Below are 72,089 nucleotides of genomic sequence, written 5' to 3' on the forward strand. Positions count from 1 at the left end.
GAATGAGTGCAGTGTATTTAACATGGAATGAGGTAGCTGACTAAATGATATCTTTGAAGGAAGGTGCAGAATTGAGGGCCCAGAATCAGAGGTTTCTCTTGGGGAATTATACATTCAGCAGTGGCAGGAACTTAATTACCCTTGGAGTCAGATCCAATGTTACTGAGCTTAAGCTCAGTTTCCATCCCTACCATCATGAAAATTCATCATACCCTGTGCCAAAACTAAGATGATTGAGGACAGAAGCTGTTTCACATCCACAGCGTGAGCCATCAGAACCACTTGGGTCAGTGTCTTCTGTACAGTCAGTTGCTTGGATGACCATTAATACAAGGCACAGAGATGCATAAGCTTTGTTTCCATTCCCACAGTCCATCTACATGCCTTCTATTTAAACTTTCTTATCTTCAATTTCCAACTCTTCCCCTTCCAAGACCTTGACATAGCAAATCATTCTTCACAGCTCAGGACATCACCTCAAGATACTACTCCTTCCATTAAAAGTGGAAGATCTTGTGTAATGCTCACAGCTCTGCCAACTGGAACATTTTTCCCTTCAACATTATTCTTTGGGGCTATTCCAACTGATGCTGAAATATGGTGGCAGTTCATTTACAACTATCATCGATATTTAATGTGCCGACATATCTGTACACTATGCTTGATAATTTCCTCTTCCATTGGCTGGCCATAGATCACCTTATAACTCATGAGGGACATCATTGCAACTATAGTGAATAATATCTTGGTTTGTTAAATCTTCTGATTTATTGGTGCCTTCTCGGGTTGGATCCTGAATGTAGTATTTCCAACATAGGGTGGACTGCTTGTAAACCTGCCAAACTTTATCAAACTGTTTGATACAGTTTATGGTGGGAAGCTCCTGTATATGTCATTTGTTGTCTCTTGGCTAGGCACCCTATAGTTACTAAGCCTTTAATAGCATACAATGAGATTTTTTTTAACATATAACAAGTAATTTACTGATATAGTGTATATGATTTTTGTTCAGAACCTCAGAATTCCGTGTTGGAGCTCCCATATTATGGCTTAGAAGACTAGAGAGTACATCCTTATCCACATAGATACTGTTAGCACTAGCAGATATGCTAAGTCATATGGCTTCAGTAGTGGGACAACTTGCACTGTATATCTGAAAACTTGGTGGGGGATCATGATATTCCACCACAGCTGCTAACATCAGACTTTGGCTTGCCAAGTCTTGTGTTTTTCTTTTTGTACAAAGGACATAATACCCCAGACAGCTGTCCATACATTTAGCTTTGGAATACTATCTGCAAGGCATTGCCACAGATTTCTGCCCATCAAAATAGCCTCACTCCACTCTGACATTGTTTTCCATTATGGTAATGATGCCCAACTTGTCCCTAAAGCTTTGTGCCACCACCTGGGCCCTGTCATTCCAGAATCTTATCATCTTTATTGAAACATAGTTTACTTCTAATCTTGGTTGGCAGAGGAGAGCCAACACTGACCTTCTAAAAAAATGTGTTTCTCCAGGGTGCCTGGGTGGCTCAGTCAGTTAAGCATCTTGATTTCAGCTCAGGTCATGGTCTCAGGGTTGTGAGTTAGAGCCCCATGTTGGTCTCCATGCTAAGCGTGGAGTCTGCTTGAGATTCCCTACCTCCCTCTGCCCTACCCACTGCTCATGCTCTCCATCTAAATAAATGAGAAATCTAAAAAATAAAATGAAATAAATGTGTATTGCTTCACCCACAGAGTCATTATAGTAGTCTCTTCTCTGCCCTTCCAGGGAAAATAGATTAGAGATAGGCACCTGGGTGGCTCAGTCAGTTAAGTGGCTGCCTTCAGCTCTGGTCATGATCTCAGGGTCCTGGGATCAAGCCCCTTGTGTGGGGGTCCCTGCTCAGTGGAGAGCCTGCTTCTCTCCTTCTCCCCTTCAATTGTGCTCTCAAACAAAATCTTCAAAAACCCCAAAGAGAATATAGATGTACATCTGAGGAACATCTTCCTCACTTCAATAAATGTCGTAATATGAAATCCCAGGAGGAATCATGTACTCTTCCTTTACCCCAAACCATATATCCAGGAACTCCCAAATATGGGGAAGTGTGGGGTTCTGGTTTTCAAATTCAAGTGGTTAACAAGATTAATAAATATTTCTATTGTGATGTAATGCTTCCTAGCCATTTTAGAAATTAGATTGTCATCTGACTCACCCTAAATCTGACCCTGTCATTTGGGTCACATTAAATGTTCAGAGCTGGGCTTTAAACCACACATTTCTTGCTCTTCTTAGATTTGTATGAATGAATGAATGGGGTAGTAAAGAAAATATTAGAGTGATAGGGTTGGCTCTACTGAGAAAACTGAAGGTGGGTAACAGATTGGAATCAAAGGAACACAATTTTATAGACTCACCCTAAATCTGACCCTGTCATTTGTGTCACATTACATGTTCAGAGCTGGGCTTTAAACCACACATTTCTTGCTCTTCTGACTTAGATTTGTATGAATGAATGAATGGGGTAGTAAAGAAAATATTAGAGTGATAGGGTAGGCTCTACTGCGAAAACTGAAGGTGGGTAACAAATTAGAATCAAAGGAACACAATTTTATAGAGTAAATACAATGTTTTCCCAGTTTATAAGATCCGCATATAATGTAGTGATTTCTGTTGTCAAATATGTCTCAGAATCATGAGGAAGCTATGTGAATTGGTATAGGCTGTACGCCCAAGGAGACTACGTCTTTGTCAGGCAGGGTCCAAATAAGGTTCTGTGGAATCTGAAGCTTATACAATTTAGATGGCTTTCTTTTAAAATAATACAAAATCAGTCATGATAATGAATATTTATTTAGAATGATAACATATAACTGTTAAAATTATGACTACAACAGGCAAAAATTTCAAACAAATTATAATCTCTCTATATATATGTGTGTCTGTATGTTTCTTTTCACAGAAACACCACTTATGTAGCTGTACAATCTGAAATATGACAAAGTGACCATCCAAGGTGAAATATATAATAGCTTTATTGCAAATCAAAACATCAAATTTGCAAATTTTACATAAACTTGCAGCCATGTGTACACATAACAAAAACCCAAGAGTGACACTTGTCTCACTAAGTAAAAATGCAGACAGTTTCATGTTAAGCCTTTAGCATTTATATTTATGTCAAGGTTTTAAAATAAAGTAGCTCTCCTAACATTTATTCTCACTGAAGTCTTGTTTCAAGTTAGAATAAACACTTCATTGGCTTCAAACATTAACTTTTAATTGTTTATTTTAAAACATATTCAGATAATTGTCAACTTTGGCCAAATGGAGGCCTTTTCTGTGACCCATTTCCAAATTCACAGATTCTGATCCATCTACTCTTTCTAGTAGCCTGGAATGACTCACCAGTTGGCGTTTATATCGTTGGAACCAACGTGAACTATTTTACGAATAAACCAGATGATAAAGATTGCTTGGTTTGAAACAAATGACTATGTATTCAGAGATACAAGACTCAGAACAAAGTGCTTGCATTTTCTATAGTTTATATTAAACTAGATGGCTCTTAAGCAATAGGTCTGGACTCATTCATCTAGAGTAGCCAGACTGTGAATACAATGACTCTAGCTGCCTTCCACATGTGGTCAGAAGGCTGTATTAAGATACTGTCACTGTTACTAATGAAGACAGCCAAAAGCCTCTTTTAAGAAACCATTCAGCTACTGAATAACAGACACTCTCATAAATGGAATTTCAGGGAAACATAAAATGAGCAATCCTGTTAAAGGCTGCCAAAATTATTTTCTGCATGCTGAGATGTTATTCACACCCATATCGACTGCATGCAGTTAATCTATTTACTTTATTTTTGAATTAGACTGTTTTTTTTTTTTTTGCAAAAGCAATTGCAGTTAGTTATAATATATAGCAAAGCATCTCTCTATCTTTGGTTCCATGACTCAGAGTTTTTTTTTTCCAAAAATAAATAGGCATGGCAGGAAAAATAATTCAACTATCTTAAGAGAAAACCTAATATTTTATAAAAATTAAGCAAAAAAATATAAGTGATGTCCTTTAGACTATTTTCTAATTATCTCTCTTAATATCTAATACCAGTGCAATTTTAATATTAAACTGATTGTGCACACTGTATTTAACTATACAGCAGAGACACAAAAAAAATGTCAAAAAACAAAACAGTACTTTCCCTTAAAAATAATTTAGGAATTATGTATTCTAAAAATGTATGGGAAAGTAGAACTGCTGATATATGTTAATAAAACTGACTTTGAAGAAACATAAGAAAAGGAAACAAAGATGTAGTAATACTCGCAAATCTTAAAGATGGCAAAAAAAAAAAAAGTGAACACAGTATCCAAACTCTCCCATTTCTGGAAAATATATGTTAGAACTGTTCAGCGACTTTTTAAAGCTAGTATCTATGAAAGTTTCCTGTTATGGTTTGGACTCTCAAGAGATTTAATGAGCTTCATTTGTTAATGGTTTCCGTCTCTTTTCAAATAAGATTTTTGCATCAAATAATTCTCTTTCCCTACATCCTAGAGATGGTCCCTTTAGATACTTTGCTTCAGCTGCCTTATAATCTAATCCATCAACAGCAGAAATTGAACAAATGATTGCTTCTGGCAGAAGAACTTCCAGGATAAATTTAATTTTATCATCTCTTATCAGAGTCAGCATTTTTTCATCTATTTGTTTGTAGATTTCTTGTAAGTATTTCACAACCTCATCTAACTGATCTTCATCTTCAAAGTATGTTTCAATACAGGGAGTGAATCTATTTGCATTCAAAAATGACTTCAACCACCTGGACCCTTTCGTGCCTTTTAAAATGGCTAGAAGATGGTTCTCTGTTCCCTTTGCATTCACAATGAAGTCCACTAGGTTCTTGTTGGCTCGGTCCCGAGCAGCCTTCATTCGGTCAGGAAGAATTTTCTGGAAGGACATTTTCTTGGTCTGGGAAGTGACAACCATCTGTTCTGCAGAATTCTCATTATGCAACTTTGGAAATAAGTTCCTAAAGGTGTCCTGTTTTATTACTTTTCTAAGTGGATAACTAATATCAGCAGCATAATACTCAAGAAAAGAACCTGCAAAAGAACCACAACCTAGTCTAACTCTGTAGTCACAAATCAGTGAGATGCACCAGTCAATACTTTCACTGTATTCCTCCCTGGCTTTATCCACTAGTGCTTGTTTCTCTTTACAATCAAATTTCTTTAATCTTCTAAAAGGCACCCTAATGCCTCTCTTTTCAGGATTCATGCTTGCCTCAACAAAAAGCACACTTGCTTTTCTCTCCTTTCGCCGGATGCTTTTCACCACTGCTGGCCAAAATGGGTATTTTTGATATTTAAACCAGACTATCATTCCTGTTTCAAATGAACGAGGTTCATAATTAAAAACAAAGCGTGGAAGTTCTTCATCTTCCTCATTGTCATCTAATATGGAAGCATGAATAGGATTTAGCTGTGCTGACTTATCAGAAGCTTGAAGTTCTTCCCCAAGTTCTTCAAAATCCAGTCTCTGAAGATTTCTTTCATTATTCGTGAGAAGGAGTGAATAATCCAGGACACGGTTAGAGGCACTAAGTGAAACCTGACATTCCCATGAACAACGCCTGGGGGATGCCGCAGCACCTGCTTCTATTTCAACAGGTTGATTCTGGCTGGTACTTGAGCACGGATTTGAGGGACCCTCTCCTGGATCTTCAGTATTCTCTGAGAAGGTAGAGCATTCAGAGGAAACAGCCAGGGTCTCTGGACAAATATCCTGTGCCTCCTCTTTCACAGCTTTGGGAACAATGAAGGTGTCTGATGACCAAGTTGGAGTGAACTTTTCATCTTTAACATATACATCCTCTTCTTTGATTGTGGAATACAGAGGCATAACTGCCAAGATATCAATCTTTTTCTTGCTTTCTTTTTCATCCTCATATTCTGAAAGTGAAGGAAAAGTTTCATACCAGCTGGAGTTTTCTGATGACTTTGTTTCCATTTCATTTGCAAGAGTATCAATGGTTGCATGCACCTGTGATTTATCATCACACAGGGAATCATTATTCTCTAAATTAGCTACTGACAGGGATGTTGCATTTTCACTTTCCTCAAGACACTTTGAAAAGTCTCCATCTCCTTCATGCTTCCGATACTTTTTACGAGGCGGTGAATCAGAAAGATTTTGTGGATCATTTTGAGACAGAGTGAAGGTTGCTTCTTCATCTGAGCTGCTTGCTTGGCTCAAATTTGTTTTTTCATTCAGAATATCTAGTGCCACTTTTAGTGACCTTTCATAGGCTGTTTCCTCTCTAGGTGGAGAACTGACTTCTGACTGTGCTGCTAGTGAGGAGGCAAGGGCTTCAATTTGAGATTTATTTAGAATCTTTGTTTCTGTGCTTTCCACTTTAATTTTTTCATCCAGTGAGAGTATTTGAACTTCTAGGGAAAATGTCTTTTTTCTCTTGCTGTTTGATGACATCTCAGATCTAGATAAAACTTTTGCTGGCCATAACTGGTCTTTCCAATTGCACAGGACATACTCGGCATCCATTATGATTTAGTGTGTGCCAAGAGGTTACTAGCAGAACTTGAGGTGTTTGGCTATTGACACTATAAGGCAGTTTCTACCAAAAGCTATACTCTGATCAAAGCCTCTTTTGTCCCAGAACTACAAAGGGTACACAGCTTGTGTGGCCTGTTCTTCTCCAGCTGAATTTCCCAAGGATGCGTGAACACGTTGCTTGAATGGGACAATATGGATGATACTAGAATATGGAAAAGGAAAAGACGAAAAGTATCAGAAAATAAAATTGTTTTGCCAAAGTAGAAGTGAGCAGCTGCAAACAAAGATGAGGTAAAAGAAAGAACAATGTTTGGCGAGGAGAAAAATGCAACATAATGTAAACTGGGGGAATGAGAAGAGGAGAAATGGTCTTATAATATCTCAAATTCAAGAACATGCCCTTGTTATTGCACATGAGTATTAAGGAGTAAATTTGTGTACATTTTCAGAGGTTAATGAGGCTGAAGTGGTGTGTCAGGGACTCTATGTTATTACATACCATGGGACTTTGGTGCCCCTTATATTATACCTAGGGCAGGGAGACTCTACACTAAGATAAAATCTCATCTGTAATTTAGATGTGTTTCTTTTTCTTCTTGTTCTTATTATTTTAAATTCTCTCTGTGTGATACTGTTAATCTGTTTGGTTCATGTTGAAATAATTGGTCTCAGGAAAACTGTGAGGTGGGGAGAAGAGGGAAAGGAAGTAACAATTACCCTGTGTCTACTATGAGTCAGACCGTAGAGCTTTGTTTGAATCTTCACATTGACCATTATGTGGATTTTTCCTTCTTTAAATATATAACTTTTTCAACAGAATTTTAATTACACTTGATATGCTGTCTCATAGTTCAGAAATACAAAATATGTTTCATTGCTTTGCCTACTTCATAAAAATGGTTGTCTGGGGGCGCCTGGGTGGCTCAGTGGGTTAAGACTCTGCCTTCAGCACGGGTCATGATCTCAGGGTCTTGGGATCGAGTCCCGCATCCGGCTCTCTGCTTAGCAGGGAGGCTGCTTCCTCCTCTCTCTCTCTCTCTGCTTGCCTCTCTGCCTACTTGTGAGCTCTGTCTGTCAAATAAATAAATAAAATCTTAAAAAAAAAAAAAATGGTTGTCTGGAGAATTTTGGGAAACCTGGCAAGTGCCATCTTGTGACCAAAGCCAGAACTGCAGACTCCTCAAGAAGTACAGACAGTGCTGCAATCACTATCAGATCCTTCTCTAGAGAGGGTGGGAACGACATTTAGCCAGCTAGGAACTGTCTCAGGCTTCTATAATTTTTTGTTCTAGGCCCAAGGGTTTTGTTCTGTAGGATTATAACAAGATTATAATGTCTTCAATTACAATATTTCTGGCTATAAAACATCCAGAAGCTTATTAAAAACTGAAAAGATACAAAAAGATATATGCAAAATAAAGTACAGCTCTATACAAATATTCACTAGGAATATTTTCTATCTTTCCAGATTTTTTACGTGTATAAATGAATGCATATCACTTCAAACCATCATTAGATCTCAATTAAGAGAAGAGTCTGAACATCATTCCACACAAAAAAGTATTTTCCACATGATTTTGTATGAATTACTTTAAATGAGGCTTTTTCCCAGCTTTGCAACATTTTATGTCAATATTTTCCCTGATGATGTAAACCAAGTAAATGAATAAATATAATAATAACATCCTAACAGTATTTTAAATAGAGAGCCTGTCTCTCCAACCACGCAAATAATCCCTTAATACTGTGACAGACGTGTTTTTCTCAGCCTTGTTGCAAGTCCAGTAGTAGCATACATACCTGTCACTAACATACATATTTAATTTTAAGAGAGCTCATATGAAAAATACAATGCTATAATTTGCTTTGCTCATGTCATCCTATTTCTCAGACATTTCAAATCACTAGATGTAGAAGTTCATGTTTCTATTCCCCAGATACACAGTATTCTGTTGTATGATTAAAAAAAGCTGGATAATCATTTTAAGAAGTGCTTATAGAAACAAACCACTCTTTCTCACTGTCAGACCACAGCCCTGTTGACCATAGCCATATCTGTGGTCTAGAAGAATGAGTTGCAAGGAGGACACATGCAGGACTGTAGCAGACACAGCAGCCAGGTTACATAGCTTCTGATTAGGTCTAGGAAAATTTCCCCTATCAGCAAAAAACAAGGTATGTTTGCATGTCTGCATGTGTCTATGAATTCTTATGTGTTTGAAACAAAATGGGTATGTTGTTTCAGCTTTATTTTTCTTTCATGATTATAAAAATTATCATGGGAAATCTACTCTAAAGATGCTGAAACAGACTGAAAAATAACATTAAAATAGTAACCTGGCCACCCAGAAATGCTAACATCGTTTATTTTCTCCCAAATTTTCTTCTACTCACACATATATACATGCATGGGTATGTGCAAATGGCTTCACTCATCTACATACATGTTCCCCTTTCCATACTCATGTGCAGATGACAAATACATAATCTTTCTATATGGCAATCCATTTAAAGTATTTTCCCCCAAGCTGTCAAATATTTTTATCTGTCATGTTTTGTGTGTAGATTAATAATTACCTAAAAAGTCAAAGAATAACAGAATGTCTAACAATATAAACATGGACTATCAAGTCAATAAATTAACAATATAAACATGGAATATCAAGTCAATAAATTAGCATGAATGGCTATGCTGCACAGAAGCCTTAATATAGAGGCTGTAATCTGATCATCCCTTCTCTTACTGTGGACTTTTAAAGCATTGGGAGATAAAAAATTTCCAAAGGATCAATTCCTTCAAAACAACAGCAGTTCTCTCAAAAGCATATACCCTCCCCACCACTCTAAGACCACCCTCCGTATTTTCCTCATCTTTACTCCAGGGTCCTGAGAAGTCCCTAGAAAATAACTAGCTTTCAGACAGCCATTACCTTGAAGCTTCTTGTCAGCTGCAGACTGGTGAAATGCAGCTCCTCCCCCAAGACTAGCCAGGCACAGCTTACTTCCAAGCTTCTCAAAGAATGCTCCGCCCCCTCCCTGTGATAGGAATGACAGAAGGCACCTCCCTGAATTAGAGAAGGGAGAATTCCCAAATTAAACTGCTGAAGTATGAAAGGGTAGAAATCGTTTATTTTCCCAAAAAGTTTAAAGTGAAATGGCAAGTGTCCATTTAATTTCCATTCAAGTCTGAGGGTGTGTGATATTTTGATAAAAAGAGGTTAGCAACCACTTTGTTAAAAAACAAAAGACTAGTTTAAAATATTCCTAACATATTTTTTATCTTGCTTTTGCTGGCACCTTACCTTTATAGGTAAATTTTACAACCCAGCTGATAAACCTCCATTAAGATAGCTCATTTAGATTGTGACTGGGAATGCACTAAAATAGTACATATTTTAGAGAGAATGGTTTCTTTACAATTTTTTTTTCAGTTTCTAGAACATGGCAAGTCTTTCATTTTATTCAGTTCTTCTGCTAAGTGCTTTAGGAAAGTTTCAGAGAATTCTTCACAAACATGGCTACTTTTGACTAAAGTCAGAAAAATCCCTGGTTTGGCAGGAAAGTACCCACTTCAATACCTTCATCAATAATTGGAAATTCCTTCTTATATTTTGTTGGTATTTTTCACTCAGGCTATTCAATGTGGGGATAACTAAATTTTAAAAATTTATATGTCTTTATTTGTATGTCTGAAATGTATTTTGTAAATTTTGTTCATTAAAATTCTCCTGTGTTGAATTTAAATTTAGATTTCTGGTTTAACTTAGAAAGCCATTTTCTATATCATTAGTGATAATTTTGGGAATGAAGATATTTAAGGACAAAGTGTTTTATTTGGCCTCTGTATCATATAACATAGAACATACGTATTATAAAAATCCACTTTTATATAAGCTTTAATATTGGAACAATAAGTACCAATAAATTTATGAAGATCATCTCTAGACTGGCATATTATTGAGGGCTCTAATAATTAGAGTATGTAATGTTCTGTACTATAAACAACCCCTAAATCTCAGAGGCTTAGCCACAGAAGTTTGTTTTCCTGATGTCAAAGTACAATGCAGGTGATCAAGTGTCTAGAATGGGAGGGATCACTCTTCCTAGCAGTCATTAAGAGATTCAAACTTCTTCCATCTTTGACTGTACCATCTTCTTTAGCCTTGAAGTCCTCCACTGCATTTTTTGCACCTGGCTAACAATCTTATGAAGAGGGAGGCTGGAGAATCCTGTGGCAGGTTTTAGGGGTAGGGCTAGCAAACATCACTGCTGGTCACAGTGAACTAGATAAAACAGCCATAGAGGCCAGGGAAAGAAGTCTCACTGTGACCCAGGAGGAAAATGAAACAGAGTTTGGTGAACCCCATAGCATTCTTTCTGCCACAAGTTTTCCCTTTCAATCTTTTATAGATTTCCTTTGTTTGTAAAAAAAAATTTTTTTACAACCATGTATCATAGTTATAATGACTGGGACAGAAACTTCTTGTTTCTCACGCTAAGTCTACTGTTTGCATTCATCCTCATTTGCAGAACCCCAGTTGCATTCAGGATGCAGTGTAAACTCTTAAAATATTACTTTTCCAAGATTCCCTTACTATATAAGCTACTGTCATATGACAAAATTTCTTGCCAAAGAATGTATGCAGAAATATTTGTAAAGGTTCTAGAGAAAGTACCTCCAAATGCAGTAAAGAGCCAACTAAGGCTTTTTTCACTTTCCCTCTTTCTCTTGCTTCCCCCTTAGAAGCTGACCATGATAGAATTCAAATAGTCATTCTGGACCAAATTACTTAGAAAAAGAATGCAACTCACTAGGGATGGAAGATCCTGAACCCCTGAATAATGGGGCCTGCTCCTTGCAAACACTTTAACTCAGTGACACAATAAACTCCATCTTATCTAAGTCACTGTTTTCTAGTCTCTCTTTCTAGTAGTAGAACAAAATAGTCGATCTTGCAAACATTAACAAAAGTAGTATCATTTGTATTACGAATTAATCTTTTCAAAGCTTTCAAAGTATTACTATATAATTTAAAGAGGATTATCAGGTCAATGTAAATATGTCTTTATTTAAATAAAGAGATATATTCAATTATATGTTTTATAATGAAATATTTCTTATTCTGTCTTCTCATTTCACATGTTTGGAAAAAGAAACAAATGCAAATAAAGTACGGACATTACATCAAAACCATAATTTCTTTCATTTGTCTATTTTCTATATTGCACATATATCAGGAAATGCTATGCTAACTTACTATTTTCCAAACAAAATGCAAAGGAGAAAAAAAATTCCCTGGATTATATTTTGTATTTCATTGCTCTGTAGAAGTAAGGGGAGAAGAATGATAACCAATAATAATAAAGCCTGTTATTACTACTATTATAATGAAGATAGATACTAATTATAGATCTAATAGTATCTAAACCTGTTCCCAACACTTGACACATTATCTCATTTAATAATTAGATAGTTATTTCATGGAAGAGAGTCCCATAACCAATTCATTTTTGCATAGCAACAGTAGTATTATTCATAATAATGACAAAGATTGTAGAAGCCAAAAGTGTTTCTAACCATGTGCCATATGCTCTGCCAGGATCTCTGTATACACCATCTCCGTTGGTCCATGAACTCTTGTTAAGTGGGTATTACGAGTACTCCCATTTCAGAGGTAAAGCTTTAGAGGTTAATGGACATTTACCAGCATATCTAGAGAGCATGTGGTGCACAGAACTTTAATCCAAGTACTTTGACTTCAGAATCCATGCTCTTAATCACTAAGATACACTGTACTCACCTCATTGCAAATAAAAAGTGCTCTGTAAATGTACCTGGATGAATAGGTGAGTTAATTAATGAATTTGAAATGGTTATGTAATGGGAGTCATGGAACTTAAAATTCCGTACCTGGTTCTGCATCTAATTTAACATAAAATTATCTTATACAACCTAATATAATCATGAGAATGAGTGACATACCATCATGTTTGCTGAAGTCTATTGATTAGAAACAAGTCACAGGATCTATCCACACTTCTCAAGAGGGTGAATTACAGAAGGAGGTGGGCCACCTTGGTTGTGTCTGCCACAATACTGTATGATTCCATTTATAGACATTTACAAAAAGAGAAAAGTATAATGATGACCATATGATCATTGGCTGTCAGGAATTACAGATGGGGGAGGGTGTGGCAATATACAAGAACAGCACAGAAAGTTGTGGGGTGATGAAACTCTTCTGTATTCTGACTGTGGTACTCATTATATGAATCTATACATGTGTAAAATCCAAAGAAGTGTATACAAAGAAGTCATGTATTACATATGATACTATAAAATGATTTTAACTAATAATGATTTTAAAAAATAAATTTAAGTAGAAACATTTCATAAACATTATATAAAAATCCATTCTTTATGAATATGCTTTAGAAACCATCTGCTTCTTTCTAAAGCATATTTAATAACAAAGAAAACAAAAATAACCCATACATAACATTTTTACAAAGTATCACTTCCACTTCCACTTAGGATATGAAAAAGCATAAGATGTCACCGATAAATAAACAATGATAAAGATCTAGATAATCTACAAAACTGTAACATTCCTTGAGCTCATCAGAGAACTCTGGTAAACTGACTTACAAAGGGTGACCAGCCCCATTAAAGAAGGACACATGTGGGGTGCCTGGGTGGCTCAGTGGGTTAAGCCTCTGCCTTCGGCTCAGGTCATGATCTCGGGGTCCTGGGATCGAGCCCCGCGTCGGGCTCTCTGCTCAGCGGGGAGCCTGCTTCCTCCTCTCTCTCTCTGCCTGCCTCTCTGCCTGCCTGTGAGCTCTGTCTGTCAAATAAATAAAATCTTTAAAAAAAAAAGAAGGACACATGTACTGCTTCACTTTTGGCAAAGCATGGGGCAGAGATGGAGGTCATGCAAGCAGGTAAAAAGAAATCAGCTGAAATTTTAATGAATTCTTAAATTCTTAATGAGCTAGTATAGTTTGGAATACCTGGCATCCCAGATACTTATACACTCACTCACTGCCAAGTTCTTTTTCAGTCCTTAACCAGAAACACACAACTAGGGCCAAAGCAGGAGATCAAAAAGAGCCCATATCAGTGGTTGAGGTATGTAGAGAGCAAAAAGCTATTGCTGGCAGACAGACACACAGCACCATACACTTATCCAAACCCTTCAATTATGAAAAGCAAAAGCCTTAAGTCACCAGAAGAGAAGAAACAAACCTTTTCCTCCTGGGTACAGGTAAAAAGCCACTGCTTCTGGGGGAAGAGTAGAAGCAAAACCCACATATCCAGGAAGGGGGAGACAGGAAACCTTCCTATCCCCAAAAGCAAAGATCCTTTGCTGCTGGAGGGGTAGGAAGTGAAGTAGAAGTAAAAAACCTCTGCCCCATGCCCCATGCTAAAAGACCTCAAAAGAAAGTTGGGGTAGCAATTCTCATATCAGACAAATTAGATTTTAAGCTAAATAATGTAGTTAGAGATACAGAAGGACACTATACCATTCTTAAAGGGTCTATCCAACAAGAAGATCTAACACGTGTAAATATCTATGCCCCCAACATGGGAGCAGCCAACTACATAAGCAAACTGTGAACAAAAATAAAGAGACATATTGATAAGAATACATTAATAGGAGACCTCATCATGCCACTCTCAGCAATAGATCAACTAAGCAAAAAATCAACAAAGAAATAAGAGTTTTGAATGACACACTGGACCAGATGGACCTCATAGAAATATATAGAACATTCCACCCTCAAACAACAGAACACTCATTCTTCTCAAGCGCAAATGGAACTTTCTCCAGAATAGACCACATACTGGGTCACAAATCAGTTCTCAACTGATACCAAAAGATTGAAATTATTCCCTGCATATTCTCAGACCACAGTGTTTTGAAACTGGAACTCAATCACAAGAAGAAGTTTGGAAGAAATTCAAACACTTGGAAGCAGAAGACCATCCTGCTCAAGAATGTTTGGGTCAAGCAGGAAATCAAAGAAGAGCTTAAGTAATTCATAGAAACCAATGAGAATGAAGACACATCGGTTCAAAACCTATGGGATATGGCAAAGGTGGTCCTAAGAGGGAAATACATAGCCATCCAAGCCTCACTCAAAAAAAAAAAAAAAAGAAAAAAGAAAGAAAAGAAAGAAAAATCCTGAATACACAAACTCTCTTTACACCTTAAAGATCTGGAAAATCAACAAATTAAACCTAATCCATGGATGAGAAGGGAAATAATTAAGATTAGAGCAGAGATCAATGAATTAGAAACTAGAAATACAGTAGAAATCATCAACGAAACTAGAAGCTGGTTCTTTGAAAGAAGTAATAAGATTGATAAACCACTGGCCAGACTTACCAAAAAGAAAAGAGAAAGGACCCATATTGATGAAATTATGGATGAAAGGGGGAGAGATCATTACCAACACCAAGAAAATAAAAACAATTTTCAGAAATTATTACTGACAGCTATATGCCAATAAATTAAGCAACCTGGAAGAAATGGATACATTCCTGAAAACCTATAAACTACCAAGACTGAAACAGGAAGAAACTGATGATGTGAATAGACCAATAACCAGTAACGAGATTGAAGCAGTGATCAAAAACCTCCCAAAACACAACAGTCCAGGACCTGATGGATTCCTTGGGGAATTCTACCAAACATTCAAAGAAGAAATAATACCTATTCTCCTGAAGCTGTTTCAAAAAATAGAATCAGAAGGAAAACCTCCAGACTCTTTTTATGAGGCCAGCATTGTCTTGATCCCCAAACCAGATAAAGACACCACCAAAAAGGAGAATTTCAGACCCATATCCCTGATGAATATGGATGCCAAGATTCTCAACAAGATCCTAGCTAATAGGATTCAACAGTACATTAAAAGGATTATCCACCACAACCACAACGAGGTGGGATTTGTCCCTGGGATTCAAGGGTTGTTCAACATTTGCAAATCAATCAATGTGATAGAACACATAAGTAGGAGGAGACAAGAATCACATGGTCCCCTCAATTGATGCAGAAAAAGCATTTGACAAAATACAGCATCTTTTCCTAATTAAAACTCTTCACAATATGTGGATAGAGGGAACATTCCTCAATTTCATAAAATCCATCTAAGAAAGACCCTCAACAAATATAATTCTGAATGGGGAAAAGCTGAGAGCCTTTCCCTTAAGATCAGGAACATGACAAGGATGCCCATTCTTGACACTATTGTTCAACATAGTACTAGAAGGTCTAGCAACAGCAATCAGAGGACAAAAGAAATAAAAGGTATTCGAATTGTCAAGGAAGAGGTCAAACTCTCTCTCTTTGCAAATGACACAATACTTTATATGGAAAACCCAGAAGACTCTACCCCCAAATGGCTAGAACTCATACAGCAATTCAGAAATGTGACAGGATACAAAATCAGTGCACAGAAATCAGCTGCTTTCTTATATATCAACAATGTAACTGTACAAAGAGAAATTAGAGAATCAATCCCATTTACAATAGCACCAAAAACCGTAAGATACCTTGGAATAAACCTAACCAAAGTGGTAAAGGATCTATATTCTAGGAACTACGGAACACTCATGAGAGAAAAGGAAGGAAGACACAAAAAGATGGGGAAACATTTCATGCTCATGGATTGGAAGAATAAACACTGTTAAAATGTCTATGTCGCCCAGAGTAATCTATACTTTCAATGCCATCCTGATGAAAATACCAATGACATTTTTCAAAGTGCTGAAAAAAAAACAATCGTAAAATTTTTATGGAACCAGAAAAGACCCTGAACCACCAAGGAAATGTTAAAAACAACAACGACAATGACAACAACAACATCAAAGCTGGGGGTATCTGTTGCTTAATTTCAAGCTATATTACAAAGCTGTGATCATCAAGACAGCATGGTACTGGCACAAAAACAGACACATAGACCAATGGAACAGAATAGAGAGCCCAGACATGGACCCCAAACTCTACTGTCAAATAATCTTCAACAAAGCAGGAAAAAATATCCAATGGAAGAAAAGAAAGTCTCTTCAGTAAATGGTGCTGGGAAAATTGGACAGCTATATACAGAGGAGTGAAACTCAATCATTCCCTCACACCACACACAAAGATAAACTCAAAATGGATGAAAGACCTCAATGTGAGACAGGAATCTATCAAAACCCTAGAGGAGAACATAGGCAGTAGCCTCTTGGACATCAGCCACAGCAATTTCCTTCAAGACACGTCTCCAAAGGCAAGGGAAACAAAAACAAAAATGAAACTTTTGGGACTTCATCAAGATAAAAAGCTTCTGCACAGCAAAGGAAATAGTCAACAAAACAAAGAAGCAACCCACGGAATGGGAGAAGATATTTGTGAATGATACTGTAGACAAAGGGCTGATAGCCAAGATCTATAAAGAACTTCTCAAACTCAACACCCAAAAAACAAATAATCAAGTCAAGAAATGGGCAGAAGACATGAACAGACACTTCAGTGAAGACATACAAATGGCCAACAGACACATGAAAAAATGTTCAACATCATTAGCCACCAGGGAAATTTAAATCAAAACCACATTGAGATACCACCTTATACATGTCAGAATGGCAAAAATTGACAAAGCAAGAAACAACAAGGGTTGGAGAGGTTGTGGAGAAAGGGGAACCCTCTTACACTATTGATAGGAATGCAAGTTGGTGCAGCCACTTCTGAAAACATTGTGGACGTTCCTCAAAAATTTAAAAATAGAGCTACCCTATGACACAGCAATTGCACTACTGGGTATTTACCCAAAAGATACAGATATAGTGAAAAGAAGGGCCACATGTACCCCAATGTCCACAGCAGCAATGTCCACAATAGCCAAACTGTGGAAAGATCTGAGATGCCCATCAACAGATGAATGGATAAAGATGTGGTCCGTACACACAATGGAATATTATTCAGCCATCAGAAAGGATGAATACCCAACATTTGCATCAACACGGATGGGACTAGAGGAGATTATGCTAAGTGAAATAAGTCAAGTACAGAAAGTCAATTATCATATAGTTTCACTTACTTGTGGAACATTAAGGAATAGCACAGAGGACATTAGGAGAAGGAAGGGAAAAATGAAGAGGGAGAAATCAGAGTGGGAATGAACCACGAGAGACTATGGACTCCGAGAAACAAAATAAGGGTTTTAGAGGGTAGGGGGATGGGTGAGCCCAATGATGGGTATTAAGGAGGGCACATATTGCATGGAGCACTGGGTGTTATATGGAAACAATGAATCGTGGAACACTACATCCAAAACTAATAACATACTGTATGGTGACTAACAAAACATAATAACATAAATTAAAAACAAAACAAAACAAAATCTCTGCCCCTGAGGTGGGGTAGGAAAACCTTAGTTAGGTTCAGGTTCTTACATGAATAAAAGCAGGGGTCAGCTACTGATGAGGAAGGGGCAAGAATCTATCTCTTGCCAAAGACCAACTCCAGGTACAAATTAGAGGTTAGCTACCATGTTGAGAGGAAAGAATGCTGAGAAAGCACAAGCCTCAAGCTCCAGTTGCACAGGGCCTCTCTAAGGTTGAGGCTAGACAGGACAACAAAGAGCACTCCCTGCCTCACCAAGAGGCTAGCTCCTGATAATAACAGGAACCTACTGCTGCAAAATAGGCAAGAGTGTATAGAAAGAGCCCCCTTTTAGTGGCACAGATGTGAAGAGACTGCTGAATATAAGGTGGAGAAAAATCGTTGGAAAAAACCTTCTGGCACACCAGGCTCCACTCTAAGCAAAATAATGTACCCTATGCAAGCGAGATTACAATAGTGAAAAAAGATAAAGTAAAAAAAGAAGGATACAATCTGCAATATATTTTGATATCAGCATTAACCTGATACCAAAACTAGAAAAAGAACCATAACAAGTAAACTGCAGATCAATGTCTCTCATAAACAAACAAATGGATCCAATGATATTAGTTAGGTACAGAAATGATGTAGAAAATTATCTAGAAAAAGGCCAATGATATGGACGAAGGATAATATATCATGACCAAATGGAGTTTATCCTGGGAATGTAAAGATTGTTATACATTTGCAAATCAATGTAATTTACCGTATCCACAGACCAAAGGGGGAAACGAAGATCATCTCAACTGACGCAGAAAAAGCATCTTATGTAATGCTATAGGCACTCATGATAAAAAAGTTCAAAAAACTGGGAATTAAAAGGATCTTTCTCAATATGATCAAGGATATCTATTAAAAAGCCTGAAGTTAACATCATACTTAATGATGATATATGGAATGTTCTTCCCCTAAGATCAGGAACAAGGAAAGGATGTATACTCTCACCAATACTATTCAATACTATATTGGAGATACTAGCCAATACAGTAATGCCTGAAAAGTAAATTAAGGGCATACATATTGGAAAGGAAGACATAAAACTGTCTTTATTTGCAGACATGATGATCCATGTAGATTATCCCCCCCAAAAAAGCTATTAGACCTAATAAGGCAGTTTATCAGTATCATCAGATGTAAGGTCAATATAAAACAATTTATTTCTTTTTTTAAAAGATTTTATTTATTTATTTATTTGACAGACAGAGATCACAAGCAGGCAGAGAGAGAGGAGGGAGCAGGCTTCCCATTGAGCAGAGAGCCCGATGCGGGGCTCGATCCCAGGACCCTGGGATCATGACCTGAGCCAAAGGCAGAGGCTTTAACCCACCCAGGTGCCCCAAACAATTTATTTCTATATAGTGAAGTTTTTTTTTTTAAGATTTTATTTATTTGACAGAGAAAGACACAGCGAGAGAGGGAACACAAGCAAGGGGAGTGGGAGAGGAAGAAGGAGGCTTCCCGCACAGTAGGGAGAATGATGCAGGGCTGGATCATGACCTGAGCCAAAGGCAGATGCTTAATGATCGAGCCACCCAGGCGCCCCTAAAGTTTGGAAGTTTTACGAAGTACCATTTATAATATCATAAAAAAACACTAGGAAATACTAAGGTAAGACAAATCTAACAAATATGTGTACATTTGTATGCTGAAGACCTCAAAAAATTGATGAAAGTTATCAAAGAAGACCTAAATAAATGAAGAAATATATCATGTTCACTGACTGACAGATTAACTATTTTTAGGATGTAACTTCCCTCCAAACATATCTGTTGAATCATTGCAATCTCAACCGAAATCTCAGAAGATTTTTTGAAGAAATTGAAAAGATATCTCTACAGTGTATATGGGAAAATAATGGAACTAGAATAGGCAGACCACTTTGGGGATGGAAATACCAAAGTGGAAAATTCATGCTATCTGATTTTAAGACTACAGCTATCAAGGGGGCCTGGGTGGTTCAGTCAGTTAAGTATCTGACTCTTAATTTTGGCTCAGGTTGTGACCTCAGGGTCATGAGATTGAGCCCTGCATCAGGCTCTCCCCTGGGTGTGGAGCCTGCTTAAGATTCTCTCTCCCTCTCCCTCTGCTCTTCCCCCTCCCCTAAAAAGTTGACTACAGCAATCAAGTATATTATTAGTTATCAATTATTAATTATTATAGTTATTATATTATAAAATAGATTATATACTATAAAATAGATGTACAGATAAATAGAACACAAATAGACCAGCAAATATGGTCAATAGATTTTTGACAATGGTAATTAAATGGAGGAATGGTCTTTTCAACAAATAGTGTTGGAAAAATTGGACATTGTAGGTAAAAATATTCATCTTGGCCCCTTACCTAAGACCATATAAAAAAATGAACTCAAAATGAATTACTGACCTAAATATAAAAGTGAAAACTATAAAACTAGTAGAAAACAAAGTAGGAACTCTTTGAGACCTTCATTTAAACAAAGATTTATTAAGACACACAAAGCATGCACCATACAAAAAAAATTGATGAATTGGACTTGAAAACTTCTCTTAAAAATATAAAATGAAAATCCACAGGAGGTTATATTTGCAAAACACATATCTAATAAAGAACTTTTATCCAGAATATATATCCAGTAATAAGATTAACAACCCAGTAAAAAATGGACCCCCAATTTAAATAGATCATCATCAAAGAAGGTATATGAATATCAAATAAACACATTGAAAGATGCTCAACACTATTAATAATTAAGGATATGTAAGCAAAACCACAGTAAGACATCAATAACACTTTTATAAGAATGGCTTATATTAAAAAGAGAAAAAACCGGGGCGCCTGGGTGGCTCAGTGGGTTAAGCCTCTGCCTTTGGCTCTGGTTGTGATCTCAGGGTCCTAGGATCCCGCATCGGGCGCTCTGCTCAGTGGGGAGCCTGCTTCTCCCTCTCTCTCTGCCTGCCTCTCTGCCTACTTGTGATCTCTGTCTGTCAAATAAATAAATAAAATCTTAAAAGAAAAAGAGAGAGAGAGAGAGAAAACCTGACAGTATCAACAGCTGGCAATGACGCAGAGCTACCAGAATGCATACACTGCTGATGAACATACAAGATCTCAGAGCTACTTTATAAAACAGTATGGCAGTTTCTAATATAGTTGGACATAGGCTTACCAGGTAATCCAGGAATTCCACTCCTGGGTATTTATGCAAGAGAAATAAAAATTTATGAACAGACAAAGATCTGTTCTGGAATGTTTATAACAACTTTAATCATATTACTAAAATTATAAATCTACTTATAAGTAGATACACAAATTGTAGAAAAACAGAATAACAGATAAAGTATTGATACATACATCAATATGGGTAAACACCAGAAACATCATGCTAAGTGAAAGAAACAAGATGTAAAAAAACTATATATTATATGACTCCATGTATATGATATTTTGGAAAATTAAAACCTGTAGGGACAAAAATTAGATCAGTGGTCATCAGGAATGAGGGTAAAAAGTACTGACTACAATGTGGCAAGAGGGAACATTTTGGAATTATATCTATAGCCTGATTCTATTGGTTATTACATGACTACAGACCTTTGTCAAAACTCATCAAACTATACACCTGAAAGAGTGAATTTAACTCCATGTAAATCATATCTCAATAAACCTAAGCCTTAAAAAGGCATTCAAAATCAGAATATAAGCAATATAAGAAGTTCATATTTCACTGTGAGAATAACGGGAATACATATAAGAGTTTGATTTGTACTTTGGGTTACGAATACCAGCAAAGATTGTGGGTACCACAAGATATGTATAAAAATATTTTCTGGAGGGCACAAAGAATATGTTAGAAATTTAATTTTTTAAATATCTTTAATTTTTGCTAACTTATATTTCTGAACTCACTTTAAAATACTGGGCAGTTACCTAAGACACATGACTTTTAATGCAGTTATGTATCTCTTTCTATAAATTTATATACTCACTAAATATCCCTTCATTAGAAGTTAGTTAACACAGGACAAATGTCAAGAATCCAGATGACATCAGCACCTTACAGTTTGTGAAACTTATCCTCATTAGCAAAGTCTTTAACTACAGTGAAGTTCTCACATGCCACTCAACTATGTGAATGGAAGGAAAGGAAGGAGTAGAAGCCTAAGTGTCATAATCTGGATATAGAGATATGGTTAAGAATTATGTCCCCAGTGAGAAAGTAGAAGTCAAAGGAGAGATAGTGTGGCTTGAGAATAAACAAATATCGATATCTTTAGTGTATAAGGTTCATGTAAAAGAGTAGAAATTGTTCAGTTAGAACACTTGTAAAAACCATGAGGGAGCCATGAAATTAAAGCAAGGAATTATAGATACTTCATGGATATACAAAATATCGAATGACCCCTAGGGCATAGGCACAAACAAATAACTGAAACTGGTTATAAACAAAGTTAAAATCTTATTATTAATGTTCTTTGGCTGAACGTCAGCCCAGCTGAAGAGGAAGAACATCAGAAGAAAGCTTGCTAAGAATGAATATGCCAGGTAAGAAAAAGGCTAGCCAGAGAGTGAATCATGGCCAGAGACAAAAAGATTTCATAATCTCTGGCTAAATGTATGTGAACAGACAGAGAGGGAAAAAAAAAGAGAAAAAAGTACCATCACTGACCTAGATAAAGCTGCCATGTCTGGAGATTTTGTGTTCCCCAGGTAATACTAATACCTACATAGTGCCAATGGCTGAAGCTGCTAGGAAATTAAGATTCAGGATGATGGAATGGGAAATATATTAAAAGAAATAAAATAAAGGTTGATGAGAATGCCATAACTTCATCATTAGAGCATGTAGTAAACAGAGCTTTACTACAATCTTCTTTGAATTAATAAAAAAAGGGACTGGTTAAAATCATTTGTAAAAGTTCAGTAACAGTTGGAGTGTGCAGCAAGGAGTAGGTAAGAACATCAGAAAGGCAAAATAAAAGAAGTTCCAAATGAATCACTGAAGATCTGAACGTGTGTGTGATTGATTGGCACATCTGGATATAGACTAGAAATCAATCAGTGAACTCTGAATCATTTAGAAAAATCCTTAGGTCATTGGGCTGTGTCTGACTGCCCAGCTAACCACAAAAACTGTGATTTTAGAGGCCTCTATTGCCTTAGGGCTAAAAATAATTTTTTTGCATTCAGTGCTTAAACATATCCTCCTGAAAACTTGTAAGGAAGCTTGAGTAAGTGATTTTGAATGGGAGATAAGAAATAGTCACTTAAATGAGGGAGTAAGAAAATAGTCACTGAAGGAAAGGCAAAGAGAAAAGAGAATAAGCAAAAGGATTTCTTCTGTCAAAGGAGAAGGAAGGTGGACAATGAAAATGGAGAAGACATACAAAAAGATGAATATATGCCTGGCACCAAAGAAATGTTGTGGTTGGGGGAAAATATGTGAAAATTCAATGAAAGAGAAGTAATTCTATAATGTCCCACTATGTAATACTTATTATAGCTATTACATATAAGAAATGAATGAGGGTGTGTATGGTAGGAGATGGGGGGTGTTGGGGAATGTGTCAGGGAGACCATTTCTATTATTGGATATTTTGGTACGTTGGGGCCTCTTGAGGTTTATTCTAGGGTAATCCTAGCTTTTTAAAAATGATTTATTTATTTACCTTATATATATAGACAGAGCACATGGCCAGGGTGGAGTCGCAGAGGGAGAGGGAGAGAAGCACATGCCCCGCTGAGCGGAGCCTGATGCAGGGCTTGGTTTCATGACCCGGAGATCACCACCCTAAGTCAATGACCTGAGCTGAAATCAAGAGTTGGATGCTTAACCAACTGAGCCACCCAGGTGCCCCTTGCGTAATCTTAACTTTTTAAAGCTGCCAGTGCTTCCCTATCTACCCAAGGCAATCAGACATAGGTACTGGGGTTTGTGTCTCCTGGATTCAGAAAATAGCACAATGACCTCAACAAGAAGTAGTTTTCAAAGATTTCTTGAGAGTCAAGCAGTTGGCAGAGACCTGCAAGTCTTCCATAAGTAGATTTCCATTTATATAATTCCTTTCTAGAAGTTTCAGATAATTCTTTCCTAACACTAGAATATATGATTTAAAATTTAAAATGCTATGGCTCCCGAGCCAGGAAAAAAAAATTGTACTGCATATTCTCAACTTAACCATGTTTTAACACGGAATGGGAGGAGCCTTACCCAATGTCACGTGGATCGTAGAGGATCTGGTCCTGTGATCTGGCTGTCTTGATTCTCACTCCAGCTGCTTGTCCAGCAGAGCCTTCTCCCTGCTCAGTACTTCCGAGGTCACACTGCCTTTCTGGGGCTCAATGGGCATCACATTCAGATTCCCCAGGTCACGTGTATCTTTGATATTAACCTAGACTGTCCCAAAGGAGACAGGGAATCAAACCAATTCAATGGAAAAGGTGGAAAGAAACTTCCCTACCAAAACTTTAGCATGAGGGTCATTCTGAAACACAGGAAATGAGGTGAAATTTCATCTACAATGTAGATGCCATGTTTATCACCTTTTTGGTTATTATTTGAAATGCTCTCTGTGATACAGTTGTTATTTGCTTCATGTTGATATCATCTTTATTAGGAAAAGGTGAGGTGAGGACAAAAGAGTAGAGAAATAACAATTGCCTTGTGTTTTCTATAGGCTGAATTCTATGTAGTTACTTTAAAAAAATGCTTTCTTTTTGAGTTCTCCCATCAGTTCTCATGTGAGGCTTTTTCTTCTGGACATGCAGTTTTCTTCAACAACGCTATAATTATACTCTACGTGCTGTCTCATAGTCTGGTACTACAAAATACATTTCATGTCTTTGTTTGCACACTCCATAAAAATAGTTGCTTAGAGAAAATTTGGAGACTCTGGCAAGCGCCATCTTGTGACCAGTGCCAAAACTGCACTCTATTACTACCAGAACCTTCTTATGGAAGGGTGAGAACTACATGCTGCCAAGCCAGCAATTTTCTCAGGCTTCTAGAATATACCATGCTCAAATTTAGAGTTTTGTTATGCATTATGCAAAACACTGAATGCTAATGTCTTTACTTCTAATGGGTTGATAAAAATTGCATAGTTACTGAAAATTGGAAAGATGATTTATAAAAAGAAAGTATAATTCTAGAAAAATAATTAATATTATTTTTTCCTGAATATTTTTCCATAATCTTTATTTACAAATACCCATGAATGTATATAATTTCAGACCAGCTTTTCACCATGCTCAAGCACATGGTTTGAAAGTTTTTCCATATCAATAAGTATTTTCATTGATTATGAATGACTTTAAATGTAATTTCCCCCCTAATTTGTAACATTTTATCTCAAACTTTTTTCTGCTACTGTTAAAAATTGACTAAATATATATTAAGAATTATTTTTACATAAAGATAGTAAAGACTGTCTTATGCCTCCAACCACACAATCCCATTAGCAGGCAGCCTTATATTTTTTGTGATTTTGTTAGACATAGAGCATTAAGGCAGTCTTTTATCTTTAAATGACATAATATAGTGCTTGCCATTCTACAATTTCCATTTTCACCTAATACTACTTCTCAGACATTTTTTTTCAAATCACTACATGTTCATACTTCATCTGTCAGCTATATAACATTCAATTCTGTGGATGCACCATGTCACATGATATTTTTAAAACTGCTAACAGAAATAAACCAAACCCCCTGAATAGACTTAAAAGATATAGAAAAATAGTTCTTGCTGACCACAGCCATACCTGTGGTCTGAAAGAATGAGTTGCAAGGAGGACACATGCAGGGCGGTAGCCAACACAGCAACCAGGCTATGAGCTCGATCAGGTCCAGGAAAATTTCCACTATTGGCAAAAGACAAGAGGGGTATGTTTGCATGTCTGTCGTGTCTGTGAATGTTTATGTGTCTGAAACCAAACAGGTATACTGTTGCAGCGTCACTGTGCTCTTCTCATTATAAAAATAATCATGAAATAAAGCAATTCTAAAAATGCTGAATCCAAATAAAAATGTATTTTGAAATCCTCAGTAATCTGAACACTTCAGAGATGCTGACTGTTAACATGGGAGTCTAGTTCTCTTTAAGGAAAATGCATATATTTTACACAAATGTTGTCACTCAACAGCATATCTGAATCCCTCCCACATTCGTTCACATACATTTATATTTGTGTTTGTACTTGTCAATCACTTTTTATGCTTACATTTTTCTATCAGTTACTTTTTGTGTAGAATAATAAATGTTTACATCAAAACATAATACAATCTGTAACAAAAATAGAAACATGGAATGCCATGTAAAAATTAACATGAACAGCTTGCCTCACTGAAGTCTTAATTTAGAAGCTGTAATCTGATCACCCATTCTCACACTGTGGACTTCATAAAATATTGAGAGAAACTAAATTTTCATGGGATTGATTCTGTCACAGTAACAGCAATTCTCCCCAAACCGTATTTATTCCATTCCCACCTCTCCCAGGCAATAACGTCTGTTGTCGGTTTTTTTTTTTTTTTTCACCATAACACAAAAGCCCGAAGAAATTCCCAGAAAATAACTAGCTTTAAGACAGCCATTACCTTGAAGCTTCTTGTCAGCTGCAGCCTCGTGAAACGCAGCCCCTCCCCCAAGACTGGCCGGGCACAGCTCTCTTCAAGCTTCTCAGAGAATGCTCCGCCCCCTCCCTGTGATGGGGAAAGTAGGGGGCCTTTCCCTCAATTAGAGGGAGGAGAATCGCCAAGTTAACTGAAATTCACTTAAAGGGGAAAAACGTTCATTTTTAAAAGACTTGAAAGTGAAATGGCAACATGTGTCTCTTTAACTTCCATTCAAACCACAGGGGTAAGGTGATTTCCCGAAAAGACTTAGCAAATCCCTTTATCATAAAATGAAGATCCAGTTAAAAATAGCTCTTGCATATTTTTCTTGCCTTTTCTGGCACCTTATTTCTACCAGATTTTAAGACCCAGCTGGTCATTGTCCATTAAAAAGACCTGTTAGGTTCTTGTTTCTGATCGCCGTGAATGAATACATTAATTTGTGAAGAATTATATCTCTGTAATTTTATTTCTCTGGCCCTGGGACATGGTATGTCTCATTTATCCTTCAGAATGTTTTCTAGGTTTTCAAAGTACAGTCATTCCTTAGACATAAAACATCAATCAAAATCCTTAAAGAAAAGAGATCTGTATCTGAATATACTGAAATAAAAAAAATATGGAAAAAAACACACAAAAAAAACCAAAGTTGAAAACAGGATGACAAACTTCACAAAACCATTTTCAATTTCAAAAAACCCTCTAATCTAAAGTAGAGCTTCCGAATTAGTAAGAACAAACAGCAGAGTGGGAAAAAATAAGCAAAGGTATAAATAGGCAATTCACAATATTCTTTTTTTTGAAGATTTTATTTATTTGTGAGAGGGAGAGAGATGTTATGAGAGCGGAAAGGTAAAAGGGAGAGCAGGGAGCCCAATGTGGAACTTGATCCTGAGACTCCAGGATTATGATCTGGGCCAAGGCTGGTCGCTTAACCAACTGAGTCACCCAGGAGCTTGGCAATCTACAATATTCTGTGGGGATAGTTCTACCCTGCTCCTATTTACTTCCTGTGAGCAAGCTCAAGTAATTTAACTACATGTTTCTCTCTCCTTTCTGTGCAGTTGCAAGCCTCTAGCCTGTTTTGTAGATTTGTTTAAATGCGGTGTTATAAGGCTCACTTGATTCTCACAATAATCAATGCCCTGCAACTTATCTTGCCATTGTATAAGATCTGATATTTTGGCTCCCACCTGCAACTTTATTGGTTTTTTTTTTTTTTAAAGATTTTATTTATTTGTCAGAGAGAATGAGCACAGGCAGACAGAATGGCAGGCAGAGGCTGAGGGAGAAGCAGGCTCCCCGCTGAGCAAGGAGCCCGATGTGGGACTCGATCCCAGGGCGCCGGGATCATGACCTGAGCTGAAGGCAGTTGCTTAACCAACTGAGCCACCCAGGCGTCCCAACTTTATTGGTTTTATATCAATTTGTTCTGTGGAGAAAGGAAAGTGCTATTCAAGTGGGGCTTCTCAAAACCCAAACAATCAAAATAAAAATTAAAAGTAAATGATACATGAAGGATATTCACCTTCCCTAATAATCAAAGAGACGCAAATGTAAACAGCAGTGAGATTTTTCTACCTAATTTCACTTACAAAGACACGAAGAAATGATACAATGGACAGTTGACCAGAAAATGAGGAAATGGGCACTTAGGCTCTTGTGCAAGGTCATGAAGCTGGGAAGAGGGCAAAACAATTAAAGCCAAAGTCTGTCTGACTCCCAAACAAAAGGATGTGTTCTTTCTCCACCAGTATTCACTGCCTCCTGGGCTTGGAATCCCGAGTCTTTGGCTGAACCAAGGATGATGTCATTTACCTTCAGATTGTGAGGAAATTGATAAATGTAACCCCAGAGTGAGCATTGCTTAATTTCCTGTCAGTTCTGGGGAACACACTGGTGAACTACAACCACCTTCATAACTATCATACTTATCTATGAACTCTCCGTCTTTGACGTATATTCACACTTCAACACAAATTTAAACAATATTTTTCTGCACTATGTTTTTGCACTGACCGTATCTGCATGATAGCATTCACTGGGTTATGGGGTAGATGACATATCTCTTTTGTGTTGCAGGGCTTGGCAGTATCTTCCCCTGAAGATACAGCTATTCCAGAGCAGGGGCTGAAAAATCAGTCATTTCTGTAGAGAAACGCCCCAGTTCATTCCATCCTCATTTACATTTGGCAACTCCTTGTTCTTGTGCTTTTGTTGTTTGCTACTTCTAATTCAATATGAGAAAATCGTTTCTCTATCCTCTTTCACTGAGCTTTTGTGTTCACAAAACATTCCATAAAGTAAGACTTAAATTTAGATTTTTAACTTAGAGGTGCTATTTCCCAGGAAGTGTTAAAACCTACACAGTGCCAATGGATCTTTCAGGGGGTTAGTTCTCTTAACATAATGTTTTGCTAGGTTAAAAAACACAAGCAACGTATAAAATGTAAGTAAATTTGGTGAGACCCCCTACAACCTCATCCATTATCACAGTGAACAAGTAAACACAACTGCTACCTCCTGCCACTTCTGATTATTCAGGCTGGAATAACAGAGCTGCAGTATGACACAGCTCTTCCTGTAATTAGCAAACAAGAGAAAGAAAACTATCTGCACTGGGGACTCTAAAGAAAGAAGAAGCCATCATTCTTCCAGAGACACATAACAGCTGGGTCAGAATGGGTCAAAATTATTCAGCTAGCCAATCTGAATAAAGGATATCAAGGGGTCTTTGGTGAGGAGATATGGATTTCTATTGGCAGAATCCAATGTCTTTTTAAGAATTTGTCATGGAGGCATTATGACAGAGTCATGTTTTTGAAGGGTTTGAATAGGCAGGCATGCAGGCAGACAGTTGTGGGTTTGAGACCTTTATTAGTTCAGCAGAGAGAAATAGATCAAATCCTTGACAATTATGCTAAGTTGTCATCTCCCCACACTAGATAGCATAGTTAAGAAAGACGCATGAGTCACATCTATCTCTGATACTAACCTAGGTTGTCTAAATATTAAATCATATTTAATGGTACAATAAGAAAGAGTTTATTACCTGTCTAAGTGTGCAGTAAGAGACAGATGAGATAGGAAGCACCGGAAAGGGGGCAAAAGAAGTCCAATTTAACCACTGAGAAACTGGATTTACACATGCTCCATCAGTGCAGCCAGAGAGAGACAAGAAATCAATCAATAGATACACAATATGCTAGGAAAAACCTTATGTCACTGATCTGGTTTAGCTGCCTGGTTTTCTAGAAAAGCAGTGTTTTTAAAGAATCCTTAACTCTTCTTATTGGGGCTAGTAAATGGTTCTCACCTGCTATAGCTTCTTATCCTGAAACTTCACAAAAGAGCCTGAATAAAATATGTTCAATGGGTGAAAACTGAATTAGATTAAAACATGGCAGAAAAGAAAAGGGATCAGATACAAAGTTTACTTTGCTAAGAAGAAAGAATGTGGACAATGAGAATGAAGATAAGATAAAAATCAGAAGAATAAATAGCATCAGCAGAGGTGAGAGACATGGAACATGTTTTGGGAGAGAGGAACAAAAACAGAGAAGAAAGATTACGATAACAAACCTAATATCCTGTCTTTATTATTTCTATTGTATTATAAGAAGGGAATAAGTGCAGGAGAGGCTTAGCCAGTGTCAGGGACATTATTTGTGTTCCTGGACAATTTGGACCTTTTGGACTCCACTGGATTATCATGAGGGAATGTGCAGCTTTGCGTTTTCTATACTGCTAGTGCTGCTCCATCTGTCCAAAGCAAACAAAGATCTCATGGACACAGGGGGTAAGATTCAGCACCAACCTCATTAAGAGTATGACTTCAGGAGAGAGAGATTCCTGATGGCTGTTGGGAAAGAATTAAATGTGTTAAACCACTATAAGCTACTATTCAAGAGAGTATACAGATGTCTACATAAGGAGGGTCAGGAGACCTTAAGCAGTTTTTAAGATTATATTTGTAACTATGTTATCTAGTATGTGGTGATGATAACCTAGCTGTCAAGAAATGGAGAGTCAGACCATTGGCTGAAACCTCAGGTAGATGCCTGAATAGATTCTTGCACAGTTTTCTTCACAGTGGTTTAACACAAGAGATTTTTTTTTCCCCAAATGAGAAGCTCTTAATTACAGAATAGCGAACAAAATAAATTGTACTGCTAATTCACAACCTAACATAATTTTAGTATGAAATGCAGCTTTTAATGCAAAATGCTATGGATACAGCAGGAAGCAAATGCATCACATACCCTAGGTTCTCAACACATTTTCATGAAATAGTTCATGGAATGGGAGGAGCCTTACCCAATGTCACGTGGATCACAGAGGATCTGGTCCTGTGATCTGGCTGTCTTGATTCTCACTCCAGCTGCTTGTCCAGCAGAGCCTTCTCCCTGCTCAGTACTTCCGAGGTCATACTGCCTTTCTGGGGCTCAATGGGCATCACATGCAGACTCCCCAGGTCACGTGTATCTTTGATATTAACCTAGACTGTCCCAAAGGAGACAGGGAATCAAACCAATTCAATGGAAAAGGTGGAAAGAAACTTCCCTACCAAAACTTCAGCATGAGGGTCATTCTGAAACACAGGAAATGAGGTGAAATTTCATCTACTATGTAGATACCATGTTTATCACCCTTTTGGTTATTATTTGAAATGCTCTCTGTGATACAGTTGTTATTTGCTTCGTGATGAAATGAGCTCTCTCATGAAAAGTATGACCTGGGTACAGGCAAGAAGGAAAATAACAGTTGCCGTCCATCCTCTATATCTAAATCTCTGTAGTTATCTTTAAAAAAAAAAAAATTCATTCTGTTTGAATTCTTACATCAGTCTTAGTGTGGGTGCTTTTTCTGCACCTATGAAAAATTTCAGCAGAACTGCAATCACACTGTACATACTGTCTCATCACCTGCTAATGAAAAATATGTTTCATTGCTTTGTTTGTCCACTTCATAAAAATGGTTGCATGGAGAAAATTTAAGACACCGGGCAAGAGCCATCTTGTGACTAAAAACAGAACTGCAGATACCTGAGTCCTTAGTGGGGAAGGGTGGGAACTACAGTTATCCAGACAGTGGCCTTCTTAGGCTTCCATACTTTTTCATCCTCAATTTAAGAATTGTGTTAGGCAAAAATGGAATAATAATTACTCATTTTAATGTCTTTATTATAATATCTCCCATACATATTGTATCTCTTCATCTTTTAATTTTTCAAAGAAAGCAAACCTCCACAATAATGGTCAAAATATAAGGGTTTTCTCTCCATATTTCTAGATTTTTCCTACAGATATTTATAAATATGCATGGTTTTTAAACAAGAACATGCTTGATCATCTCTCCACATCGATATTTTCCCACATCACTTCTTGTGAATTACTGTTACAAGAGTTGTCTATATTTCTAAAATTTGATCTCATTTTTCTCATAATTATTCAAGCTTACTCTTTTCAAAGTAAGATTTTTTAAATGGAGAAATATGATATACAGAAGACTGAAATGTTCTCTCTCCCCAACAATACCTATATCCCCAATTAATAAGGTAGCATGCATATTTCCAGATTTTTCTGGCATATAATGTATTAATATAATAAAGGTCATTCTGCAATTTATTTTTGGAATATACCATGGACATCTTTTTTTATTATTTAGCTCATTGTATTAGCTTATTCTTTTTACAGTTGCATAGTATTCAACATTATGGATGCACTCACTATCCTATGTGATTATTCTATAATATGTTTTAAACATTAATTTTTTGAATTATTTCTCAAGAGTACATTAAAATACAAATACATACCTTCTACTTGAACCAAATACTGGACAAGAGTCTAAATATCTGAATTGTAAGAAAAGCCCAAGCAACCAGATAACCAGCCTTCTCAGATCCACCTCCAGGTAAAGACAATGGAGTGTGTGTGGTGTCTATTTAAATATCTGTAACAAAATAGATTGCTCCCTCTCAGCTCCATTATGTGTTTCCAAAAAACTCTAAAGATACGTAAAGTCCAAAGAAGAAAATACAGACCATCATTACTTCAATCACTGAGTTGTTTACTGCTTACATTTGAGTCTAATCCCTTTGGTTGTTCCCCTTATCATAGATACACTAGGATGTACCATCTGAGATTACATTTATTCACCCATATATTTGAAGATTTTTCCATGTTTATATATATTTATACATGTTGGGGAAGGTAGGTTTCTCCACCATGTTTTAAAATTCTCAGGGCACCTGGGTGGCTCAGTGGGTTAAAGCCTGTGCCTTTGGCTCAGGTCATGATTCCCAGGGTCTTAGGATCCTGCTTCCCCCTCTCTCTCTCTCTGCCTGCCTCTCTGCCTACTTGTGATCTCTGTCTGTCAAATAAATAAATAAAATCTTTTAAAAAAATTCTCTTATTTATGCTGACACAGGTACTACATGCTAAGTGAAATGTGGAAGAAAGAAGTGGAAAATTTCCTCTCTTTTTCCCCCTAGACATCTTTAACTACTAGACATACTGTTTGTTGTGTTTTCTTATATTAATATAAGCCCATTTTTCCTTAGCTTATGATTTTTCAGATATTTTTCAGATTTTAGTAAAAATAGGAACACATATTCTTCTGATAGCTAGGTAGGGATGTAGACAAGACAGCCCTCTGAACTTCCACAAAAAAGCAATTCTTCTAAGGCATTGAGTATCCACTGACAAATAACTAAACTCCTAATTTTCAGAACTATTTAAATCCCCACAGTTATACATTACTTCAGATTATTACTATATAAACTCTTTCACAACAGTAAGATTTGTTAGAAACACAATACAATCAAAGTAATATGAAAAGCCAACACCCCAACTAACTTCATTTTTCATTTGGGACTATCAAAATCTTCTTTTTTTCTAAATAAGAAAGATTTATTTCTCAACTTTTGTTTCATCATTTATCCCTTGTTACCACTGCTTTTTGTCTGAAACCTAAAATGCACTATTCAGAAGTTAGTTTTGGCCACCTCATGAAGTATTTTTTCCGCAGGTGTAATCTGATCACCACCTCCCCCACTTTCAAAATGTGGACTTTTAAAATATCTGAAGGAATACAAAATTCAGGCATTAATTCCCTTATAGAAACAACGACCCCCCCCCACGAAATGACACTCCTTTCTCTCCACTCCAAAGCAGCAGTCCCTTCTTTTCTCACCTTTACTCGAAAGTTTCCAGAAATCACCGAAAATAACTGGCTTTTACGACAGCCATTACCTCCAAGCTTCTTCTCTTCGGGGCGGAAGCCTCCAAGTCTGTATGTAATGCGGCTCCTCCTCCAAGACTGCCCAGGCACAGCTCACATCCAAGCTTCTAGAGAATGCTCCGCCCCTTCTCTGTGATGGAGAAAGCAGGAGGTCCTTCCCTCATTTAGAGGGAGGAGAATCACAAGTTAAACAGCAATACAGTTAACAGAAAGAATTGGGTCCTTTTAAAGAATTTTGAAGCATAATGGCAACATATGTCTGTTCAATTTCCATTCAAATTCTCAAGGTGGGTGATTTCCTGACAACAAAAAAGAAAAGAAATAGAAGTAGCAAATTTCTTTTTCATAAGTAAAGATGCAGTAAAATTCTCCTTGCATATTTTTTTCAGACCTTCTCTTATACTTTGTCTCTGGTAAATTTGAAACCTGCTAGTCAAACTCCACTATGAAAGAATGCTGTGTCTTGATTGGGATTGTTATGAATGAATACTTTATTTTAGGTAGAATTAATTATTTATAATTTTGAATCTGAATCTGGGACATAATATATCTATTTCTTCTTTCATTTAGGTCTAATACTTCCTTCCTTAAGTCATTTCTAAACAAAATCCTGAAACAAAATCTGGCTATACCAAAATTGAAAAAAAAAATATGTGTATCAGTAGTAAAATCACAATAACCCAAAGTAAAAAAAAAATCAACCACAAACGTAGAAATGTTTTTCAATGCATATGACTGGATAAACAAAACTATCCCTAAGCTGGTTCTTATATTTCATAAAGAACTAAATGAACACCAGGGTAGAGAAACTGGTAAAAGCCATAAGAAATTAACAATGTTCTTCCTTATCCCCAATATTCATTTTCCTGTGAAGAAAGCATAAATGGTGCAACTTGAAGGTTCTGCTTCTAGACTAAAAAGGCCTCTAGGCTGATGGATAGTTTGCTCAAATCTTGGGTTCTGTTAGTTTCATTTCACTCTCATAATGAGCAGTACTCTGCAATTCACTTTCCCCTCTGAATAAAGCTAACATTTTGGTTTCATCTGCTATTTTATTTATTTTGTTGTTGTTGCAATTTGTTCATTATTTCTAAGATGTGACAATTGTAGGTAGAGACTTATGTATCTTTAACCTCAAAATTATAATAATGCCAAAAAGAATAGGAATACATTACTGGGCAAGTAAGAAAAATTTGTTTAGCCCTAACAGAAGTGGGAGAAAATGCTGGTCAGCTTTTCCTGAGGCTCCTTTAGCATACAAGGCATTTTGATCTCTCCCAGATTAAAGTCCATTTATTTTGGTCGTATAATATCTGATATGATTTCTAACAGCACATTCTCTCAAGAGCTCTAATATAATGTCAAAAACCAAAGCTTCTCAATACTGCAATTCTCTAAAAACAGTTTCTGTTTGTGAGAATTTTTGCAAAATTGCAGAATCAGTTCTGCTGTTTTTCAAGGACATAATACTAAGAAACATTGTTTTTTGAAACGTGGCAACAATTGACAACAGAGAACTGATAAACTTTGTTATTTAAAATGGGAAGACCTTGAGAAACTGTTATTAAGAATGAAAAGGTTCTTGGGGGACGCCTGGGTGGCTCAGTTGGTTAAGAATGAAAAGGTTCTACTCTGAGGGTTGCTCTTTTATTGTTTTTGGTATTATTTTGTAATTTTTTTCAGTATTAAAAAAATGCTTTAAAAAGAAGCCAGTGGAACATAAAAAAATAAACATACCAAAATATAAAATGTTGAATATACCAAGTATAGGTGAAGATTAGGAGAAACTAAAGGTTTGTACACTCCTGGAGTATAAATTGGAACTAATATTTTGGGAAATGTTCTACATGATCCCCTAAAGTTGAACAGAGAACATTTAGGGCTTTTGGTAGCAGAATGGTATGACTAAACAGGTAGTGGAGAAATAATCTCTACAGAGAGAGATACGCATACTCCAGAGCACAAATAAGGCTATCTAGTCTGACCTAGGAAGTAAATATCCAAAATTCATTTCTTTTCATTTTATTTATAACCATTTATTTATAAATACTTTAAAATGGTTATAAAAATCATTTGTACTCTAATATATTATATACTTTATAAAAATACAAACCAGGGAGTATCATCAAATTTTTTACAGTGGTGACAATAAAAAATACGTAGAATATTCTGCTTTATGGAACACATAACCCGCCTAAGTTCTCCCACGTGTTTTCGCCTTGATTTGCATTGTTTGGGATTATAATATAAAAGACTAACCTGAACTTCCTAGATTGCCTATGTAACTGATTTTGCCGCTCATGGAAGTTGCCATTACTCATTAAATGTTTAAGATAATAATGAGAAACTGAATTATATTAAGTCAAGTTTTTACAAAATTATTGGTTCTTGCCAACTTCAGACAACGCTACAAAATATGTGGACCTACAGTTTTTCCATTTGGATTGTATTATAATATAGGTTTTCACTGAACTATTACAAAGCCAAAATTTTAATGGCAATGATTGTGGTTTTTTTAATGTCGACTTAATTTCCAAGTTCTCTAGTTGACTTTGAGACTTCAAAAATAATGAGTGAATATTTTTGATACCTGGAAAATTCCAAAGAAAAGCAAAATCCATAGACACAAAGCATCAAACATACCAAGTTGCAATGCAATAATTTTTATTAGAGTTTTACATATAAAAGTATTCACTTTAGTTCAAATTAAGATAGTAAAATCAATATGGTATATGCATCACCCTATAATATTTTGAGAAGTTAACAATATTTTAAAGCTTAAGGTTAAACCTTTCTATAATATGAATACATTTGTGTGTATCTGGGTCTGTATGCTTACATATGTACATATATAAATGTACATATATACATTAATATAAAGAAGAGCAACCTAGGAATAATAGAGAGAGGACTAAACAGTTAAAATGAAAAATGATATTACAATATACAATTTGCATTCACAATGAGATCATATAGACATAATTTTTCATGTATTCTATACAGATTGCCAAAAGATTTAGTATGCCTCATGTGTATGTTTATTTTCAACTCAAAATAGTTAACCTCTATCCTTTTATGCTGCCTCTTATCATATTCATAGATTCTGCATTTAAGGAAAAACTAAAATTTTTACTTATTCCTCTGCTTCTTTTTGCTATGTTTATTTTATTTTATTTTATAGTTCTTTTTATTGAAGTATAGTTGACATAAAATATCCTATTAACTTCAGGTGCTATGTTTATTTTAAATGTTGCATTTTCACTTCGTTAACAACTTACCCTATAATAAAACTGTTCCTTGTTCTTAGGTGACTATGTTCTAATTCTAACTGAGCTGCCAGTTGCTCCTAATAGACAGGCCCTTTTGTTATTTTCTTCTCCAAAATCTAACCCTAAATTGAGAGTAATAAAACTGTCAAGATGTCTCTTACACACAAATCATTTTTGGCAGTTTCTAGATGGCTAGAAGATAATACAAAAGGCTTGTTCCCTCACCTTATAAAAGAAGAAATGAAAAACAGACTAAAGTATATTTGGTGTGCTCTTCATTTTGTAATTGGATCCACAGTGTTTGAAGAGCAACTATTTTTTTTTTTCAGATCTACATTATGGAACAACTGTCAGATCAAAGAGAGAAAATCAACTCCTATGTTAATTTTGTATAGCTAAAGTACTATTGATGTAAATATATTTCATCAACTGCCTCTTCAGGATATGTAGAAGCATGTTCTTAATGTGCATGGGCAGACACAAAAACTTTTTACAAATTTATGTATAAGATTTTATTACTAGGTCATTATTCCTTACTTATCAGTGATGATTGTGGTCCACACTTTACAGGAAGTTTTTTAAAGCCCTGGAGATTTGTCAATCATAATTCATAAAATGGTTTACACTAATTTTTTTGGAGAGAGTTCATATTACAGAAGTTTATTACCTCCAAAGCAATATACAGATTCAGTACAATTTTAATAAAAAAAACTTAACATTTTTTTATTTTTTCAGTGTTCCAAGATTCACTGTTTATGCACCACACCCAGTGCTTTGTGCAATAAGTGTCCTCCTTAATACCCACCACCAGGCTCACCTATCCCCCCTAAACCCTCTGATTTACCCCAATTCACTTTTCCTTTCCTTATCTTAATGTCCTCCATTGTTTTACATTAACTTTCAACAGGTATTGCCTAAGTCTCTAAGAAAAGGTCATGGTTAGGTCCATATTTTTACATATTTTATCCAATAGGGAAATCCAGGCTCCTATCCTGATATATTCTATCATTCTAATAAATTAACCAAAACCTGTCATTCTTGTATCTTCCTCCCCTGCACACATGAACCTAAGGATTCTTGTCATAAGCTATCAATTGATGGTTGGGTATAATGGAAGAAACTCCCAAGAACGATGGCCTTAGAGCTGCAATGAAATGGATTGTATAAAAGACAGGAAATTCGAGTTTTCCAAGACTATATCAACCCAGAAACAAACTTCAAGAGGTAGACTATTGATTCCAGAGGAATGGAACAAGAATTAGAGACTATGGGAGGACCAAAAGAAATTAATAAGAAAAATCTAACTGTGATTTTTTGCATTGGGATATTTAAGGTATTGGGCTTGATAGTCTCTATTTGGACAGTCTATTACTGCAGAGTTTTTTAAAAAAAATCTTTCTTCTTTTGCTTTTTTCTTCTCTTCTTTGTCCTCCTCTTTTAAAAATTCTAACTGTCGAAATCATAGGGTAACAACAGTATTTCACTCCTTAAGTGGTATGAAATTCAAGTGATTATGCGAAAGCCCCATGCTAAGAATGTTATGTTTTAGCTCATGTCATCAAACTTTGGGACTCAACAGGTTAAATTCCTCAGAATATTGCAATATGGAGTATTAAAGTATGGAGTACATTAAAATCCAGAAACATAAAATTTCCTATATGTCTACATTATGACATTTTAATGTAAAAACTGGCCATAAATGTGAATTTTCAGTGGAATACAAAGACTTAAAGATGATGACTCTAGATATATGGGAGATTGTTCAAAAGGCCCACTCTTTATATATTGACAGGGAGGCATATGGCAAGATGATTACATATTTGATATTTCCATTATGACAAGCAGACAGTTAGATATGAATTTATTTCTCAATTATGCTACTTAGATTAGTTGTATAATCTTAAATATGTTCCTCACCTTTGGGGTGTCTCATTGTCTTCAGCTATAAAGTGTGTGTAATCTTAATGTCTATATCTGAATTTGACAAAAGTAATTGAAACAATACGGTAGTTTATCAGATATCAAATCAAATTTGTAACTGCAACCATGTAAGAAATGCCACATTTGAAGGTAAAGTCACTGAATTAGAATTAATAAGCCTACCATCAAGAAACAAATATTACACTTGAGAACAATGCCTAAATAGACCTTTCAGGGAACTGGTGCTTGTTTTGTTGTCCAAAGGGTCTCAGTCTCAGGTAGGAAATATCTTTTCTGGCAGGTTAGGAACCTTGGAAATTTGGGGTGAACTCTGTGGGCTGCTGCAGAGTAATAGGTATTGCAAACAGATGGAATTTCTTGGTCCTCGTTCTATAACTTTGGATGAGGCAAAAATAAGATACAAATGGTAAAGGGCATTTCTGAAGTAATAAAGACCATTTAAGACAGCTTTGGAGGCATGTAGGTGGCTCAGTTGGTTAAATGCCTGACTCTTGGTTTTGGGTAGGTCACAATCTCAGGGTCATGAGATCAAGCCCTGCGCAGGGCTCCATGCTCACTTCTGAGTCCGCTTGAAGATTTTCTCCCTCTGCCCCTCCACCCATATGCGTGTGCGCGCTCTCTCTCAAATAAATAAATAAATAAATAAATAAATCCTTAAAAAAAATAAAACAGAGCTTTGTATTCCTTTCATAATCTTCCAGCAAAAGTTATCACGTCTTGGTAGTTTCTCATCCTGAAAGTTGTTAATTATTCAATAAGAAGGAATGTGTACATTTAGTAATGTTATTGATATACTTTCATGTCTATCTGAGGTTATGTGTAGAAAGAACACACTCTGAAAGCCGAAGTTCATAAACAAAATTAGTTTGTACCATTAATATTGATTTACTTCGGAATTTTATTTGGAAAATTTTCCTAGTTGTTGGAAACTGATTTAAAGGAATAATACAAGTAAAAAACTTTCTGATGATCATGATGATAATAGCGGTATATAAATAAGCATATGTCTACTTTTTGTTATATTAAAAATTTGTACAAAATGATTATTCAAACAGTAAGTTAAAGTGAGAATTATTATTGATTTTTGGAGGAGGAAACCAGAGGAATGACAGTCAAAGAAAAGAAATCATCCCCAAGCTAAGAAATGGCCAACTATATATTCTGTGTCTTTGTTTCAGCTTTAAAAAAATTACTGGCACTAACATTATTAGTGATCTGTTTCCAATCTCTGTTGACTATGTTTTATGCTTTCCTGATAGATGTCCCTATTTACACACTATTGCCAGAAGATAAAACCAACCCCCAATCTCAGGCAGATATATTCTGAACATTTGCTACTTAAATGCACCTTCTTGTTATCTTCTGACTGATAGCATGTACCATCCAGTTACAAGCTTCCTTGATAATAGTTGGAACATTATGTGTTTAAGGACATTATTTGTTTAAAACATTGTGAAAGGAAATGTTAATTAGTATAAAAACCTACTTGTTTATGTAAGCATCCCTAGTTCCCACACTTGTAATCATTCCATTTCAAAATCCTCTCTGACCTGGCACACTCTCTTTCAAATGACTTTGTCATCTTCTTGGTTCCCTTGTTGGTGAGTTAATAAAATTTGATACCTTAAAGGTAAATTTATTTAAAGCAAATTTTCATTAGATAATATACAAAGCATGTAACAATTATTAAGTCATAGGCCTGGACCAATAACCAACACTGCCTATAATAAGCAAATAGTATGGCCATAAGAATGTATGCTGGCTGCCCACCTTCATTGCAAGAACAGGAGAAAAGAACTTCCGGAAGTTGAGCGCTCAGATACAGAAAAAGACAAATTAGTCAGTGAGTCACTGCCAGGGTCAAAGGGGGCTGAGAAATTGCTTGTCAAATGTGTGGGAATATGGTGGTGAAGGACAAAGTGTTTTTAGTGGAGAGAAATGAGCTCCCTCTGACAAATCTCTGGTCAAATGTGTGGGAACATGGTGGTAAAGGACAAAGTGCTTCCAGTGGAGAGAAATGAACTTTCTCCGACACACTGCTCACAGGCATACAAGTTTGAGTTTGCTTCATTTTGGGGATTTTGTGTTCCTGAGTTGATACTAAAATCCTACATACAGCAAATGGCTAGTGAAACTGTGAGGTAGATCACTTAGAGTGATTTAATAGTAAGATTTTTTAAAAGTAAAATTGCTGAAGACCTGACAACTGCATTATCACAGTTCACAGGAATTAACAACAACAACAACCAACCAACCAACTCTTGTCCCACTCTGAGATAGCAGGTTAGAGTTGCAGTATAGACACAGCTCTTCTTGGGATTAACAAGCCAAGAGCGGGACCCTCTGTGGTCTTTCTTGAGGACTCTAAAGCGAGAAGGAGCCATCTGACTCTCTAGGGCACCCATAAAATAAGGACAAGGCTGTATCAGAATTATTCTGATATGTACATTAAATAGAGGTTATCATCATTTTTTCATAAAAATACATGTGTGAGAATATTCCCAAGGCCCACTGTCTGGCTTTTATAAATTGTCAGGGAGGTTTATTCCAGGATGTTTACATATTTGATATTCTCAGTATAATAGGCAATCTGATAAATAAGAATTTATTTCTCAGCTCTCCCACTTATTAGTCATGTGATTGTAAGTTAGTTCCTTAACTTGTATGTTACCTTAGTTTCCTGAGTTCATAAATATAAAATGTGAGTAATCTTAATATCTACCTCTAAGTTTGATACAAGTAATCAAAACAATTTATGGTTCACTTGAAATGAAAACCTCGGAGAATTTCCAGGAAACTTCTGAAAAAGAAGTATAAGTGGAGAAGACTAATGCCATCATATATGAAGCCATATAAACAAAGTGACAATGATTAAGTATTTAGTACTAACCTACCTAGGTATATAGCAAGAGGGTAACGAAGGCATAACAAGGCTAGAAGAAAGAGAAAACAAAGCCCCTAATGAACTACAGAGTATCTAAAGATACACATAGTTTATTAATGTTTGTGAATAGAGATGAGAAATCCAACATGGATTTTCTATGCTCTGGAAAAAAATCCTTGAGGCATTGGTCTGTGCTTAATTCCTGGCTTTCCACTAAAGTAGAGTTGTTAATTAGACTCTTTTTGTCTTAGGATTATTAATTGCTCTCACTTTTGGTGGCCTTGTCGTTTCCTCCTGTAACTCCAAGGAGGCTTGAAACTTTGTTTTGAATGGGCAATATTTGAAGATACTGAATTAAGGACAAGATAGAACAGAAGAATCAGCAAAGAAATGTTTATATCAAAGAAGGAATTTTAAAAAAGTTTTTATTTAAATTCCAGTTAACACACAGCGTAGTATTAGTTTCAGGTGTACAACTTAGTGATTCAGCACTTACATACAACAGTGGGTGCTCATCACAGTAAGTGCACCCCTTAATCCCTATCACTTATTTCACCAAACCACCCTACCTCCCCCACTACCTTGTAACGATCAGTTTATTCCCTATAGTTAAGAGTCTGTTTCTTGGTTTGCCTCTCTCTCTCTTTTCTTGCCCTTTGCTCAGTTCTTTTGTTTCTTAAATTCTGCATACGAGTGAAATCCCATGATGTTTGTCTTTCTCTGACTGACTTATTTTGCTTAGCATAATACTCTCTGGCTCCATTTACATCACTGCAAATGGCAAGATTCCATTATTTTTTATGGCTGAGTAATATTACATGGTATATATATACCACATCTTCTTTTTCCATCCATCCATCAATAGACCCTTGAGCTGTATCCATAATTTCGCTATTGTAGATAATACCGCTATAAACATTGGGGTGTGTGTATCCCTTTGAATTAATAGTTTTTAATAGGTAAATTCAATGATTTATTTTTAGTTTCTTTCTATTGTCTCTTTTAAACCTTTTATATGTATTTATTTTTTTTTAATTTTTATTTATTTTTTAAATTTCTTTTCAGTGTTCCAGAATTCATTGTTTATGCACCACACCCAGTGCTCCATGTAATGAGTGCCCTCCATGATACCCACCACCAGGCTCACCCAACCTCCCACCCCCGGCCCCTCCAAAACCCTCTGATTGTTTTTCAGAGTCCACAGTCTCTCATGGTTTGTCTCCCCCTCCAATTTCCCCTGTGAATTAATAGTTTAATTAATTTACTAAATTACTTAATTTCTTTGGGTAAATACTTAATAGTGCAATTGCTGTATTGTAAGGTAGTTCTATTTTTAACCTTTTGAGGAACCTCCAAATTTTTTTCCATGGTGGCTGCACCAGTTTGCTTTCCCACTAACAATGCAAGAGAGTTTCTTTTTCTCCACATTCTCACCAACACATGTTTCTTGGGATATTGATTTTAGCCATTCTGTGAGGTGGTATCTCATTGTAGTTTTGATTTGTATTTCTCTGATGATGAGTGATGTTGAGCATCTTTTCATGTATCTGTTGGCCATCTGGTTGTCTTCTTTGGAAAAATATCTATTCATGACATCTGCCCATTTTTAAGTGGATAATTCATTTTTTGGTGTTGAGTTCTATAAGTTTTTTTAAATCACAATTAAGCATTTATTATGCCATTAAGAAGGGAAGCAATTACAGTGGTATATCAGAAGCTATATATGTTTTTTAAATGTAATACATGTGCATAGATTCTAAACACTATTTTCAAATATACAATCTCTCCAAAAGAAAATATTCAAAGACAAGATAAATAACTTTTAGTGTTAATAAATGTTACAAGATTTTAAAATTAAATTCATCATTAGCTTTTCCACAACACAATGCACAGAAATTTGCAAACTTCCTGTACAGAGTCCAGTAATCTTTACTCTTGAATGTGGCATACAATAACACATTGGTGGGTGCCTGGGTGGCTCAGTGGGTTAAGCCACTGCCTTCAGCTCAGGTCATGATCTCAGGGTCCTGGGATCGAGTCCCGCATTGGGCTCTCTGCTCAGCAGGGAGCCTGCTTCCCTCTCTCTCTCTCTCTCTCTGCCTGCCTTTCTGTCTACTTGTGATCTCTCTCTGTCAAATAAATAAATAAAATCTTAAAAAAAAAACAATAACACATTGGTAGTCTTTCACAAGTTCTGGAAAGCTTTCTTCCAGTTCTTAATGGTCCATGTTTTTGGTGAATATTTCTATTTGGTTCATCCGGTTTGTCACTTCTTTCTCATTTTAACAAGATCTCCCTGTTTTTTCTTATGTTGCCTAATTAGTCTTCTTTTAATGTCCAGTCTATAGCTTCTGTATGGTTTAGCATCAATCATATCAGTTACCAGTAGTCAAAGAATTTCATAAACCCGTCTAGCATGTTGCTTATTTATTTTGAACTTGTTGTGCCTCTATTGTCATAAGTTTGTTAAAACCCTGTGTCAGCTTTTCCTGAGAAAAATGGTAAATCTTGACAAAGCTTTAAAAGTACAAAGTCCCTTAATTTCACAAAGCTTTTGGATGGATCTTCCTCTGTAATATCAAAAAGAGAAGGAGATGCAATTTAGTATTATGAACTGTTTCAAGAAGTTGAGCACCATGACCTACACCTTGAAATGGAGTCAGTATCAGCATCTGACTTACACTGGGTTGAGTTTTGTCTGGGTACACATAGTACTTATAAACTGTCGTGTAGCCTATGGTCACAAAGAGCATAGCTCCATCCTTATACTTCTCAAATACTAGAAAGTAGTGCCATATTTCATCATCCATGTCAATAAAGCTGGCAGTTTCCATAAACTACATCAAAAAGTTCTGGAGCCTTTAATGATATTCTCAGAAGCCTCTACATGTCATGTCAGCCTTATATATCTGAAAGGTAAATTTCCCCTCTTGTTGGACTGAGAACAGAGTGTATATGGTGTAAGGTACCAAATGGCTCGAATTCAACTTCTTTTTCCAGTAAAGAGAGAAAAATCCTTCATGTTCCTACATATCCAGGTAGAATTATTAGAATTATTATTCTAATTATAAAAGAAGGAGAAGAAAGAAAAGTCTTCTGCACAATGAAGGAAACAGTCAACGAAACTAAAAGTTAACCTAATACTTAGGTTATAATTATAATTTTGTAATAATTCTAGTTAGAATTATTATTAGAATTATTGTCTAGTTTTTCCCTCTATATCATCAGCTTCTATACAAAGTTTTCATCAACTTCATATGCCTACTTTTATTTCTTTTTGTTGTATAATTGCTAAGGGTAAGATTTCCAGTACTATGTTAAATAGTAATGGTGAGAGTGGACACCCTTGTCTTGTTCCTGACTATAGGAAAGGCTTTTGGGTTATTCACCATTGAGGATGAACATCAGCTGTGGGACTTTTTTATATGGTCTTTATGATATTGAGATATGATCCATCTATCCCTACTTTGTTGAGAGTTTTTATCAAGAAAGGATGCTGTACTTTGTCAAATGCTTTTTTGGCATCTATTGAAAGGATCATATGGTTCTTATCCTTTCTTTTATTAATGTATCAAGTTGATTGATTTTTGAATTTTTTTAAAAAAATTTATTTATTAATTTATTTGACAGAGAGAGAGAGAGAGAGATCACAAGTAGGCAGAGAGGCAGGCAGAGAGAGAGGGAGAAGCAGGCTCCCTGCTGAGCAGAGAGCCCGATGCGGGGCTCAATCCCAGGACCCTGAGATCATGACCTGAGCAGAAGGCAGCGGCTTAAACCACTGAGCCACCCAGGTGCCCCTGATTTTTTAATATTGAACATCCCCTGCAGCCCAGGAATAAATCCCACTTGACCATGGTGAATAATTCTTTTAATGTACTGTTGAATTTGATTTGCTGGCATTTTATTGAGAATTTTTTCATCTGTGTTCAACAGGGATATTTACCTGTAATTCTCCTTTTTAGTGGGATCTTAGTCTGGTTTTGGAATCAAAGTAATGCTGGCTTCCTAGAATGAGTTTAGATGTTTTACTTCTATTTCTATTTTTCAAACAGTTTGAGACTAGGTATTAACTCTTTAAATGTCTGGTAGAATTCCCCTAGGAAGCCGTCCTACCCAGGACTTCTGTTTGTTGGGAGATTTTGATTACTGATCCAATTTCTTTGCTATTTATGGGTCTGTTCAAATTTTCTGTTTCTTCCTGTTTCAGTTTTGGTAGTTTGTAGGTTTCTAGGAATTTTTCCATTTCTTCCAGATTACAATTTTGTTGGCATATAATTTTTCTATAATAATCTCATAATTGTATTTCTTTGTTGTTGGTTGTGATCTCTCCTCTTTCATTCATGATTTTATGTATTTGGGTCCTTTCTCTTTTCTTTTTCATAAGTCTGGCTATGGATGTATGAATTTTATTAATCTTTCAAAGAACCAATTCTTAGGTTCATTAATCTGTTCTATTGGCTTTTTGTTTCTGTATTGTTAATTTCTGCTCTAATCTTTATTATTTCCCCTCTTCTGCTGGCTTCAGGCTCTATTTACTGTTCTTTTTCTAGCTCCGTTAGTTGTAAGGTTAGGTTGTGTATTTGAGACTTTTCTTGCTTCTTGAGGTAATCCTGTATTACAATATAATTCCCCTCTTTGCTGTATCCCAAAGATTTTGGACTGTCATGTTTTCAGTTTCCATTTGCTTTCATACACACACACACACACACACACACACACACACACACATATATATATGTATGTTAAATTAAATTATAATTTAAATTATAATATATATTATATATAATATATTATATATAATATATAAATTATAATATATAAATAAATAAGTTAATTATTAAATATTATATTAAAACATTATATATGTATAATGTTTTAATTTCTTTAGTTTCTTGGTTAACACATTCATTATTTAGTAGGATGTTCTTTAATCTCCATGTATTTGGGTTCTTCCCAAATTTTTTTTTGTGGTTGGCTTCAGTTGTCATAATGTTGCAGTTTGAAAATACGCATGGTACAAACTTGATCTTTTTGTACTTGTTGAGGGCTGATTTGTCATCCAGTTTGTGATCTATTCTGGAGAATGTTCCGTGTGCCCTTGAAAGAATGTGTATTCTGCTTCTTTAGGATGAAATGTCTTGAATATATTTGTTCAGTCCATCTAGTCCCCTGTGTCATTCAAAGCCCTTGTTTCCTTGTTTGATCTTCTGCTTAGATGATTTGTCCATTGCGATAAGTGGATTGTTAAAAGTCCCCTACTATTATTACATTGTTATCAATGACCTTATGTTTATTATTAGTTGATTAATATATTTGGGTGCTCCCAAGTTGGTGGCATAAATATTTACAATGTTAGAACTTCTTGATGGATAGGTCCTCTAATTATGGTATTAATGTCCTCCTTCATTTCTTGTTACAGTTTTTGTTCTAAAATCTAGCTTGTCTGATTAAGTCTGGCCACACCAGCTTTCTTTTTACATCCATTAGCATGATAGATAGTTCTCAATCCCCCTCACTTTCAATCTGCATGTGTCTTTAGGTCTAGAATGAGTCTGGTAGGCAGAATATAGATGGATCTTGTTTTTCTTTAATTCATTCTGCTGTTCTATGTCTTTTGATTGGAGCATTCAGTCCATTTACACTTGGAGTGATTACTGAAAAATATGAATTTAGTGCCATTGTGCTACCTGTAAAGTTGGTGTTTCTGGTGGTGTTCTCTGGTCCTTTCTAGTCTTTCTTGTTTTTGGTCTTTTTTTTCCTCCAAAGAGTCCCTCTTAAAATTTCTTGCAGGACTGGTTTAGTGGTGATGAACCCCTTTAGTTTTTGTTTGTAGAGGAAACCATCTTTCCTTCTATTCTGATTGACAAACTTGCTGGATAAAGAATTCTTGAGTGAATATTTTTCCAATTCAGCACGTTGAATATTTTATGCTGCATTTTCTGGCCTATCAGGTTTCTGTGAGCAGATCTGCTGTGAACCTGATTTATCTTCCACTGTATGTTAAATACTTTTTTATCCCTTTGCTGATTGCAGGATTCTTCCCTTGTCTGCGTATTTTGTGAATTTGACTATGATATGCATTGGTGAGGGTCAGCTTTTTTTTTTTTTTTTGAGTTTAATGAGAATTCTCTGTACTTTTTGGATATTGATGTCTGTGTCCTTCCCCAGATTAGGATAGTTTTTAGGTATAATTTGCCTGAATAAGCTTCTGCCCCCATTTCTCTCTTCATCTTCTGGGACTCCCATGATATGAATGTTATTAAATTTTAGTGAGTTGCTGAGTTCCCTAAGTCTACTTTCATGGTCCATTACCATTCTTTATGTCTTCTTTTCAGCTTCATTATTTTCCATAGTTTTATCTTATAGGTCACTGATTCACTCCTTTGCTTATCCATTCTCAATTTTATGGCCTTCATTTGGGATTATCTCAGTTTCAGCATTTTTAATTTCAGACTGACTAGATTTTAATTCTTTCATCTCTGCAGTAAGAGATTCTCTAGTGTCTTCCATGCTTTTTTCAAACCCAGCTAGTATTCTTAGAATCATTGTTTTAAATTCTAGTTTAGACATCTTATATTTGTATTTATTAAATCCTTGGCCATGAGTTCTACTTCCTTTTCCTTCTTTTGGGGTGAATTTCTCTGTCTTGTCATTTTATTCAGAAAGGAAAAGAAGAAACAAACACATACACACAAATTTTTAAAAAATACAACCCCCCCAAAAAAAACCACACACACACAAAAAACCCCTAGATCCTGAGTGTGTTTAGTCTGCTTGTTAAAAGAATCTAGATCCCAAAATAAAATAAAATAAAAACAATTAAAAAATATATGAAGAGCATATATAAAAATAAAATTTAAAAGTAATTAAAAAATTAAAAAGGAATTGAAAAAATAAGAAAATAAATGAAAAATTAATAAAGAAAGAAAGAAAGAATAAAATTAAAAAGGAAGCCAGATTTTATTTCTCCTAGAGCTGCAGCTTTGCAGTACTCTGATCAGTAGTCTTGGTGCAAATGAATGGTTTGTGCTGGTCTTCTGGGAGAGGGGCCCGCTGTGTTGATTCTCTGGCTGACTTATTTCAGTGGAAATGCTCCTCCAGGCTACAGGGGGGATAGGGCTTGATGTAAGCCACTCTGGCTTCCACTAAACGATGCTCTTTTACTCTTTGAAGGCTTTCAGTGCTGATGGGGGGATGAATAGAGTGGCACTGCACTCTCTAGACCTGGAGTTGGAAGTCCCTCCTCCCCGCTCTTCAGTGAGTCCTCAGAGAAGAGCAACCAGTCACCCCTCTTGAGTCCCTGATTTCCATCTGAATCTGGCATTCACCTTGCTTGTTGTTTGTGCCTGAAGTATTTTTTTTTTAAAATTCAGGCATGAGATAGAGTTTCAAAACTCCAAATTTTAAGGACTCCTGTGGCATAAACCTGTGCTATTCTTCCAGGGGAGGGTCTCACCATGTTTTTGCCATTTGCCAGTCAGTCCCAGGAAAGTGGTTGCTGACTATGCTGTGGTTGGCAGTTTATGGTAAAAGAGAACAGAAATCCGGCACCACGATCCACTGTGCTCACCCAGCTTCCCAGCTCCTATGCCTAGGAACAATGCAGCATGGTTGGCACCATCCTTTATTATTGCAACCCAGTGGATCCTCAGACCATGCTGTCATACCTAGGGTTCTGCCCCACTTTGCTACTTGAGTACCTTTAAGCCAGGCCAGTCCTCACTGTAGCAGACTTCTAAAAGTTCAGATGTTGTGCTCCACTGCTTATAATACTTTGCAGTAGCCTCCATAAGCAGAATCCCTCCTGGTCATAACTATATCCCCCCGAAGTCAACTCTCTGCTCCTCCTACCTTCCAAAAGGTGGTCATTTTTCTCTCTGTAGACTTGCAGGTTTTGTTCTCTCAAACCTCCAATTGATTTCTTGGGTGTTCAGAATGATTTGATAACTATCTAGCTGTGTTTGAGGGACAAGACAAACTTGGGGTCCCCCTACTCCTCTGGCATCTTAACTCTTCCTCCCAAATGTATTGATTTTTAAATTAGCAATTTTATCTTTTTAACATGTTTTTTCCCATGGTATTTCACTTTTTCAGTTGAGGTACACATTTCAAAAATTAAAATAAATATTGTACAGCTCAATATCAGTTTACATATAAAAAACCCTTATAACTACCACACAGTTCAAGATACAGAACACTTATTCCATTATGGAAAGCTTTCTTATGCCTTTTTCCAATCAATAGTTGTAGCTAGTGAGCCAACAGTTTTTTTGACTTGTATCAACATAAATTAGTTTTCTCTGATCTTTCTTGAACTTCATACAAATTGAATCATACAGCTTAAATTCTTTTGTGTGGATGGTTTCTTTTAGTAAACATCATGTTATATTCATCCATGTCAAATTTATTAGTAATTTCTTGTTTAATTGGTGCATAGTACTTCATTGTATGAGTGAATCTAACATACTTCAAGAGAAATGCACATAGGTCATTCCTGACATCAGTTCCCCTCACAAGAAGATCATCTGGCAATTATACATAGACAAGAAACCACTTTGAAAATCCCAGAATGCAAGGGTGAGACTGAAACATAACCCTGCACCACAGAGGCCAGGAAATACCACATTAGAAAGGTCAGAAGAGTGGCTTCACAGAAAATCAATAAAGAAACAGGAGCATTGAATGACACATTGGACCAGATGGACCTCATAGATATATACAGAACATTCCACCCTAAAACAACAGAATACTCATTCTTCTCAAGTGCACATGGAACCTTCTCAAGAATAGACCACATACTGGGTCACAAATCAGGACTCAACTGATACTAAAAGACTGAGATTATTCCCTGCATATTCTCAGATCACAATGCTTTGAAACTGGAGCTCAATCACAAGGAAAAGTTTGGAAGGAACTCAAACACCTGGAAGCTAAAGACCACCTTGCTTAAGAATGCTTGGATCAACCAGGAGATCAAAGAAGAACTGAAACAATTCATGGAAGCCAATGAGAATGAAGACACTTTGGTCCAAAACCTATGGGATACAGCAAAGGCGGTCCTAAGGGGGAAATACATAGCCATCCAAGCCTCCCTCAAAAAAATTGGGAAAATCCAGAATACACCAGCTGTCTCTACACCTTAAAGAACTGGAGAATCAACAACAAATCAAACCAACTCCACACATAAGAAGGGAAATAATCAAGATTAGAGCAGAGATCAATGAGGTAGAAACCAGAGATACAGTAGAACGTATCAATGAAACTAGAAGCTGGTTTTTTGGAAGAATCAATAAAATCGATAAACCATTGGCCACACTAATCCAAAAGAAAAGAGAGAATGCCCAAATTCATAAAATTATGAATGAAAAGGGAGAGATCACAACTAACACCAAGGAAGTAGAAACAATCATCAGAAGTTATTATCAACAGTTATATGCCAGTAAGCTAAGCAACCTAGATGAAATGGATGCATTCCTGGAAAACTATGAACTCCCAAAATTGAACCAGGAAGAAATTGACAACCTGAATAGACCAATATCTAGTAACGAGATTGAAGCAGTGATCAAAAACCTCCCAAAAAACAAGAGCCCGGGACCTGATGGATTCCCTGGGGAAGTCTACCAAACTTTCAAAGAAGAAATAACACCGGGAGGAGTCAAGATGGCAGAGAAGTAGCAGGCTGAGACTACTTCAGGTAGCGGGAGATCAGCTAAATAGCTTATCTAAAGATTGCAAACACCTATAAATCCAACAGGAGATTGAAGAGAAGAAGAACAGCAATTCCAGAAACAGAAAATCAACCACTTTCTGCAAGGTAGGACTGGCGGAGAAGTGAATCCAAAGCAACGGGAAGATAGACCGCGGGGGGAGGGGCTGGCTCCTGGCGAGCGGCGGAGCAACGGAGCACAAAATCAGGACTTTTAAAAGTCTGTTCCACTGAGGGACATCGCTCCAGAGGCTTAACTGGGGTGAAGCCCAGACGGGGTCAGCGCGGCCTCAGGTCCCAGAGGGTCACAGAAGGATCGGGGGAGTCTGAGTGTCGCAGAGCCTACCGGTATTAGAACAGGGAAGCTGGCTACAGAGACAGAGCTGAGGAGTGAGCTCTAAACTCGGGGTTGCCTTGAACCGGTCGCAGGCTCGGTCAGCTTGGAGTGCGGCCGGAGGCCAGGGTGACGGGAGTCATTGGGCGCTGTTCTCTGACGGCACACTGAGGAGTGGGGCCCCGGGCTCTCGGCTCCTCCGGGCCGGAGACCAGGAGGCCGCCATCTTCACTCCCGTCCTCCGGAACTCTATGGAAAGCGCTCAGGAAACAAAAGCTCCCGAAAGCAAACCCAGCAAACCCGAGCGGATTACTCAGCCAGGCCCAGGGTAAGGGCGGTGCAACTCCGCCTGGGGCAAAGACGCTTGAGAATCACTACAACAGGCCCCTCCCCCAGAAGATCAACGAGAAACCCAGCCAGGACCAAGTTCACCTACCAAGGAGTGCAGTTTCAATACCAAGGAGAGCGGCAGAATTCCAGAGGAGAAGGAAGCAAAGCATGGAACTCATGGCTTTCTCCCCATGATTCTTTAGCGTTGCAGTTAATTTAATTTTTTTTCTCTTTTTCAATTTTTTTTCTCATCTTCTGCTAAATTTTTTAAACTTTTACCGTTTTCTTTTTTTAACGTTTTTTAAATAGTTTATCTAATATATATATATATATATATATATATATATATATTTCCTTTTTATATTTTTTATCGGCTTTCTTTTTTTAATAGTTTCTTTTTTTCTTCTTCTTCTCAACCCCTTTTTATCCCCTTTCTCCCCCTCACGATTTGGGATCTCTTCTGATTTGGCTAAAGCATATTTTCCTGGGGTTGTTGCCACCCTTTTAGTATTTTACTTGCTCCTTCATATACTCTTATCTGGACAAAATGACAAGGCGGAAAAATTCACAACAAAAAAAAAAGAACAAGAAGCAGTACCAAAGGCTAGGGACCTAATCAATACAGACATTGGTAATATGTCAGATATAGAGTTCAGACTGATGATTCTCAAGGTTCTAGCCGGGCTTGAAAAAGGCATGGAAGATATTAAAGCAACCCTCTCGGGAGATATAAAAGCCCTTTCTGGAGAAATAAAAGAACTAAAATCTAACCAAGTTGAAATCAAAAAAGCTATTAATGAGGTGCAATAAAAAATGGAGGCTCTCACAGCTAGGATAAATGAGGCAGAAGAAAGAATTAGCGATATAGAAGACCAAATGACAGAGAATAAAGAAGATGAGCAAAAGAGGGACAAACAGCTACTGGACCACGAGGGGAGAATTCGAGAGATAAGTGACACGATAAGACGAAACAACATTAGAATAATTGGGATTCCAGAAGAAGAGGAAACGGAGAGGAGAGCAGAAGGTATATGGAGAGAATTATTGGAGAGAATTTCTCCAATATGGCAAAGGGAACAAGCATCAAAATCCAGGAGGTTCAAAGAACCCCCCTCAAAATCAATAAGAATAGGTCCACACCCCGTCACCTAATAGTAAAATTTACAAGTCTTAGTGACAAAGAAAAGATCCTGAAAGCAGCCCGGGAAAAGAAGTCTGTAACGTACAACGGTAAAAATATTAGATTGGCAGCAGACTTATCCACAGATACCTGCAGGCCAGAAAGAGCTGGCATGATATATTCAGAGTACTAAATGAGAAAAACATGCAGCCAAGAATACTATATCCAGCTAGGCTATCATTGAAAATTGAGATTAAAAGCTTCCAGGACAAACAAAAACTGAAAGAATTTACAAACACCAAACCAGCTCTACAGGAAATATTGAAAGGGGTCCTCTAAGCAAAGAGAGACCCTAAAAGTAGTAGATCAGAAAGAAACAGAGACAATATACAATAACAGTCACCTTACAGGCAATACAATGGCACTAAATTCATATTTCTCAATACTTACCCTGAATGTTAATGGGCTAAATGCCCCCATCAAAAGACACAGGGTATCAGAATGGATAAAAAAACAAAACCCATATATATGTTGCCTACAAGAAACTCATCTTAAACCCGTAGACACCTCCAGGTTTAAAGTGAGGGGGTGGAAAAGAATTTACCATGCTAATGGACATCAGAAGAAAGCAGGAGTGGCAATCCTTATAGCAGATCAATTAGATTTTAAGCCAAAGACTATAATAAGAGATGAGGAAGGACACTATATCATACTCAAAGGAATTGTCCAACAAGAAGATCTAACAATTTTAAATATCTATGCCCCTAACGTGGGAACAGCCAACTATATAAACCAATTAATAACAAAATCAAAGAAACACATCGACAAGAATACAATAATAGTAGGGGATTTTAACACTCCCCTCACTGAAATGGACAGATCATCCAAGCAAAAGATCAACAAGGAAATAAAGGCCTTAAATGACACACTGGACCAGACGGACATCACAGATATATTCAGAACATTTTATCCCAAAGCAACAGAATACACATTCTTCTCTAGTGCACATGGAACATTCTCCAGAATAGATCACATTCTAGGTCCTAAGTCAAGTCTCAACTGGTATCAAAAGATTGGGATCATTCCCTGCATATTTTCAGACCACAATGCTCTGAAGCTAGAACTCAATCACAAGAGGAAATTTGGAAAGAACCCAAATACATGGAGACTAAACAGCATCCTTCTAAAGAATGAATGGGTCAACCAGGAAATTAAAAAAGAATTGAAAAAATTTATGGAAACAAATGATAATGAAAACACAACGGTTCAGAATCTGTGGGACACAACAAAGGCAGTCCTGAGAGGAAAATATATAGCGGTACAAGCCTTTCTCAAGAAACAAGAAAGGTCTCAGGTATACAACCTAACCCTACACCTAAACGAGCTGGAGAAAGAACAAGAAAGAAACCCTAAACCCAGCAGGAGAAGAGAAATCATAAAGATCAGAGCAGAAATCAATGAAATAGAAACCAAAAAAAACAATAGAACAAATCAACGAAACTAGGAGCTGGTTCTTTGAAAGAATTAATAAGATTGATAACCCCCTGGCCAGACTTATCAAAAAGAAAAGAGAAAGGACCCAAATAAATAAAATCATGAATGAAAGAGGAGAGATCACAACGAACACCAAAGAAATACAGACAATTATAAGAACATACTATGAGCAACTCTACGCCAACAATTTTGACAATCTGGAAGAAATGGATGCATTCCTAGAGACATATAAACTACCACAACTGAACCAGGAAGAAATGGAAAGCCTGAACAGACCTATAACCGGTAAGGAGATTGAAACAGTCATCCAAAATCTCCAACAAACAAAAGCCCAGGGCCAGATGGCTTCCCGGGGGAATTCTACCAAACATTTAAAGAAGAACTAATTCCTATTCTCCTGAAACTCTTCCAAAAAATAGAAACGGAAGGAAAACTTCCAAACTCATTTTATGAGGCCAGCATCACCTTGATCCCAAAACCAGACAAAGATCCCATCAAAAAAGAGAACTACAGACCAACATCCTTGATGAACACAGATGCAAAAATTCTCGCCAAAATACTAGCCAATAGGATTCAACAGTACATTAAAAGGATTATTCACCACGACCAAGTGGGATTTATTCCAGGGCTGCAAGGTTGGTTCAACATCTGCAAATCAATCAATGTGACACAACACATTAATAAAAGAAAGAACAAGAACCATATGATACTCTCCAGAGATGCTGAAAAAGCATTTGACAAAGTACAGCATCCCTTCATGATCAAAACTCTTCAAAGTGTAGGGATAGAGGGCACATACCTCAATATTATCAAAGCCATCTATGAAAAACCCACTGCAAATATCATTCTCAATGGAGAAAAACTGAAAGCTTTTCCGCTAAGGTCAGGAACACGGCAGGGATGTCCGTTATCACCACTGCTATTCAACATAGTACTAGAAGTCCTAGCCTCAGCAATCAGACAACAAAAGGAAATTGAAGGCATCCAAATCGGCAAAGAAGAAGTCAAACTATCACTCTTCACAGATGATATCATACTCTATGTGGAAAACCCAAAAGACTCCACTCCAAAACTGCTAGAACTTGTACAGGAATTCAGTAAAGTGTCAGGATATAAAATCAATGCACAGAAATCAGTTGCATTTCTCTACACCAACAACAAGACAGAAGAAAGAGAAATTAAGGAGTCCATCCCATTTACAATTGCACCCAAAACTATAAGATACCTAGGAATAAACCTAACCAAAGACACTAAGAATCTATACACAGAGAACTATAGAGTACTCATGATAGAAATTGAGGAAGACACAAAGAAATGGAAAAATGTTCCATGCTCCTGGATTGGAAGAATAAATATTGTGAAAATGCCTATGCTCCCTAAAGCAATCTACACATTTAATGCAATTCCTATCAAAGTACCATCCATTTTTTTCAAAGACATGGAACAAATAATCCTAAAATTTATATGGAAGAAAATATAAGAAAAGACCTCGAATAGCCAAAGGAATATTGAAAAAGAAAGCCAAAGTTGGTGGCATCACAATTCCGGACTTCAAGCTCTATTACAAAGCTGTCATCATCAAGACAGCATGGTACTGGCATAAAAACAGACACATAGATCAATGGAACAGAATAGAGAGCCCAGAAATAGACCCTCAACTCTATGGTCAACTAATCTTCGACAAAGCAGGAAAGAATGTCCAATGGAAAAAAGACAGCCTCTTCAGTAAATGGTGTTGGGAAAATTGGACAGCCACATGCAGAAAAATGAAATTGGATAATTTCCTTACACCACACATGAAAATAGACTCAAAATGGATGAAGGATCTCAATGTGAGAAAAGAATCCATCAAAATCCTCGAGGAGAACACAGGCAGCAACCTCTTCAACGTCAGCCGCAGCAACATCTTCCTAGGAACATCACCAAAGGCAAGGGAAGCAAGGGCAAAAATGAACTATTGGGATTTTATCAAGATCAAAAGCTTTTGCACAGCAAAGGAAACAGTTAACAAAACCAAAAGACAACTGACAGAATGGGAGAAGATATTTGCAAATGACATATCAGATAAAGGGCTAGTGTCCAAAATCTATAAAGAACTTAGCAAACTCAACACCCAAAGAACAAATAATCCAATCAAGAAATGGGCAGAGGACATGAACAGACATTTCTGCAAAGAAGACATCCAGATGGCCAACAGACACATGAAAAAGTGCTCCATATCACTCGGCATTAGGGAAATACAAATCAAAACCACAATGAGATATCACCTCACACCAGTCAGAATGGCTAAAATTAACAAGTCAGGAAATGACAGATGCTGGCGAGGATGCGGAGAAAGGAGTACCCTCCTACACTGTTGGTGGGAATGCAAGCTGGTGCAACCACTCTGGAAAACAGCATGGAGGTTCCTCAAAATGTTGAAAATATAACTACCCTATGACCCAGCAATTGCACTGCTGGGTATTTACCCTAAAGATACAAATGTAGTGATCTGCAGGGGTACGTGCACCCGAATGTTTATAGCAGCAATGTCTACAATAGCCAAACTATGGAAAGAACCCAGATGTCCATCAACAGACGAATGGATAAAGAAGATGTGTTATATATACACAATGGAATACTATGCAGCCATCAAAAGAAATGAAATCTTGCCATTTGTGACAACGTGGATGGAACTAGAGGGTATCATGCTTAGCGAAATAAGTCAATCGGAGAAAGACAACTATCATATGATCTCCCTGATATGAGGGAGAGGAGATGCAACATGGGGGGTTGAGGGGGTAGGAGAAGAATAAATGTAACAAGATGGGATTGGGAGGGAGACAAACCATAAGTGACTCTTAATCTCACAAAACAAAATGAGGGTTGATGGGGGGAGGGGGGTTTCGGGGGGTGGGGTTATGGATATTGGGGAGGGTATGTGCTATGGTGAGTGCTGTGAAGTGTGTAAACCTGGCGATTCACAGACCTGTACCCCTGGGGATAAAATTATATGTTTATAAAAATTAAAATTAAAAAAAAAAAAAAGAAATAACACCTATTCTCCTGAAGCTGTTTCAAAATATTGAAGCAGAAGGAAAATTTCCAGACTCTTTCTATGAAGCCAGCATTACCCTGATCCCCAAACCAGGCAAAGACCCTACCAGAAAGGAGAATTTCAGACCAATATCACTGATGAATATGGATGCTAACATTCTAAACAAGATCCTAGCAAACAGGATCCAACAGCACATTAAAAAGATTTTCCACCATGACCAGGTGGGATTCATCCCTGGGCTACAAGGATGGTTCAACATTTGCAAATCAATCACTGTGATAGAACAAATTAATAAGAAAGAGAGAAGAACCACATGGTCCTCTCAATTGATGCAGAAAAAGCATTTGACAAAATCCAGCATCCGTTCCTGATTAAAACGCTTCAAAGTATAGGGATAGAGGGAACATTCCTGAACTTCATAAAATCTATCTATGAAAGACCCAAAGCAAATATCATCCTCAATGGGAAAAAGCTTGTAGCCTTCCCGTTGAGATCAGGAACACGACAAGGATGCCCACTCCACCACTCTTGTTCAACATAGTATTAGAAGTCCTAGCAACAGCAATCAGACAACAACGAGAAATAAAAGGTATCCAAATTGGCAAAGAAGAAGTCAAACTCTCTCTCTTTGCAGATGACATGATTCTTTATATGGAAAACCCAAAAGACTCCACCCCCAAACTACTAGAACTCATACAGCAATTCATTAACGTGGCAGGATACAAAGTCAATTTACAGAAATCAGTGGCTTTCTTATACACTAACAATGCAAATACAGAAAGGGAAATTAGAGAATCGATTCCATTTACTATAGCACCAAGAACCATAAGATACCTGGGAATAAACCTAACCAAAGAGGTAAAGGAACTGTACTAAAGGAACTACAGAACACTCATGAAAGAAATTGAAGAAGACACAAAAAGATGGAAGACCATTCCATGCTCTTGGATCAGAAGAATAAACATTGTTAAAATGTCTATACTGCCTAGAGCAATCTATACTTTTAATGCCATTCCAATCAAAATTTCACCAGTATTTTTCAAAGAGCTGGAGCAAATAATCCTAAAATTTGTATGGAATCAGAAGAGACCCTGAATTGCTAAGGAAATGTTGAAAAACAAAAATAAAACTGGGGGCATCACGTTACCTGATTTCAAGCTTTACTACAAAGCTGTGATCAACAAGACAGCATGGTACTGGCATAAAAACAGACACATAGACCAGTGTAACAGAGTAGAGAGCCCAGATATGGACCCTCAGCTCTATGGGCAAATAATCTTTGACAAAACAGGAAAAAATATACAGTGGAAAAAAGACAGTCTCTTCAATAAATGGTGCTGGGAAAACTGGACAGCTATATGTAGAAGAATGAAACTTGACCATTCTCTTACACTGTACACAAAGATAAACTCAAAATGGATAAAAGACCTCAACGTGAGACAGGAATCCATCAGAATCCTAGAGGAAAACGTAAGCAGTAACCTCTTCGATATCAGCCACAGCAACTTCTTTCAAGATATGTCTCCAAAGGCAAAGGAAACAAAAGCGAAAATGAACTTTTGGGACTTCGTCAAGATCAAAAGCTTCTGCACAGCAAAGGAAACAGTCAACAAAACAAAGAGGCAACCCACGGAATGGGAGAAGATATTTGCAAATGACAGTGCAGACAAAAGGTTGATATCCAGGATCTATAAAGAACTCCTCAAACTCAACACACACAAAACAGACAATCATATAAAAAAAAGGGCAGAAGATATGAACAGACACTTCTCTAATGAAGACATACAAATGGCTATCAGACACATGAAAAAATGTTCATCCTCACTAGACATCAGGGAGATTCAAATTAAAACCACATTGAGATATCACCTTACACCAGTTAGAATGGCCAAAATTAGCAAGACAGGAAACATGTGTTGGAGAGGATGTGGAGAAAGGGGAACCCTCTTACACTGTTGGTGGGAATGCAAGTTGGTGCAGCCACTTTGGAAAACAGTGTGGAGATTCCTCGAGAAATTAAAAATAGAACTTCCCTATGACCCTGCCATTGCACTACTGGGTATTTACCCCAAAGATACAGATGTAGTGAAAAGAAGGGCCATCTGTACCCCAATGTTTATGGCAGCAATGGCCACGGTTGCCAAACTGTGGAAAGAACCAAGATGCCCTTCAACGGATGAATGTATAAGGAAGATGTGGTCCATATACACTATGGAGTATTATGCCTCCATCAGAAAGGATGAATACCCAACTTTTGTAGCAACATGGACGGGACTGGAAGAGTTTATGCTGAGTGAAATAAGTCAAGCAGAGAGAGACAATTATCATATGGTTTCACTTATTTGTGGAGCATACCAAATAGCATGGAGGACAAGGGGAGATGAAGAGGAGAAGGGAGTTGAGGGAAATTGGAAGGAGAGGTGAACCATGAGAGACTATGGACTCTGAAAAACAATCTGAGGGGTTTGAAGGGGCGGGGGATGGGAGGTTGGGGGAACCTGGTAGTGGGTATTGGGGAGGGCACGTATTTCATGGAGCACTGGGTGTGGTGCAAAAACAATGAATACTGTTATGCTGAAAAGAAATAAAAAATTTTAAAAAAAGTTGAAACAGAATATCTGAATAACTCTATATCTGTTAAAGAAATTGAATTTGTAACAAACAAATAAAAAACTTCTGCCAGAAAAAAAAAAAAAAAAGAAGAGTGGCTTCACTTTAACCACATTTCCTCTATCTGAGGCCGGCACATTGACAGGGCCCCACTGAACTTATGGTTCTCCAGTAAGAAAATGAGAATCCAAGATGGACATCCAGCTTCCCAGTATTGTGGGACACTTCCTGGGAGGTGGGTTTCATCTCATGGGGACCCATGGTGGACTCTGTTGAGTTTGATCACTGGGTATTAGACAGAGATGGAGAAGCGGGCAGGGATTTACAGCAACCAGCATTCAGATCTTGTTGGGCTGGCTATATTTCTGCTTACAGTGGCTCCTGAGCAGAGAACTCAGGCAGTGGATCTGCCCATTTCAGAATTGAAGCTATAGCTCCCTCTAGCCAAGGAGCTTGCTTGGTAGTTCTTCCTGATTTGGATCCCTAACCAACAAGCCATACCAGTGGAGCCCATTGTAAGTCTCTGTCCAGGCAGGGGAACTATTTTGCCTTAGCTCAACTACTAAATGCAACTACCAGTCCTGACCCTCTGAGAATCATGGCCACTGATGTCCAGAAGCTGTGGAACACATCCTGTGGCCAACCTGGCAAGGGAACAAATTTATAGTTTTGCCCAGTTGCTAAGCATAGTCTCCAACTCCTAACCCTCCAGGAAGTGCAGCCAAAGGCATGTGGAAAGTGCAGAGCCCATGCAATGACCTACCAGGGCAGAGAGCCAAGCCAGTAGCCCTGCCCAATTGTTGAGGATAGCATCTGGTTCTGCATAACCAGGTCACTGAAAAGTGACCCTGAGAAGCCTTGGAGCCCATCCTATAATACCACTAAGCCCAGCTTGTAACCCCACTCAATGGCAGAGCAAAGCCTAAAGCCTTGCTTTGTTACTGAATACACCTTGTGACCTCACCCAGGCAGAAACCTCAGCCAGTGAGTCTGGGCAATAGGAAAGCACAGCCTGTGGCCCCAGCTGATCAGACAACCAAGAAAGCAACCTAGCCCCTATGTGGGACACAGTCTCTAGCCCCACCCATCTGTGTCCAGAGACCTTTGCTAGTGATGTTGAACAATAGCCAAGCACAGCCAACAGCCTACCTGATTGAAAAGCCCAGTTTGTTGCTCTATTTAACTATGGGTACGGCCTGCATTCCTCCACTTGATCTCAAAGCATAGTCTGAAGACCTTCTGACTGTGAAGGCTGGCCTGTGGCCCCGCTTGAATGTGGAGTCCACCATCTGCTTATTTGGGGAGCACAGCTAGAAGATCCACCAAATCAAATGTGGCTGCAGAGACTAACTAGTGGACCCAGCTGACCTTGGAACACAGCCAACATCCCCTTCCAACCAGAGAGCTCAACATGAAACCCTGCTTGAACCCAGCCAATAGGTACACCCAACCATGGAGCCCAGGCAGGAGTACCCCTCCACTCCCCAAGAGCACAGGCAGTAATATCACCCAAACAAAGACACTGATGGTAAGTTCTGTCTACCCTTGAATGCTACCAGCTGACCTAAATAGTACCTTGAGCTAAACTGACTTGTGAAGCTCCTTTCATTCCAAAGCAAACCAATAAAGTCTGGAAGAAGAGACTGCTTATTCAAATGTGCAGATACCAATGAAAGATAAAAGAATTGTGAAGAATAAGATAAAAATGACATGTTTAAATGATGCTAATAAAGCTCCATAGATTGACCCTAAAGAAATGGAGATCTATGAACTGACAAATAATTCAAAATAATCCTCTTTAAAATGTTCAGCAAACTAGAAGAACACATAGCAAGTGAGGGAACAAAAACAAAGGATGTACAAAACAGAAAATTAACAAAATGGCAATAATAAGTCATTGTCTATCAATTACATGAAAAGTAAATGGATTAAATTATACAATCTAAAGACATAGAATGACTAACTGTATTTAAAAATATCCAATGATAGGCTACCTACAAAATGCTCACTTTAGCTTTAGGACATGCTTGGTCTGAGAGTGAAAAAATGGGAAAAGCTATTCTAAGCAAATAGTAAACAAAAGAAAGTAAAGACAGCTGTACTTCTATCAAACAAAATAGTATTTAAGCTAAAAATGGTCACAAGATACAAAGAAAATCATTACAGAATGATAAAAGGGTCAATTAATCAAGAACATGAAATGATTGTAAATAATTAAGCACCCAACTTTAAGGCACTTAAATATATAAAGCAAATAGTAACATAAGTAAAAGGAGAAATAAACAGCGATACAATAATAATTGGAGACTTCAATACTCCAGTCTTGACAATAGATAGATCATCAGAGAATCAATAAGGAAACACTGAATTTGAATAACAGTGTAGACCACATAGACTGAAAAGACAGATACAGAACATTCCATCCAACATTAGCAGAATATACATTCTTCCCAAGCACAAAGCAAGTCTCAACAAATTCAAGAAGATAGAAATATCAAATGTCTTTCCTGACCAGGATTGTATGAAACTAGAAATTAATAACAAGAGGAATGCTGGAATATTTACTGAGCAACACTCCTGAACAATGGATAAAAGAAGAAATGAAAAAGGGAATTAAAAAATATGTCAAGACAAACAAAAGTGGAGGCACAACATACCAAAACTTATGGGATACAGCAAAAGCAGTTCTCACAGAAAAGTTTAGATTATAAGTTTAGTTTATAAACACACACATTAGTAAAAAAGAAAGATCTAAAAAAATACCTTAACAACACAACTCAAGGTACTAGAAAAAGGGCAAACTAAACCGAAGTTAGAAGAGAGAAGGAAATAATAAAGATTAGAGTAGAAATAAGTGAAATTGACACTAGGAAAATAATAAAGATTAACTAAACTAAGAATTGGCTCTTTGAAAAAGATAAAATTGACAAGCTTTCAGCTAGAAAAAAAGAGAAAAGAGAGAGAAGACTCAAATAAAAAAAATCAAAAAAAGAGAAAAAATTACAACAATACCATGGAAATACACAAAATTATAAAAGCTATTATGAATATTTCTGCCAACAAATTGGATAGCCTAGAAAAGTCTATAAATTTCCAGAAACATACAAGTTACCAAGATTCAATCATGAAGAAATAGAAAATATGCAGACCAATAACAAGTAAGGAGACTGAATCAGCAATCAAAAATGTCCCAACACACTGAAAACCAGGGTCAGACGGTTTCACTAGTGACTTTTACCAAAATTTAAAAAAACTAAAAATATCTGCAGAATTGGGGAGGAAATTCAGCTTTCACAGAGGACTGTCGACAGCAGGAGTGGGGGAAACAGTTGAGTAACTTTACCTCAGATTGCCCCATTCAGTACCATTGGTTCCAGGTAGGTTTGGAGTATCAGTATCCCACGAGGCCTCACTGACAACTGGGCACAAGACAAGCACATTATCTAACATCTCTGTTTCTCTTCACCTCCTTCAGTCTCATTGTTGCCATGCAGATATAGAGGTTCATCTCTCCATTGTACTCCATGAACACTGGGGTATTTAGCAGGGCGATTGAGGCAGACTGGTGCTTTGCTCCAGCCTCTCATCACTTCATTAAACCTTATTGCTCACAGGGAGACTTGGAAGCTTGGTTCACCACTAAACCCTGCTGACACTACCTAGGCAAGAGAATTTGGTTCACCACTAAACCCCGCTGACATACCCAGGCAAGAGAATCTACACAGCATTTGCTTCTTCTAGGAGACGCATGGAAGATTAGCTCCTCACTCTGTCCAACAGCAGCTGGCAAGGGAATCAGAGTGTCATCTGCTTCTTCCTGGCAGGATTTGAAATAGTAGCACGATGTTCAGTCTCACTAACACCAACACTTGCTTCTATGGGGTAGAGGAATGTGCTGAAGGAACACTTTCTCCATCCCTAGTAAACTGTGAGGAATAGATAGATTTTTCCACTGGTGTTTGGTTGTAGTAAGATAGGTATTGACAAAAAGTTTCTGTTGGTGATCACTCTTTCCTGGCCCTTTCTTTAGAGGGAATGGGATTTTCTTGAAGCTTATTTATCTGTGTTTTTTTGGGTACTTCTGTGTTGGGTCCTTCTGTAGTTTTTTTTTTTTTTTCCATGTAAATATGGGAGGCAAAAAAGACACTTAGGGAACTTACCTCATTGTCTTCCTCAAGTTCTGAGGTTCCAAACAACCTATAATTTTTAGACATTTCAGAGCCTTTCTATGCTTCTTTGTTATGTTATGTAGGTCTAGGGCTTTTAGTTGTAACCAATAGGATCTGGGAATAAAAGAGTTACTCCATTTTGGTGGAACTAGGAGTCCCAATTAAACTAACTCTGTACTCTTAAAAAATGTTTTTAAAGATTTTATTTATTTATTTGGGAGAGAGAGAGAAATATAGAGAGCACACAAGCGTAAGCAGGGGAGAGGGGTAAAGGGAGAGGGAGAAGCAGACTCCCCACTGAGTAGGAAGTCTGGTGCAGGGCTCAATCCCAGGACCCCAAGATCATGACCTAAGCCAAAGGTTGATGCTTAATTGACTGAGCCACCCAGGTGCCCCTTCAAATTTTTTTTAAAAAATTATATTCAGGGGTGCCTGGGTGCCTCAGTGGATTAAAGCCTCTGCCTTCGGTTCGGGTTGTGATCTGGGGGTCCTGGGATCAAGCCCCATGTCCGTGTCAGGCTCTCTGCTCAGCGGAGAGCCTGCTTCCCCCTCTCTCTCTGCCTGCCTCTCTGTCTACTTGTGATTTGCCCGTCAAATAAATAAAATCTTTAAAAAATTTATATTCAATTAATTAACATACAGTGTATTATTAGTTTCAGAGGTAGAGTTAAGTGATTCATCAGTTACATCCAGTGCTTATTACATCTAGTGCCTTCTTTAAGGCCCATCACCCAGTTACCCCATCCCCCCACCACCATCCAGCAAACCTCAGTTTGTTTCCTATAATTAGGAGTCTTTATGGTTTGTCTTCTTGTCTGATTTCATCTTATTTTATTTTTCTGCCTTTTCCTCTATGATCCTCTGTTTTGTTTCTTAAACTCTACATGTGAGTGAAATCATATGACAATTGTCTTTCTATAATTAACTAATTTCACTTAGCATAACACCCTCTAGTTCCATCCATGTCATTGCAAATGGTTAAGATTTCATTATTTTTAGTGACTTCTTTATAAAGAAGATGTGGTGAGAGAGAGAGATATACATCTCTCTCTCTCACCACATCTTCTTTATGCATTTGCCTGTTGATGGGCTGTTGTAGACATTGCTGCTATAAACATTGTGGTGCAGGTGCCCCTTCAGATCACTATGTTTGTATCCTTTGGGTAGATACCTAGTATTGTAATTGCTGGGTCATAAGGTAGCTTTATTTTTAACTGTTTGAGGAACCTCCATACTGTTTTCCACAGTGGCTGTACCAGTTTGCAATCCCACCAGCATTGTAAAAGGGTAATACTGTACTCTTGAAGGCCATTGGGTGTGTGTGTGTGTGTGTATACACATATATGTATGTGTGTGTATATATATATATATATATATATGTACATATATATATATATAAATACCTAAATTTATCACTAATTTGAATATTTAAAAGATTGTCCAAAATGCTAAAATAGATAATATGGTTAACCTTGAGAAATATTATAACTGGAAACTTTTCACACAGTATTTCACACTCCAATTAGAATCAATAATAAATAAAATTTCCAAGTAAGAGTGATGTCAATAAAAATGAAAATTTAGGGAACTCCAAAATTCTGTTTCTCCACAAAAGCAATACACAAATTGGTAAGAAGTGTCAGAATGATCTTTATTGGAACTTTGGAAAATAATCAAATGTTTACATCAACCAGATGAATGGTTAATCAAGAACCACAACAATGACAAAAATCCCTGTATCTTGGTAATAGAGCTATGGGGCATTTTACCTTACCCTGGCTCTAATCTTATATTTCCAGATCAGTGGTAGCATTGAAGACAACAGGCCATATTCCCAGTATAGATTCCTAATACTGGAAAGGGTAGAATGAGCCATATTTTCAAAGAATTGCAGTTTTTTGTTTTAATCTGTCTTATGGTTCCCTGGACAACCAGGTTAAAGTATGCCTTTATTTTGTCTAGCTCAGAGTTCTATCAGGGAGAAATATCTATCCAGGGGGGTTTACCTAAACATTTAAAGGCAAATACTTACAACTCAACAATGAAGAGAACTTAATTTAAAATCAACAAAAATCTTGAAAAGACATTACTCAAAGAAAATATGCAACTATCCAACAAGCATGTGAAAAGAATTTGAACACCATTAGACATTAGGGGAAAGCAAATTAGAATGACCATGATGTACCATTTCACATCTACTAGGATGTCTATAATAAAAACAATTAATTTAAAAAGATTGAAATCATACAAAGTATCTTCTCTGATCATGCAAAGTATCTTCTCTGAATCTTATTCTCTGAATAAAATTAAAAGCTATTAACAATAGGGGTGCCTGGGTGGCTCAGTGGGCAGAGCCTCTGCATCTTGGTTTCAGCTGCATCTTGGTTTCAGCTCAGGTCATGATCTCAGGGTCATGGGATTGAGCCCCATGTGGGGCTCCATGCTCAGTGCAGAGTCTGCTTGTTCCTCCCTCTCCCTCTCTCTCTCAAATAAACAAGTAAAATATTTTTAAAAGTCACTAACAATAGGCAAAGTAGAAAATTTTTAAATCTGTGGAAATTATAGAATAAACACTTAACCAATGAATCAAGAAGAAATATCAAGATATATTAGAAAATATTTTGAGATTAATGAAAATGAAAATTCAATGTACCAATACTTATATAATGCAGCAAAAGTGATGGTTAATAGCCAAATTATAAGAAATTATAGCTGTTTAACTTTTAAAAATTGATTAAATAACCTAAATTGTTTTTTCCTTAAGTTTTTATTTTAACATACAGTGTAACATTAGTTTCAGGTGTACAATATAGTGATTCAACATTTACATACAGCACCCAGGGCTTATCACAACAGGTGCATTCATTAATCCCCATCACATATTTAATCCGTGCCCTCACCCACCTCCTTTCTGGTAACCATCAGCTTGTTTTCTATAGCTAAGAGTCTGTTTCTTACTTTGCCTCTCTCTTTTTCCCCCTATGCTTGTTTGTTTTGTTTCTTAAATTCCACATATGAGTGAAATCATACGGTATTAGTCTTTTTCTGACCGACTTACTTCATTTAGCATAATACTCTCTAGCTCCATCCATGTCATTGCAAATGGCAAGAGTTCATTCTTTTTTTGGGGGGGTGATGAATAAGATTCCATTTTACCACATCTTTTTAATCCATTCCTCAGTCAGTGGACACTTGGGATTCCTCCATAATTTGGCTATTGTAGATAATGTTGCAATAAAAATTGGGGTGTGTGTATCCCTTTGAATTAGTATTTTTGTGTTCTTTGGGTAAACCCATAGTATTGCAGTTGCTGGATTGTAGGATAGTTCAATTTTTAACTTTTCGAGGGAACTCCATACTGTTTTCCACAGTGGCTGCACCAGTTTGCCACTGCACCAACAGTGCAGAAGTTTCTCCCTTTCTCTACATCCTCGCCAACACCTATTATTTCTTATATTGCTTATTTTAACTATTCTGACAGGTGTGAGGTGATATCTCATTGTAGTTTTGACTTGCATTTCCCTGATGATGAGTGATGTTGAGCACCTTTCATTTGTCTGTTGGCCATCTGGATATCTTTGAAAAAATGTTTAATCATGTCTTCTGCCAATCTTTGATTAGATTATTCATTTTTGGGGTGTTGGGTTTTATAAGTTCTTTATAGATTTTCAATACTTACCCAACCTTATGCCTTAAGGAAACAGAAAAATAAGAACAAATCATACTCTCAAAATAGTAGAAGGACAGAAATAATAAAGTTTATACTGGGTATAATTGAAATGAAGAATAGAAAAACAATACAGAGAAAAATAAAACCAAAACTGTGTTCTTTAATAAAATCAACAAAATTAAGAAATCTTTAGCTAGACTGACTAGGAAAAAAAAGAAAACATTCAACTTAATGAAATCAGAAGTGAAATTCAGGACATTACTACTAAACTACAGAAAATAAGAAGGATATAAGAGGTTATGAACAATCATATACTAGTTAATTATATAACTTAAATGGAATGGAAAAATTTTTAGAATCACACAGACTAACACAACTGATTCAAGAAGTGGAAAATCTTACAAGGTCTGTAACAAGTTAAGAGATTAAATATTAATCAACTATCTCCAAGGAAGAAGAAAATCCCAGTAATAGATGGATTCAATGGGGGAGTTCTAACAAACATTTTAAGAAAAAATAACATGAATTCTTTACAAATTCTTCCACAAACTTGAACAGAAGGATAGTTCCTAATTTATTCTGTGAGGCTAAATTTGATAACAAAGTCAGATGAGAACATTACAAAAAAAGGAAAAAAGGAAACTATAGGCCAATATGTCTTATGAATATGGATGCAAAAATTCTCAACAAAATATTAGTAAGCTGAATCCAGCTGCACGCTAAATGGATTATAAACCATGATCAAATCCTGGGATTTATCCCAGGAATGCAAGGGTAGTTCATCACATAAAAATCAACAATAGGATGACCTTCAGTAATGGAATGAAGAGAAATCCCAATGATCACTGTAATTGGTGCAGGAAAAGTGTTTGACAAAATCTATCGCCCTTCATGATAAAAACATTCAACAAATGAGGAATAAAAGGGATCTTTCTTAACGTGGAAAAATTCACAGCTAACATCACAAAATGGTTCTTATGATTAGGAACAAGACAAAGATACCCACTTTCACCACTTTATCCAACATTTTCCTGGAAGCTCTGACCAGAACAGCTAGAAAAGAAAAAAAAAGAATAATGACATTCAAGTTGGAAAAGAATTAAAACTATCTCTATTTACAGCTGATATGGTATAAAAACTCCTTAAAAATTCACAAAAACCCTTAGTAGAGCTAATAAACAAATTCATCAAAATTGCAGGATACAAGATGAATACTCAAGTATTAGCTGTATTTTTTGTATACTAGCAATAACAATCCAAAAAAAAAAAGAAATTAAGGGAAAAATTCCACTTAAATTAGCAGAAAAATGAGCATTTAGGAATAAATATTATCAAGGGATGTGAGACTTGTACACTGAAAATATAAAATATTGCTGAAACAAATTAAAGAAGACCTAAATAAATAGAAATATATTCTGAGTCCACAGATTAGAAAATTTGATATTGCTAAGATGACATTACTTCTCAAATTGATGCACAGAGTCAATGCAATCCTTATAAAATTTCCAACTGTCTTTTTTTTATTTTTCAGAAATACACAAGCTGATCTTAATGTTCAAGAGGAATTTCAAGAGACCCTGCCTAGCCAAATAAATCTTGAAAGGGACAAAGTTGGGAAACTCAGCTTCCCAACTTCAAAACTTACTACAAAGCCACTGTTGGAACACAACCTGGATCCTCACCAATGTGACTGGGGTCATGTAGAATCCTGTGAGAAAACTCCAGGAGATGGAGGGCAAGAGTCTTTCTGGGCTGATGTCTGGAATAAACAAGGGAAGATCCCTGGAGTGTTTTCATGTCCTCCTTTAGATAGATCTGATAAGTGTCGAGAGTCCTTAACTTGCTCTTGTCATTTAAAGCTAAGAGATACTGTCATTTAAAGCTAAGAGATAATCATTGTTGTTTACTTGTCTCACTTGATTGCCTGCATAAATCACATCTCACATGTAGCCCATGCCCTGCACATAAATCAATATTCTGTTTGTACTCAGATCTTGTGGAAGGTATAAAAGAAGCGATTGTAAGAAATAAAGACATCTACTGATCATCATTTGGTAGACCCATCACTTCGACTCCGATCACCAGGATCCCCACCTCACAAAGGTGACAGCTACAGTAATAAAGATTGTGTTGTACTAGCATAAAGATAGATACATAGATCAATGAAATAAAATTAAGAGTCCAGAAATAAATCCATACATTAAAAATCAATTGATTTTTAAAATTAATATATAATGTATTATTTGTTTTAGGGGTACAAGTCTGTGATTAATCAGTCATACACAATTCATAGCACTCACCATGGCACATACCTTCCCTAATGTCCATCACCCAGCCACCCCATTCCTCTCACCCCACTCTCCTCCAGCACCCCATTCCTCTCACCCCACTCCCCTCCTCAGTTTGTTTCTTGAGATTAAGAGTCTCTTATGGTTTGTCTTTGTCTTTCTCTGGTTTCATCTTGTTTCATTTTTCCCTCTCTTCCCCCATGATCCCCTGCCCTGCCTCTCAAATTCCTCACATCAGTGAGATCATATGATATTTTCTCTCTCTGATTGGCTTATTTTGCTTAGCCTAATACCCTATAGATCCATGCATGTCATTGCAATGGCAAGATTGAATTTTTTTGATGGCTGCATAGTATTCTGTTATATATATATTCTGTTATATATATATCACATCTTCTTTATCCATTCATCTGTTGATGGATATCTAGGCTTTTTCCATAGTTTGGCTATTGTGGACATTGCTGCTATAAATATTGGAGTGCATGTGCCTTTTTGGATCACTACATTTGTATGTTTAGGGTAAATACCCAGTAGAGCAATTGCTGGGTCATAGGGTACCTCTATTTTCAACTTTTTGAGGAACCTCCATACTGTTTTCCAGAGTGGCTGCACCACCTTGCATTCCCACCAACAGTGTAGGAGGGTTCCCCTTTCTCTGCATTCTCACCAACACATGTCATTTCCTGACTGGTTAATTTTAGCCATTCTGACTGATGTGAGGTGGTATCCCACTGTGGTTTTAATTTGTATTTCCCTGAGACTGAGTGGTGTTGAGCACTTTTTCATGTGTCTGTTGGCCATTTAGATGTCTTCTTTGCAGAAATGTCTGTTCACGTCTTTTGTCCATTTCTTGATTGGATTCTTTGTTCTTTGGGTGTTGGGTTTGATAAGTTCTTTATAGATTTTGGATACTAGCTCTTTATCTGATACATCATTTGCAAATATCTTCTCCCATTCTGTAAGTTGTCTTTTGGTTTTGTTGACTGTTTCCTTTGCTGTTCAAAAACTTTTGGTCTTGATGATGTTCCAATAGCTCATTTTTGCTCTTGCTTCCCTTGCCTTTGGCGATGTTCCTAAGAAGAAGTTGCTGCAGCTGAGGGCGAAGAGGTTGCTGCTTGTGCTCTCCTCAAGGATTTTGTTGGATTCCTGTCTCAAATTGAGGTCTTTCATCCATTTTGAGTTTATCTTTGGATATGGTGCAGGGAAATGGTCCAGTTTCATTTTTCTGCATGTGGCTGTCCAATTTTCCCAACACCTTTTGTTGAAGAGACTGTCTTTTTTCCATTGGCCATTCTTTCCTACTTTGCCAAAGATCAGTTGACCATAGAGTTGAGGGTCCATTTCTGGGATTTCTATTCTATTCCATTGATCTATGTAACTGTTTTGTGCCGGTACCA

General features: G+C 36.8%; 1 protein-coding gene and 1 pseudogene across 10 annotated transcripts; both read right to left on the bottom strand.

Annotated features, from left to right (window-relative positions):
* Window positions 1–2,998: 2,998 nt before the first annotated feature.
* On the bottom strand, window positions 2,999–33,901 carry PWWP3B (PWWP domain containing 3B). 10 transcript variants are annotated; one of them, XM_047716386.1, is made up of 7 exons: window positions 33,793–33,901; window positions 30,916–31,096; window positions 26,581–26,756; window positions 25,746–25,844; window positions 24,194–24,379; window positions 9,502–9,636; window positions 2,999–6,773 (listed from the first exon to the last, which is right to left on the bottom strand). In XM_047716386.1, exon 7 carries the CDS (start codon window positions 6,557–6,559, stop codon window positions 4,469–4,471), a length of 2,091 nt encoding a protein of 696 aa, XP_047572342.1. In that variant the 5' UTR covers window positions 6,560–6,773; window positions 9,502–9,636; window positions 24,194–24,379; window positions 25,746–25,844; window positions 26,581–26,756; window positions 30,916–31,096; window positions 33,793–33,901; the 3' UTR covers window positions 2,999–4,468. The 10 variants fall into 10 exon arrangements, with proteins under 10 accessions (XP_047572342.1, XP_047572344.1, XP_047572343.1 ...); XM_047716388.1 differs by having other exon boundaries at window positions 26,581–26,714; window positions 30,916–31,101; XM_047716387.1 differs by having other exon boundaries at window positions 24,194–24,374; window positions 30,916–31,101.
* Window positions 33,902–42,190: 8,289 nt separating this feature from the next.
* LOC125091458 (histone acetyltransferase type B catalytic subunit-like) lies at window positions 42,191–44,813 on the bottom strand (annotated as a pseudogene).
* Between the last annotated feature and the right edge of the window lie 27,276 nt (window positions 44,814–72,089).

The sequence above is a fragment of the Lutra lutra genome, chromosome X (genome assembly GCF_902655055.1).
Source record: "Lutra lutra chromosome X, mLutLut1.2, whole genome shotgun sequence".
NCBI classification, from domain to species: Eukaryota; Metazoa; Chordata; class Mammalia; order Carnivora; family Mustelidae; genus Lutra; species Lutra lutra.

Coding starts and splice junctions, on each gene's coding strand:
- PWWP3B (XM_047716392.1), bottom strand. CDS start 6,559: ATGGATGCCGAGTATGTCCTGTGCAATTGGAAAGACCAGTTATGGCCA.